The sequence below is a fragment of the Myotis myotis genome, unplaced genomic scaffold (genome assembly GCF_014108235.1).
Source record: "Myotis myotis isolate mMyoMyo1 unplaced genomic scaffold, mMyoMyo1.p scaffold_m19_p_4, whole genome shotgun sequence".
Classification (NCBI taxonomy): domain Eukaryota; kingdom Metazoa; phylum Chordata; class Mammalia; order Chiroptera; family Vespertilionidae; genus Myotis; species Myotis myotis.
In genome coordinates this window covers 6,831,670-6,903,758 of record NW_023416346.1, presented here as the reverse complement: position 1 = coordinate 6,903,758, position 72,089 = coordinate 6,831,670, and the positions used below count along the sequence as shown (strand labels likewise).

The 72,089-nt window shown below is 41.3% G+C and overlaps 1 protein-coding gene across 1 annotated transcript; it reads right to left on the bottom strand.

The window, feature by feature from the left end:
- Window positions 1–26,751: 26,751 nt before the first annotated feature.
- PAGE4 (PAGE family member 4) lies at window positions 26,752–30,696 on the bottom strand. The gene is made up of 4 exons (XM_036304072.1): window positions 30,607–30,696; window positions 30,027–30,129; window positions 28,395–28,502; window positions 26,752–26,979 (listed from the first exon to the last, which is right to left on the bottom strand). The coding sequence occupies exons 1-4, from the start codon at window positions 30,682–30,684 to the stop codon at window positions 26,966–26,968; spliced, it is 303 nt and encodes a 100-aa protein (XP_036159965.1). The 5' UTR covers window positions 30,685–30,696; the 3' UTR covers window positions 26,752–26,965.
- Between the last annotated feature and the right edge of the window lie 41,393 nt (window positions 30,697–72,089).

The window sequence follows — 72,089 nt, the reverse complement described above, 5'->3', positions numbered from 1 at the left end:
ATTTGTATTTATGTCCTACAAAGGGATAATGAGATTGAGGACTATTAACAAGCAACTATAAATATAATGACTAAGTATAAGAGCCAGAGAATCTTGTTGCTAGCTTATAAAGATGCCCCTTTCTCCTTCAGGAGAAGAGCAGACACATCAATAAAGCAGACTCAGGATTTGATAGTAAGAGCCTCAAGATGGTTAAATGCTCATCTCAGGCAAGTCTGTCACACTAAAGTTGGAGCTTTGGTTGAAAAAACCTGAGACCTAAAAAATAGAATGGTGACATCTTGGTTGATACTCCTAAGATGATGGCTCTGTAGAGTTCCTTGGACTCATATAAATTGCAGAGGTAACCAACCCTTCCCTAGTAAGAGCTGGCACTTTTCTCATACTAGAAGATGCCAGTGAGGCTTCACCCCACAAAGCAAATGGCTTCCCTTTCAGGAGCTGCCCTAATATTTTCTCCTAGCTGCCAGGCTAATAACCTGGATTAAATCCCAGCATCCAACTGGAGATATGCTGGACCTAATAAGTAAGGAAGTAGATTACATACTGAAGGAGCTGCAAGAATTAGCTAACACATAGTGGAATGAGCCAGGTACTTGGCTCATTGGATTTTAAGGTACTTGATCATGGAAGCTAGAACATAGCATTGAAGAAGCAAGACTTTATCAATTTGAGACTACTTTCTTGGGAGGTGGATTTAACATTTTGGGATTCGGTAAACTCACTGCTAGGGTGGCATAGGCCATGCTGAGTAAAGTGGAAATGCCTACATTGCCTGGAGGATGGTGGAGAAAGGAATAAGGAGGCTGAAAGAATTGGACATGTTGGAATGGATATATCATGTGAGGTCAGAAACACTATCAGATTATGTTCCATGGAAGGCCCAGAAAACTCATTGTTCACCAAAGCCATCAGTAATGTACTGGTGAAAGGGACAGCAGGATTACTAAGAAATTCAGTAGTGGCTCTCACCTGCTGGCTAGGGCTAGCGATAAGAGAAGTGATCACAGAGCTGGGCTCATTAATGTCCACAGGATCATGGAACCTTGAAGTAATAGAGGCGAGGTGGCAGCAATTAACTGCCAGAAACCAGGACCTTGCAGGCACCATAATGACTGACAATACTTTAAGTCAGAAGAGGAGCCAATGGGGGCTTGCAGTGTAGGATGTTGTGGCATACTTACTTAGAAGGCAAAATAGACAGGCAACCAACAATGGTTCTGCTTAGCATCTACAACCAGAAAAAAAAATAAGAATAAAGAAAGAAGCTGAGAGAAGTTGCCCCAATAAAAATTGTGACTATAAAGGGATAGCTGGGAGATCTTTGTGGTGATGGAACACTTCCGTATCTTGATTGTGGTACTGGTTATACAAATATATACATGTGATAAAATGCCATTGGATGATCTACAAACATAAAAAATAAGCAAGTGCATGCAAAAAAGGTAAAATCAGAGTTAATATCTGTAGTCTAGTTAATTGTATTGTGCCAGTTGATTTCCTGGTTTTGGCAATGCACTCTAAGTTATATAAAATATCCCCATCAGGGGAAACTGGGTGATGAGCACGTAGGACCTCTCTGTACTATTTTTGCAATTTCTTATGAGTCTATAAACTTTTTTCAAAAGTTAAACATAAAGACCTTTGGAACAAACTTCAATACTCAGAGGCATATCAGCATACAGAGTAATGGCAACCCTCAGGCTGGAAATAGTAATCTGCGTAGCTGTGGTTTATTATGAAGCAATAGATACCTGAAACATGGAGAAATTGTTGCAATTCCACATTTTTTTAATGCCGAGCAACATCCAAGTGTATTTTAAGTCCAAAGCAAGGAAGAACTCTACAAGTAGCTGAAACTTTATTATGTTTTCTTATTGAGATAACAGGATTGTTCAACAGGATTGCTTTTCACAAGCCAAGCATGAAACCCATGTCAAAACTTGTAACTTGCCCGAATAGCTGCAGTGATCCTGAGAAAGAACAAAGTAGGTGGGATCTCAATACCTGATATCAAGCTGTATTACAAAGCCACTGTTCTCAAAACTGCCTGGTACTGGCACAAGAACAGACATATAGATCAATGGAATAGAATAGAGAACCCAGAAATTGACCCGAACCAATATGCTCAATTAATATTTGACAAAGGAGGCAAGAACATACAATGGCGTCAAGACAGTCTCTTCAATAAATGGTGTTGGGAAAATTGGACAGATACATGCAAAAAAATGAAACTAGACCACCAACTTACACCATACACAAAAATAAACTCAAAATGGATAAAGAACTTAAATGTAAGACGGGAAACCATAAAAATACTAGAGGAATCCAAAGGCAACAAAATCTCAGACATATGCCGAAGCAATTTCTTCACTGATACAGCTCCTAGGGCATTGGAAACTAAAGAGAAAATAAACAAATGGGACTACATCAAAATAAAAAGCTTCTGCACAGCAAAAGAAACCATCAACAAAACAACAAGAAAGCCCACTGCATGGGAGAACATATTTGCCCATGTTATCACTGATAAGGGTTTAATCTCCAACATTTATAGGGAACTCATGCAACTTAACAAAAGGAAGATAAACAATCCAATCAAAAAATGGGCAAAGGACCTAAATAGACACTTTTCAGAAGAGGACATTCAGAAAGACAAGAGACATACGAAAACATGCTCAAAGTCACTAATCATCCGAGAGATGCAAATCAAAACAACAATGAGGTATCATCTCACACCTGTCAGACTGGCTATCATCAACAAATCAACAAACGACAAGTGCTGGAGAGGATGAGGAGAAAAGGGAACACTCGTGCACTGCTGGTGGGAATGCAGACTGGTGCAGCCACTATGGAAGGCAGTATGGAGTGTCCTCAAAAAGTTAAAAATGGAACTCCCATTTGACCCAGTGATCCCACTTCTAGGAATATATCCCAAGAAACCAGAAACACCAATCAGAAAGGATATATGCATCCCTGTGTTCATAGCAGCACAATTTACCATAGCGAAGATCTGGAAACAGCCTAAGTGCCCATCAGCAGATGAATAGATTAGAAAACTGTAGCCGAAACTGGTTTGGCTCAGTGGATAGAGCGTCAGCCTGCGGACTGAGAGGTCCTGGGTTCGATTCCGGTCAAGGGCATGTACCTGGGTTGCAGGCACATCACCGGTGGGGGATGTGCAGGAGGCAGCTGATCGATGTTTCTCTCTCATCGATGTTTCTATCTCTCTCCCTTCCTCTCTGTGAAAAATCAATAAAATATATATATATAAAAAAAAAAGAAAACTGTGGGACATCTACATGATGGAATACTATGCTGCTGTGAAAAAGAAGGAATTCTTACCATTTGCAACAGCATGGATGGAACTGGAGAGCATTATGCTAAGTGAAATAAGCCAGTCAATGGGAGAAAAATACGACATGATCTCATTCATTTCTGGATAATAAAGACCATTATAAACTGATGAAGAAAAATAGATACAGAGGCAGAGCAGCATCGAACAGACTGTCAAACTATAGCGGGAAGGCCGGGGAGAGTTGGGGGGCAGGAGGGGCGGGTAAGAGATCAACTGAAGGTCTTGTATGCATGCATATAAGCATAACCAATGGACACAAGACACTGGGGGGTAGGGGAGGCCGGGGGAATGTCAAGGGGGGGGGGGGAGGAAACATTTAATACTCTTTGTAATACTTTAAGCAATAAAAAAAAAACTTGTAGCTTGATAGAAAATCCCATGGACAGTAGTCACTCTTCTAAAAAATGCTGCATCACCAACAGTCTTGATAACAGAGGACAATATCATGTGGAAAAACATGAATTCCAACTCTGAGCTGAAAAGTGATTTAGAATAGTCAAGTTATAGATGTGAAGAAATTTTAGAAATACTTTAAGCAATTTATATTGCTTTTACATTTTTAGGTATTTATAAGAATGATATATGAAAAGATACTATCTGTATAAGATTGAAATAACTCTTTCAATAAGTAAAAATTAAAAATTGTAAGTACAAAGACATTATGGTATGGTTTAATTGGCAGCTTTTTTACTTTCTTAGTGTAGTGATACATAATATAATGGTACATTTTACACTTGATGGCATCTTAGATTTGATTAAATACAGTACCTGGGAATAGTTCCTGGCCAGATCTGGTTGAACATCTTTGCCACTAACAGCCCAGCTCTGACCATGCGTTCACCTCTGCCCCCTTACACCTTGATGATGCTCATGCCTATATTAAACCCCACGCATCGGTCATTCCTGAAAGGAGGCAGCTCATCCAAGACAACCTTCATCTCACCATGACGTAGCTCCATTCCAGACTAGAGCCCTGACTTCTGCTCCCTACAACATAAGGCACTTGCCCTCTTCAACCTGCTCTAACCCCCAGACCAGGGACTTCACCTTTCGCCATCAACACCCCACCCAATTACTTGAGCTTTTTGCCTGTACATGGAAAACATTCACAACAAACTGAAGAATCTCCAAGTCACCTCCAGTAGCCAGCAAAAAAGGAAAAGGCTAAGGTTGACCATCATCACCCAGCTGCAGAAGCCATCTGAGAGGGGAAGCAGGTAGGGTTTTCTTCCTTCCTATCACTTCAGTATGATCTCGCACGGCCACAAGCTCTGGAAGAAGCTTCTAGTTCCTTTTAGGGAGAGAGAATGCTACTGAGGAGGGGAGCGCCCTAGGTCTGATTGGGAACTGTGGGGGCTACTTTTGGTCCTCGCTGGCTGTGGGCAAAGGTAGGAGGAGCCAACCTAAGACCTTTGGTTTAGCAAAGTTTTTTCATGGTATGAAAGGCAGAAGCGAGAGCCCTGATCTTTGTGTGGTCTGTAAGTGCTAAAGGGATGCCTCCTGGCCTGCTCAGCAGCTGCCGAATTGTGTAGGGGATTTAGTTTGAATAGGATACAGGAGAACTTGGGAAAGAAGAAATTTTAGGGGACGGCATTGTTCAATTTTGGAAAAATTACAAAATTTTTAATTGGTTTAGATGAAATGTTTATAATCAACAGCTAGGATCTTTCAGTAAATTTAAATGGCTTTGGGTTCTCTTTTCAATGATTTTGAGTCAAGTAGATGTGTTTTAGGTTTTTGTGGAATTGCTTCCTTGTCATGGTTCTTTTGATATTTTTGTTTTTATTTCCTTTTAAGGTAAGCAATGTTATTCTGTCTGTTCAGTTTCTGAAGTTTTCATAAGCCTTTTAAGTTTGAAAATTGGCTAAAAGTGAGTATTTCCCAACAACAGTTTATACATTGTAACAATTGATGGCATTCATTTTTAAACTATTTTAGGTTACTGTTCTAGCCACTTTTTCAGTTTGTGAATTCTTAAACATACATTTAAGGGTAAAGGGAGGAATCAATGGTGATGGAAGGAGACTTGACTTAGGGTGATGAACATACAATGAAATATACAGATGATGTAGTATTATAGAATTGTATACCTGAAACCTACATAAATTTATTAACCAATGTCACCCCAATGAATTAAATTAAAAATAAAATAAAATGTTTTTATGATGTCTCTTTGTATATTCCTTTCATATTCAATAAACTTCATTTGCACAATTTTTATCAGGCTCTCATATTATTTTGATACCTTAACTGTTCTATCAGAATTGAGAATGTGAACATTCCTAGGTGTTCCATTTGGACATTTAATTAATTTTTAAATCTTATGTGGCATTTTCTAAATTTTTTACAAATTATATATTTGCATATATTTCAGAATTTGGGGAGTGATTTATCTTTCTTTTAGCTTTTATATTTTATTTTTATGTTATTTTTAAATGAGATGTAATTGACATATAACATTGTATAAGTTAAAGGTATACATGTTGATTTGATACATTTACATATTGTAATATGATTTCCATTGTAGAATTAGGTAACACTTCCACCACATCACATATTTATTATTTCTTTTTCTTTTTTTTAATCCTCACCTGAGGATATTTTTCCCATTTATTCTTTAGAGTGGAAGGGAGGGTGAGAGACACAGAGAGAGAAACATTGATGTGAGAGAGATACATCGATTGGTTGCCCCCTAACCCCACCCCCCCCACCCCCCCCAGCACGTGCTGCAACCAGGGCCAGGCATTCAGCCTGAATCCAAGGCATTTGACCTTGACCAGAATCAAACTCCCAACCCTTCAGTCCATTGAGTGGCGCTCTAACCACTGAGAAACCTGCTAAGGCTATCATTTTTTATTTTTTTTATTTTTTGGTGAAAATAAGATCTACTCTTTTAGCAAGTATGGTGTTTATAATACCATGTCGTTTATAATCACTATACTCTGCATTAAATCTCCAAGTCATATTTATCTACTAGTTGCAAGTTTGTACCCTTAATCAACATCTCTCCAATTCCCCCTTCCCTTGCTCTGCTTGGAAGTGTTTTCATGAAATGTGCAGTTGCAAATTTATTTGAAGTGCATGCTTTCAATCACCAGTTAACACTTTTGATAACTTTTCTGCATCCTATTTAACTGTTATAAAATCAAGCCCTGGCTGGTGTGGCTCAGTTGCTTGAACGTCATCCCAGACACCAAAGGGTTTCCAGTTTGATTCTGTCAGGGCAGTTTGATCCCTGGTTGGGGTGCAACCAACCAATGTTTCCCTTTCACATCGATGCCTCTCTCTCTTTCTCCCTCAAATAAATAAAAAACATATTAAAAAAGTAAATGTTACAAAATCAGGAGTTGAACTATTTGTACCATACAGATTATGGCACACTTTTATCATCAGTCAGTACAGACTATTCTCTCTTTTTTCTCTTTTTTTCAGACTATTCTCTTTTTAATTTAATTTTATTCTTTTTCTCCTCCAAAGTCCCTACTCTCATACAGACTCTCTCTCCACAACCAACACTCTAATGTACTTAAAATTTGTCTTGAATATGTTTGAGTCTTTAAAAAATGTGTAGTGTTGCTAGATGTTACAACTTTTTAATACATTTGTTCTCAAAAATTATTTTTCAAGTTTAGTTTCTTTTCCAGATAGTAATAGTCACTTTATAGACCTAGCCTTGCTACATTTTTTGTTGTCTGTATCATTTACATCAATGCAAGCTGTACTCAGCAAAATGTTCTCAGCCCAATGACATTGCACTATTTTGCTTTCTAAATTGAAGCTTTTATCTAATTGGGCCTGTTTCATATTATGAAAGGCCAGTCTCAGTGTCAATGGCAGAGATGAGGGCTTTTTTCTGGGGAGGATGACTGATAGTAAACTCTATAGATTGCCTTGCTGAACATCTCTTCCAACCTCTCTCTAGTGCACCTTCCTTGATGACAGAGACTGAGAGCTAAAAACTCTATTTTCTCACTCCCTTGAAACCAGGAAAGGGATGTAATTTAGATTCTAATCAGGTATATTCATGTGAGAATCATCTTTGAAGATTTAGTCAAGCAGGGAAAGAGGCGGCAATATGAGAGGCCTCCATTATGCTGCTCTGGATCTAGTAGGCATGGAGTGGCTCTGGAACAACAGATATTGTTAGAAATGCTCATTGACAGTGTTGTGGGAATGAGACAAACACTTGAAACTGGATCAACAAGGCAAATTTACTTCTGCACAGAAGGATGCTATTGCCAGCTGGAAATCATGGGCAAAGCACACCTGGGAAGTCCATTTGGTTTTTATTTCCTTATGTGGGTCTTCCCTGCCCCTCACTCTGAACTCAGACTTGATTGGTCAGGACTCAGAGCTCGGGTTCCCATTATTACATGATTGGCTAATTCAGAGGAAGGGGAGGGGAAGGTGGAGCCCAAGATGGTGGCCCTCTGAGAATCTGAAGGTCAGATCAAAATGGTGGGACCTAAGATGGTAGTGAGTTCCTTTCTTTGACAGAAAAGATCACTGGTTCACTCTCACAGTATGATGGCAGCTTTCTGATCTCAGGAGCACAGCTAAGGTAGTCTGTTCTGAGAGCCAATGGCTGTGGAGGCAGATTCCTGATCCCAGGATTGTGGCTAAGGTGATGTGATCCTGAACCCAGCTGTCAGCAAAAAAACTTTCTTTTTCTAAAATACATTTTTATTGATTTCAGAGAGGAAGGGAGAGGGAGAGAGAGAAACATCAATGATGAGAGAGAATCATTGATTGGCTGCCTCCTGCATGTCCCCACACTGGGGACTGAGCCCGCAGCCTGGGCATGTGCCTTGACTGGGAGTCAAACAGTGACCTCTTGGTTCAGAGGTCAATGCTCAACCACTGAGCCATGCTGGTAGGGTAGCAAAGAAACTTTCTGATGCCCCAACTTCCTGACTGTGGCAGAGTTAGCAGTCTTCCTGATTAGGCAATTGGTTTTGTTGTTCTCGTAGTCAATTCCTGGCAGCTGAGCCTACAGTTTGCTCCTTCAGCCCTTCCGATAAGTGTAAGCTCATTATTCCTGATGTTAAATCCGTATCTTGTTAAAATAGCTAGAGTGATTTCTGTTATGGGCAACTGAACTTCGACTAATACACATGCTGATTAAAATAAAGTTCTTCCCATAAGAACTCTCTTTACTAAGTAACAACTTGTTCTCATTTTTAGATGTTCTCATTAAGGCATGTCAGGTACAGAGTCTCTCTCACCACCCACAAATCCCAGACTAATAACCAGATGAAAGGAGTCTATCATATATTAGTGGAGAAACTACTTTTTCTGAGCAATAAGAACCCTTTGTCTTCAATGGAATTTACTTTTAGTTACTGTGTCCCCCCTCTTCAAATAAATTGACTTAATAGGGAAATGTCTCCGTCTTTTTTGCCCAGGACCCTGGCATCAGAGTTTTAGATCCCAAAAGGGAGGAGATAAGGGGAGAAGAGTAGGATCTACAGATCATCTTTATCAGAAAGAAAAAGAGCAACAATTGTAAGCTTCCAGGGCTCCATATGTGGGAGCTTGGTAGTCAGGCTCTGCGCATCTTACTGGGGCTACCTGGAACTGCACCAAGCTCTGGAAGAGTCAACCTGCTGAGAACCTACAGGGTGACAGAGGCACCTACTCTCTGCTTGACTTGCATCCTCACACCCCCAGATGTATCCCATCAATCTGAAAATAAGGAAAGACCTACTCCTTGTATGCACAGTGCTTCCAGATGTTAAAGGCTGGGTGGTTTGGGAGGGCCCTGGGAAGCCCAAAGAAAAATACACAGATAACTACACTAATGGTAGTTCCATCAAATTAGGTCCTAACCAGCTCTTTCCTACCTCTGAATTCATACCATCCCCACAAAACTTTTGATACTTATCTTCCCTTTGTCTTTTTAATTTTCACTTGTCCAGGCTAATACCCTTGTTTAACTTGCACTCTGAGTTTTCTCCCCTTTGGCTGCATTTCCTAAGCTCCTATTAACCACATGCCTGTTACCATTGTGTCTTTTCCAACTAATAAATTCCTAAACCACTCCTTTGGGGCCCAGTCCTGGGTCTTCTTGCTTGTGCCTTTTACTGTAAGGCAACTCTGTTGGGACCTGGCCCAGCTCAGACTGAGGACTTGCTAAAGAATACTACCACCATCATCACCCCAGGCATTATTTTTTTATTATTTTGTTTTATTGCTTAAAGTATTACAAAGCCAGACATTATTTTTGTATGATTTTACAAAATGTATTTCAGTTAGGGGGTTTGGAAAGGCAAAATGCATTCTAAGGTTATGCTCAGTGTACAAGACTGATGATTGACTGGATAAGTCCCTAATAGCCCTTTCTATTGGTTAAAGTAATGCTAGCTAGTATTACACATAAACCCTGAAACAATTGCAGTGGCTTAACACAGTAGAAGTTTAATTCTTGCTCCATAAACCCAGTGAAGATATTCTTGCTTGGTGGCACACGCCTATCTTGTGACCTTCCTCCTCTCTAGGGCACCAGTATTACCTTTTTAGCTGGCAGAAAAGAAAAGAGACAATGGTGAAAGCACAACTATTTATTTGGCCACATAGTAACTCTTATATTCCACTAGCAAGTGCTAGTCACCTGCATGGAGTTGAGGGTGGGAGAGGGTGCTAAGAACTGTAATCTCCAACTGGGAAGTTGCTCCTAGATGTGATTCCATGCCATGGAAAGAGAGCGTCAATTTTTATTTTTTTATTTTTTCTTTATTTTTGAAAGTATTACAGATGTCCCCTTTTTTTCCTCATTGACCCCTTCTAGCCCACACCCACCCCCCAGCCCCACCCCAGAGCATGACTCTTAAGTGGCTGCAGAGCCATCTTGACCATGCCTTGCTTATTCCTTTTCAAACAATTAGCTTCTAAATAAATCATAGCTGGAGATATAATTTTAAATCTTCTAAAAAGGCATTGACACAAAATTTCCTGAAAATAAATTAGAAATAAACCCTCTTAGGTGGTAAAGGCCTGGTATGGGGGGCAGGGGCAGGATGGAGGGGGTCAATTAGGGGGAAAGGGGACACATGTGATACTTTCAACAATAAAGAATTATTTTAGAAAAGAAAAGAAAAGAAATAAACCCTCTTAGTATCTGACAATTGGCCCCAAATGTAAAGGTGCACACAATAAGTTTTAAGACTTTTTCATGGTGCACACAAAAAAAACACCCTCAGTCTTTATTAACATTTAAAGAATTGGGTACAAAGGCGTAAAGGTAAAAATTATTGAGTAAAAGTCCCCAAGCTCCTTCTTAACACACATATTTTTCAAGTATTTTAAAAACATTGGTAATGAAATGAGTGTTGACTCTGTGGGGGGTTTTTTCAACAGAATGTATGCTTATTCCTACTGATAAGCTGCTCTTCTGATCAGACAAGACTGTCCCCAGCAGCGGTCTGGACCTCCTGGGCAGCATCTTTGAGTAACATAAAGCCCAGGCCTACTCCAGGGTGGTCAGCTAGAGAAGTTCCAGGGTCCTGTAGGCTCAAATTTGAGGAGACTCCATCCTGTCCTTCTCATGCCTTTCTAGCCTGTGGTCCTCAAGCTAGGCTAAGTAAATACCCTGCACCCCAGCCTAAGCAGTGAGTGCTGAACACTAGGTCTGTCATGCAAAGATGTCCCTTCATTCACACAAGAGTGAATAGAAGCCCCATGTCTGCTTCCCTCACCCACAAGTTCTCTTTTTCTCCATATCTAAATCTTGAAAATTTTGTTAATATTTACCAAAGAGAATCCATTTCCATCAAACATTGAGCATTGTAGAATTAAGTGAAATTTTCTTAGGGGGAGATAAGTTTGAGGGGTTTCCCCCTCAGAATGTAGCTGGAAAATCCCCAGGAAACATTATTTCTTCTCCCAAATCTTTCTTTTTAGTCTCCAGAGATCAGATTCCCCCTCCTTCCTGCCACCTGCACCATCTCAGAAACAGCCTTTCATTTTCCCAGGCTTTGTTCTCTCCCTCAGGGATCTTGCCCAGATCCTCTTGATCTCACCTCTTATTCTTTCAGGGAAATTTAAGACTGTTCTAGCTTCTACCTCCAAACTTATACACTTCACTCATACTAAAAACACCCCTCAGATCTATGGCAGGCAATTAATTGTATTGAGGTTGATGACTTGGTCCCTAGCCTCCACCCCCTAAAATTCTTCTGTTAAGAGGGCCTACCCTCGCCCTGGCTGGTGTGGCTCAGTGGTGGGAGCATTGTCCCATACACCAAAAGTTGTTGAGTTTTATCCCTGGTCAGGGCACCTACAATCAATGTTTCTCTCTCAAATGGATCTCTCTCTCTCTCTCTCTCCTACTCCCTCCCTCTCTCCCTCCATTCCTCTCTCTAAAATCAATTTTTTAAAAAAGAGGACCTACCCTCCTTAGAAAGTTGTGAATATTATATCTAATTTTCTCTTCTACTGTCAGTACAAAATAAACCTCCTGGTATTGTCTAGCTGATTTATAGGGGATAAACTATGTTTTGGGGCACTATAACTGCAGAAGACATTCATCTGGATATTGCCAGATATTGAGTGAGGAAGAAATACAAATTATGGACCAAGTAAAATGTAAAACATATACAGCATATTTTGACCAAAAGCTGGTCAATGTGCCTATTTTTGTGAATTAAAATCACTGACTGAGCCCTAACCGGTTTGGCTCAATGGATAGAGCGTCGGCCTGCGGACTCAAGGGTCCCAGGTTCGATTCCAGTCAAGGGCATGTACCTTGGTTGCGGGCACATACCCAGTAGGAGGTGTGCAGGAGGCAGCTGATTGATGTTTCTCTCTCATCGATGTTTCTTTTTTAAAAAATATTTTTATTGATTTCAGAGAGGAAGGGAGAGATAGAAACATCAATGATGAGAGGGAATCATTGATTGGCTGCCTCCTGCAGGTTGGACCAAGCCCACAACCCAGGCATGTACCCTTGACTGGAATCGAACCTGGGACCCTTCGGTTCGCAGGCTGACGCTCTATCCACCGAGCCAAACCAGCTAGGGCTCTTATCGATGTTTTTAACTCTCTATCCCTCTCCCTTCCTCTCTGTAAAAAATCAATAAAGTATACTCTTTTTTAAAAAAATCACTGACTGACACTTGAAACCAATCAGTCCATAGGGAAATTCAAACCCCCATAGTGGTGTTGTCTACTAAAGCTATTAGAATCAGACACGTATACTAAAGACACTGTCTCAAATAGGACATTCACCTAGGTCAGTGGTAGGCAAACTGTGGCTCTCGAGCCACATGCAGCTCTTTGGCCCCTTGAGTGTGGCTCTTCCACAAAATACCGGCTCTTCCACAAAATACCAACTTCTGCGCATGGGCCACGAAGTTTCAATCACACTGTACGTGTGTGCCTGCACGTGGTATTTTGTGTAAGAGCCACACTCAAGGGGCCAAAGAGCCACATGTGGCTTGTGAGCAGCGGTTTGCCGACCACGGACCTAGGTGATTCCCAGCTCCCAAGTCTCCCTTGGATCCTATGAATGTCATGGCGTCCTGGTCCTGGAAAAGAATGAGTACAGGAGCCAGCCTATAAAGATGTGGGCTGGGCCTGTACAACAGAGATTTATTTCCCCTCAGTTATATCCTTCCAGTCTGGGGAAACTGAAGGAGAGAAGAGCAGTCTTGAGAACCGACCTCCCTAAATTGCTATAAAAACAGACAAAAGCTTGGTGGGACTGTCCACCATTGAGAAAAACCCATAAAACTGCTCCTGGGGAAGGGATAAGTTTTGTGCTAGAGTAGGCTCCATGGGTTTCTGAGAGTGGATTGTAGGCATCTCTTCCCAAATCCACATTCTGTCCAAATGCATGTCCATAGTTTGAAATCAGCCATAGTAGGAATATTTAAACAATGGAAATAGGCAAATGCTACAAATCAAGGGTTTTCTCACTCTGAGAGCTGCCTGCGGGTATGTGTCTAGGGAAGAGAAGGGCCTCCCCAGTGCAAGCCCCTTTGAATGCATAGTGTGTATCCACTCACAACCTGGAGTGAACATCTTCTATTGATATAGTCTGCCTGCTGCATCCCTACATGTCTTCCTTTTGGTAATAATACCCCCTGTTCTTTTCCTTGGTCCTGATTTTTTATAAATTCTTGTTTTACTCTATAGATTTTCAGTGGGCCCTCTCATTCTTCATATGAAGGCAAATGGGATATAACTATACAAACTAAATCCAAACTGACTATTACATCAGAGCCTTTTACTGCAAAACAAGAAATGTTACAATAAAGATTAAAAGAAAAGTTATGGTTCCATAACCTCCCATCTCCCTTATTAACATAGGTTAAAGCTACTGAGCATCTAGTATGTGTAGGTGCTTTAAATGGAATTTCTCCTTCAATCCTCCCATTCATTCTAGGAGCTGTTATCACCCCCACTTTACCCCTGGGGACACTGAGACTCAAACTGGCTTCTAAATGAATAGCTGAAGAACACACCAAGCCAGATCCAGAGCCAGAATTTGAACTCAGGTCTACGTGACTCTAAATCCCATGTTCATAATCATTTCATTGCTCTGCTCTTAACTCATCTATCAGGCACCATGGTAAGAACACTGTGGGGGAAGGTAGAAAGTGCTCCAGCCTCAATCTCATTATACTTCAGACAGTGTGTAGTGAGAATGCTAAGGGAAAGAGCCAGCTGACGCGTGGGATTGCCAAGCAACAGCTTATGAAACGAACTCAAACCATGGCAACCAAACACTGCGGACCTAGCAAAAGCCTCATTTCATTTACAAGAGTAAGAGGAGGGCTTTGTCAACAACCATGAGATAAATGAGAAGACTACAGGCTACGCAAGTACGAGGAATTATCATTATCAACAGCATCATTAGTTTTAAAGTCCACGGTACCAAATAATCTATGAAAAAGATTCCTTGAAAAATATAGCATTAAACACGTCATTATGACACATATAAATTATGTACACATACATTTTTCTAAAAATATGTATCTCTGCTAGCCAAAATATTAACCAATTGTTGTTTATGTAACAGAGCTATTCATTTGGGGGTAGTAAGGAAGGCTAACACATGAATGCCCCCCATTTAAAAATCTATTTATTTACAAAGCACCTTCTAATTAATTCCTCACATTAACCCTGTGTGCAAGGTATTGTTTTTCCCAGTCAACAGGCAGGAAAAGCATGAAGTGGAGATTGTAAATGAGTGTTCATAGGGTGCACAGTTAATAAAGCACAGATCCACAATGTTGTCCTGCAAAACTGTCATCTCAGAACCCCCTGAGAATCTGATCACATCTACAGCCCCTCTCTCTTGAAAAATACACAGAAAGCAACTTGTACACTATCGTTTGCCTAGACAGCCATACCTCATTTTGTTGTGCTTTGCTTTATTGCACTTTACAGGTATTGCATTTTTTACAAATTGAAGGAAAGACCCTCCACCAGCAAAAATTATACCCAGCTTTATTGTGGTTGTCTAAAACCAAATCCACAATATCTCTGAGGTATGCCTGTGACTCAGTGGAACTCATGGTTCTCCCTGAAGTACATCCATGAATCCAGCTGGAGGAAAAATATTTATTTGCTCTTAACCATGATACACAGTGCTCACAGGGCATTTTTTAAATTTCTTTTCTTCAGTAGATACATAAAGGCTCCCCCAAATTCAGAGAATTGTTAAGCTAGAAGCCATGGAGGGTTAGTATTTGCAGGCAGAAGGGACTAGACATCACTGAGGGGTTAACCATTTTAATCTGCCCCAATTTTAGTCCCTCGAAGTTCCATCCTGGCATTATCTTTTGCTCACTGCTTTGGCCGGGCACACATCCATCAGAAATGGGAGAATGGACATTTCTCAGTGAACAACTGAGCCCAGAGCAAGTGGCTCTGTCTTTGTCTGGGTGTGTTTTGTTCACTTGTTGTGACCTAGACATTGTCACCTCATGGATGTACTAGCAAGGGGAGGAACAGGGTTTTCACCTGATAGTGACTACCAAGCCAGTAGGCCTCAGAGGACCTCAGGTGATTTGCTGAGGACCCACATCAGGCAAACTCTACATCTTTAATAATACAGGCTTTTAATTGCAAATCCCTGCTACACTGATAGCTGGTACTAGACCTTCTATGAACACAAGAGACTAGTCCTCTTTCTCAATTCTCAGGCCCAGACTAAAGGTTAATTGAGTGAACTTTCGGGTCCTACAGGTTGTACCACTGTGATATTTGGAGATGAGGGAACTCAACTACAGTAGAGAGGGAGAAAGAGAGGGAGAGAACGAGGAAACGGGAGAGAGAAAAAACGAGAGAAAAAGAAAGAGAATGTGTGGAGTGTTTTTTTAAGGACCAATGAAGTCTGAAATGAGGGTTGGCATCCCCTGGCCTTGAATGTAATCAGTATCTCTTGGCCTCCCTTTTAGTCCTCCCTTCAGTCTGTGGGGGCTTTATCTAGTCTGGGATGACTCGAAATCTTTTGGACAGACCACATATTCTTTTATGCCTGCAGATAGGCCAGGTCCTTATCTCTTGGTATTCAAAAGACCCAAGGTCCTACAACTCAAAAAGCCTTTCTTTCAGTCCTTTTTTCTCTGTGTAAATTTTCTGAAGACTCTACTGTAACACAATAGCTGATCTTGGGCTCTTTGATTCTATTTGCATTTCTGCTAAAATAACTCTACCCTGAGGCAGAAGCCTTGGACCTGCTGTGTCTGAGACAGGGCCAGGAGTACAAGGGCAAGCTGGAGCTGGAGATGAAAAACAAAAGTTAATAATTCACAATGTCAAACTTTAACAGAAAGAGAAATAAGTTTGTCAATAAAGAGATAAGGGTTCAAGAGGGAAAAAAAGACAAGGTGGATCCTAAAAGTGAGCCTCTGACTCTTTTTTCTCCACCAAGAGGAAGCTCTATGTAGGAATAAAAGATTTTAATCTTGTTTTTGCTTCCATTGGATGTTTCATCTCCTAGCACACTAGCCATTATGATCTGGAAGGTATTGTCTCACACATGTGTTATGTGCATTCTCTCATTTAAATCTATATGATAGTGGTGTTATACCTCTAAGGAGATGAAAAATGAGAATCAGAGAGAATAAGTAACTTGCTCTTAGTACATAGCTAAAAATGTGAACTGGAATACTTTCCGCCAAGCCAAGTGCTAATAATCACCATGGCCTAACAGGTTTGTTGTTTTTTTTTTACCTTAGCTCCTATCATGGTTGAAAGTGGGGGGAAGACAGTCTTGTGCTGCCCTTTTATTAGAGTGTGTCTGGTCGCTTTGTGGGCTGGGCCCTGGGTCCAGTTGTCTATGAAGTCCAAGATATTACAATAGCATATGGCCACATGCTATGAGAATCCTGATGTCACCTTTAGATATGCATGGGTGTGCAGAAAATAGTTAATATAGCATACCTATATTGTCTTTAGAAAGGCCTACTTTCGAGGTTGGCCTTTGGCTGGCATCTGGGAACTTGGCACTTACAGGTAAAATACTGGCTGCCTAAAGATGTTCACATCCTGCCCTAGCCAGTTTGGCTCAGTGTGCAGAGCATCTGCTTGCAGACTGAAGGGTACCAGGTTCAATCCCAGTCAAGGGCACGTACCTCAGTTGCAGGCTCGATCCCCAGCCCTGGCCAGGGCTTGTGTGGGAGAAAACCAATCAATGTGTCTCTCTCACATTAATGTTTCTCTCTCTGTGTCTCTCCCCCTCCCCTCCACTCTCTCTAAAAAAGCAATGGAAAAATATCCTCAGGTTAAGACAGATAGAGAAAGAAAAGGAAGGAAAGAAGGGAGGGAGGGAGGGAGGGAGGGAGGGAGGGAGGGAGGGAGGGAGAGAGAAAGGAAGGAAGGAAGGAAGGAAGGAAGGAAGGAAGGAAGGAAGGAAGGAAGGAAGGAAGGAAGGGAGGGAGGGAGGGAGGGAGGGAGGGAGGGAAGGAGGGAGGGAGGGAGGGAGGGAGGGAGGGAGGGAGGGAGGGAGGGAGGGAGGAAGAAAGGAAGGAAGGAAGTTCACATCCTAATCCCTGGAACCTATGAATAGGTTACTTTACATGGTAAAAGGGATTTTGCATATGTGGTTAAGGTTAAGGACTTTGAGGTGAGATTATCCTGGATTATCTGGGTAAGTATAATCTAATCACGTGAGTCCTTAAAAAATGAGAAATGTTCCCAATTATAGCCAGAGAGATGAGATGGTGGAAGAGGGGCTAGAGAGATGAGACTTGAGAAAGTCGACTAACTATTCTCGCTTTGAAGATGGAAGAAGGGGCCACAAGCCAAGGAATGTGCTGGCCTCTAGAAGCTAGGAACAACCCTCAGTTTATAGCCTGCAACAAAACAGGGACCTCTGAACTGAATTCTGCCAACAATCTGAGGAAGCAGGACATGGATCCTCCCCTGGAGCCTCAAGAAAGAATGCAGCCCTGCCAATACCTGAATTTTAGCAAAGTGAGACCTGTGCTGAACTTCTGACTTACAGAACTGAGAGATAAATTTGTATAGTTTAAGCCTCTAAATTTGTGATAATTTGTCACAGCAGTGATGGAAAACTAATACAGCACTTGACCTATTCCCTAATTAATACGGAAGGATTTCTGTGTCTAACCTGTTTGTACAATGTCATTTATGCTGAACACCTGTTTTCCTTCTGAGAGTCTGGGATTTTGGTATGTGCTAGGTAGAGGGTTCTTAGTGACCATCCCCCAGTTGAAAAAAAAAAAAAAAAGCCCTCAGGTAAAGAATGAGCTTTGTTGGGCAAAAACATCACCCATATATTGTGCATTTCCACTGCTAGGAAAGTGTGCTTAATGTACCCTCTCACAGGAGGGCGAGCATAAGGAAGCCTGTGAGTGGATTTCTCCAGACCCCATCTGTGTATTTTATTCCTTGCTAATATTATTGTATATCCCATTGCTGTATAAACTTTATCCATAAATTCAATCAGATACTGAATCCCATGAGTCCTAGTGAATTTACTGAATGTGTGTGTGGTCTTGGAGACCCCTGAAATGATGAGGCAGGGGTCCTCAAACTACAGCCCGCAGGCCACATGCAAATACAAATATTATATTTGTTCCCGTTTTGTTTTTTTACTTCAAAATAAGATACATGCAGTGTGCATAGGAATTTGTTCATAGTTTTTTTAAAAACTATAGTCCGGCCCTCCAACGGTCTGAGGGACAGTGAACTGGCCCCCTGTTTAAAAGGTTTGAGGACCCCTGTGACGAGGGATGACAGGCCACATTTGGAGTGCTCAGTAAGTTCCAAAGTGTTTCAGTAGGTGTGCTCTACTTTCCACATCTCAGATGACTGGAGAGGCATAAGGCCCTGCACCACTGGCTTCCCTGTTGCTGAGTAACAGTGGTGTTTTCCAGAGCAGAATTTGGGAGTGGGGTCCAACCTGGAAGTGTCATGATCCACAACAGACACACCTCCTCCCTCTGGTGGTCTTTGCCTTTCAATAGTCATAACTGGAGATGGGGACTTGCCATTCACTGATGGGTAGAGCAAATGTTGAAGCCACTGGCTGAGCCTATGGCTAGGTGTAAAAGTTCAATTCCAATAGGCCTTCAGGCCCAAGAATCTTGGGAAATTCCACTGTCAGAATACTGCACGTAGTCTTCCAGGAAATATGTGCTAAGCACAGAATGTTATTCAAGAAAGTGGTTTGACAGTAAAATCTGTAGGCACATACTTGATTGTCCTTTCCAACTGAATGGAGGCAATGAATCTGTGTGCTCAGACAGAACCCTTCTAGAGGGGAGTCAGAAACCCTACCTGAAGTTGTAGCTTGGTATGAGTGGAACTACCTCTCTTTTCATTTCCCTTATTTAATAAGACATCCCCCAAATGGCACCTTAGGCTTCTCCTGATATTAGGGGCCCTAAGTCTCAGTAAAACTTATAACTACATAAGGAAAGTGGCAAGCTCAATTTGTTTATTTATTCCATCATTCCTTCATTCATGTATTAAGGTACCAAACTAATTTCTGGCAAACCAGACATAGTCCCTGAGAACCCAGCCTAAAAGAATTATCCCATCTGGTATTACCATGCTCTGCCCCCCTAGATAATTGTTATGGAATTTGACCACAGAATTAGACAGACCTAGATTCCCAGTAGTGCCTGGACCATAACTAGAACCCATTGCTAATCAGGGATATGGGATTCTGAAGCACACTCAGTATCCTATCCCTAAGAACATGATGTTGCCCCTGCTCTATACAGCCTTTTTTGAATAACCTTTCTAAATGGGGGGGGGGGGGGTGTCTCTGAGTTAAGAGTCCTGCCTCTCTAAGGTGGAAACCAGAACTCAGCCTAGGGGAGAGGTGTGAGCCGTAGGCTCCACCAATCAGTTGTTCCCCATCAAGACTCTGGGTCAGGAAACAGAAATAGACAATTGCCCAGTGAAACCGATACCTGGTAAAATGGTAGAGCATGGTCATGAGATACCAAGTTTTCACAGGCACCTGTACTAGGTGTCGTAATGGTACAGTCCTGGGTTCAATCACAGCAGTGGCTGTCCCCAGAGGAAGTGGGATTGCACCAACTTGTGGCTGCCTGCCCCCAAGTCAGATTCTCTCACCTGTTGGAGGTTTCTTTGTGCTCTGCCTCATAGGCATTTTTAAAAATACCTTTTCTAAAAAAAATTAAAAATATGATAAAAAATAAATTTTTTTCCACTTAAAGAAGCTATAATGGATTCTGTGCTTGCAACTAAGAAGCCTGGTGGATAAAGACAGACCTTAAAACAAGCAGAAACCAGTCAATATGTTGTTTTTCATTCACATTTTCAGGGCTGGGGATCCAGATCTGAAAGCAATGATTACAATAGAGGACTATAAGTCTTATCTAGCTACCTATTTATATTTACTTAATTAATTACTTGTTTGTTTATACTCTTTTTATTTTAAAAGTCATAGGTCTGCCACCTCATAGGACCAGAACTCAAATACTCACCTACACAGAGTGTTGAAAACATGCTTCTTATTGGCATTAATGTTCCTGCATGGCATATAGTGACCACAAGATGGCAAAAGAGATTGTCACATCAAGCCAGCCTATCTTTCTCCACACCATTCTTGCACTAAAGAGAACACTTATTAAGGACTTACTGTGTTCCAGAAACTGTCCCAAGGTCTTGAATGCATTAGGTAATTTGTCACAAAATCTTATGAAATAGGTGCCATTTCATCTGTGAAGAAACTGAGGCACAGAGATATCTGTGTGTCTGTCAGTCTGTCTCTAGTTCATCTTTATCTACTTATATATCATTTATCTATATCCATTTTCTATCATCTACATATCAATTTATCATCTATATATTTTTATTTAGTTTCCGTTATTATAAAAGTAATATACGCACACAGTAAAAATATTCAAATGATTATGATTGGTGAAAATAATGTCCCCTCTCCTCCCTGCCCATCATCCCAGCTCCACTGCCTAGTGATAATCACTGTTAAGTTTCTTGTGCAATCGTCCATAAATTTTCATAAAAATGAAAATTGTGTATTCCATATTCATAGAACATGAATATGCAAGCATATTTTACATATCCCATACACTGTTCTACTACATGCATCTCTGCTTGGTATTTCATCTTAGACATCAGATGCAGGCTGGGACTACCCTTGCCTGAGGGTCTCATTTACAGACCTAGGGGATGACACTAGCTGTACTCACCTGTGCAAAAGAGAGCAAGTAGTGTGGTCTGCTGCTGGAGCCTCCGGTAGCAATGAGTGTTGGAAAAGAAGGTTGACGGGTTGGAGGGGTTAAGGAGATGGGACAGGGTGTGAGGTAAGTCTGTGAGTGGTTCTCCAGTGGCTGGCCCTGACATCCAGTGCATTCTGGACTCTAGCCCTGATCCCAGAGAAAATTCAGATTTGGATACAACCAACATTCAAAGTGCCTTTAGAAGAGGCCTACCTCTCAGTGATTTGGAAGACAAGCTAGAGAGAAAAAAAACAAAACACCCAATCAGAAGAGCAAACAGAAAAAAGAATTTTAAATAATGAGGATACTTTAAGGGACCTTTGGGACTACATAAAGCATAACAACATCTGCATCATAGGGAAACCAGGAGAAGAGAGCAAGGGATTAAGAACCTATCTACACTAATAAAAGACAAAGATGCTAATTGACCATACCTTCGCTACACCCATTAGCCAATCAGAAGAGTATGCAAATTAACCCAACAAAGATGGCCGTTAAATTTGCATACAGCAGGCGAGGCCAGCGGCGCACAACGCTGCCTGCGGGACCCGGGACCCGGGTCCCTGACCCGGCGAGGCGGGGCCGGCAGTGCACAACGCTGCGCGCAGGACCCAGGCCCCAGATCCCTGACCCGGTGAGGTGGGGCCGGTAGTGCCCAATGCTGCCTGGGGGATCTGGGCTCTGGATCCGCGACCTGGCGAGGGAGCAAAGTGGTGGAGAAGGGAGAAAGCCGAGGGCTAAGCGGCAAAGGGAGGGAGCGAGGCAGCAGAGAAGGGAGCAAAGCCCTCCTCGGTGGGCTTCGCTCCCTTCTCTGCTTCGCTCCAGTCTCAGGAAGCCCTATTCTTGCAGGAATAGGCCCAAGGAAGCCCTATTCTTGCAGGAATCTTCCTGCAATGGGCCTCTAGTTTATAAATAATGACTGAAAACTTCCCAAACCTGGTGAGGAAAAGGGCGCTAGTCCAGGAAGCATAAAGAATCCCAAGCAAGATGAACCCAACGAGGCCCACACACAATAAGACACATCTTAATTAAAATGGTAAACGTTAAAGACAAAGACAGAATCTTAAAAGCAGCAAGTGAAAGCAGTACCACCCTAGCCGGTTGGCTCAGTAGACAGAGAGTCAGCCTGCAAACCAAAAGGGCCTGGTTCAATTCCAGTTAAGGGCATGTACCTTAGTTGCAGGCTCCTCTCTGGCCCGGACTCCTGCGGGAGGCAACCAATCGATATGTTTCTCTCACATCAAAGTTTCCCTCTGTCTTTCCCTCTCTCTCCCACTCTGTCTAAAAATCAATGGAAAAATATCCTCAGGTGAGGATTAACAAAAAATAAATAAAATAATAGAAAAGTAGTACCTACCAGGGAATTCCCCTAAGACTGTCAGCTGATTTCTCAACAGAAACATTTAAGGCCAGAAGGAATTGACATGAAATATCCAAAGTGATGAAAAGCAAGGACCTATAATCAAGATTATTTTACCTACCAAGGCTATCATTTAAAATTGAAGGAGAAGTAAAGAGTATCCCAGACAATAAAAAGCTAAAGGAATTTGTTACCACCAAACCAGTATTATAAGAAATGTCAAAGGGCCTTCTTTAAAGTGCTCTACCTCATAGGCTCACTGCTTTAAAAAGAATAAGAGGAAGGAAAAGAGGAGAAGGAGGAGGAAGGGAGGAAGAGGAAGAGAAGAAAGAAGGTAGAGGAACGTAATTATAAAAGATCAATAAATAAAATAAACTGACAACAAAACAGATCCAGAGACATGGAATCATGCAACAGACTGACAGACTGACAATTCTCAGAGGGAAGGAGGGGACAGGAAGAGATTAACCAAAGAATTTATATGCATAACCCATGGACACAGACAAGTGTGGTGAAGGCCTGAGGAGGGGACGTGAGGGGGTCAAGGGGAGTAAAAGGGGGACATCTGTAAAACTTTCAACAACAAAGGTACATTTTAAAAAGAAAGAAAAATAATTGATAGAACAGACTCAACTAAAAAAATGACCTTGAGCAGGGATGTGAAAGATAACAAAAAGCCTGCTCAAGGACAGAGCATTCCAGCCAGAGGGAACAGCAAGTGCAAAGGCCCTGAGGTAGGGATGAGCCTTATGAATTCAAACAATATTTATAATTCCCTAATTATATTAATTTTATTTTGCTCTCAACCTAAGATTAAAAGTGAGAAATTTCATAGACATGAAAAAATCTATAATTTTCTAAATTTTAACTAATTACCAAAAGTACTTTAAAACTCTACATCCATAAAGAAAATAAAATTATGCAATTTGCTCTCCTATAAAAAAAAAAGGTGGGGGGGGAGGAGGAAGAAGAAGAAAACAGAGGAATATAATTTAAAAATAAAAGGGATGAAAAAGATATTTCATGCAAATGGAAAGGGAAAAAAGCTGGGTAGCAATACCTATATCTGAAAAAATAGGCTTTAAAACAAAGGCTACAGTAAAAGACAAAGAATCTATAATAATAAAAGCGTAACATGCAAATTAACTGAACGGCCGAACAGCAAAATAACCATCCGGATGACCTTCTGGACAACCTTTCAAACAAAGCCGAGGCTGCGAGGGCCGAGGCAGCCAGGGCTGCGAGGGCCTAGCCTTGCACGAATTTCGACAAAGAATACTACATAATGATAAAGGGAGCAATCCAACAAGAGGATAACCCCTGTAAACAATTATGCACCCAACATAGGAACACCTAAATACATAAAACAAGTGTTGATGAACATAAAGGGAGAGACTGACAATAATATAGTCATAGATTTTAACACCCCACTGACATCAATAGATAAATCTTCCAGACAGAAAATCAACAAGGAACCAGTGGCCTTAAGTGACACACTAGATCAAATGGAATTGGGAATTGATATGTTCAGAACATTTCACCCCAAAGCAGCAGAAGAGACATTCTTTTCAAGTGCACATGGAATATTTTCGAGGATAGACCACATGTTAGGACACAAAACAAGTTTCAATAAATTTAAGAAGACTGAAATCATATCAAGCATCTTCTCCAATCACAATGGTATAAAAATAGAAATAATCACAAGAAAAAAAACTGAAAAATATACTAAGACGTGGAGGCTAAATAACATGTTACTAAACAATGTGTTAACAATGAGATAAAGAAATAAATCAAAAGATACCTTAAAGCAAATAAAAATGAGAACAAAACAACCCCAAGTCTATGGGACACAGCAAAAGCAGTCCTAAGAGGGAGATTCATAGCACTGCAGGCCTATCTCAAGAAATAAGAAAAATCTGAAATAAACAATCTAACTTTACAGTTAAAGGAACTTGGAAAAGAACAATAAAAAAAAGCCCAAAGTAATTAGAAGGAAAGAAATAATATAGATCAGAGCAGAACAAAATGAAATAGTCTAAAAAAATTACAAAAGATCAATGAAACCAGAGCTGGTTCTTTGCAAAGATAAACAAGATTGACAAACGTTTAAACAGACTCATCAAGAAAAAGAGAAGACCTAAATAAAATCAAAAATGAAAGAGAAGTAACAACTGGCATCAAAGAAATACCAAGAATTATAAGAAAATATTACAAACAATTATATACCAAAAAATTGGACAATCTGGAAGAAATAGATAAATTCCGAGAAACATAAAATCTTCCAAAACTGAATCAGGAAGAATCAGAGAATCTGAATACACAGATTACTAGTATAACTAGTGAAATTGAAGCAGTAATCAAAATACTCCCAGAAAAGGCAAGTCCTGAACCCGGTAGCTCCACAGGTAAATTTTACCAAACATTCAAAGAAGAACTAACACCTATCCTTCTCAAACTACTGAAAGCAAAAATCAAGAGGAAAGACTCCCAATCCTATTGTCATGATGCACCTTCCCATCCACCACACACCTCTGTCCTGCCCTCAGGTGACAGATGTGCAAACTAAGCAATGGACTGAGAGGGGTGAAAACCTGAAGAAAGGCCCAGAGTCAGTGCTAGATTACCCTAAAGGCCAACTAAGCAAGCGCTTAGGTCATCAGCAGGGAAGGAGCCCCCAGCAATTACAGAAAAAGATCATTGGGAGAAAAAGATCATTGGAAATGTTTGATACTTAAATTTGATATTCAAAGAAACAGCAAAATCAACATCATGGGAAAAACAAAAGCTTCGCCATCAATATTTATCATGAAATACATATGGCAAGTGGATATAAATAATGGTACTTAAAAAGGTGTATGTATTCAGTTGCTGAAGACAGAATTCTATATATCTCCATTAGGTAAAATTTCTTAAATCATGATTTGCAAATCTTATATATCCTTACTAATTTTTGTCTGCTTGTTACTAATTTCTCCTTGTGGTTCTGCCATTTTTTTCATTACATTTTGAAGCCATGCTATTAGGTTCATAGTTAAAGTTGTTACATCTTCCTGATGAATTCAAGTTTTCTACATGACCTATTCTTTATTTCTACAATGCTTGTTTATCTTAAATCCTATTTTTGCTATTTTGTGAAAAATCTCTTTTGTCCATCTTTTTACTTTCAACTCTTCTAAATTCTTATGTTTTAGCTGTATTTCTTGTAAACAGCTGTATCAGTTATTTGTACTGTGGAACAAAGACAGAAAGTGTTCAAATGTTTAAAAGTTAAGAAATACACCTAGAAGTAATCCATAAGCCAAACAACTCAGAATAAGAATCAGAAAATATCTTGAGTTGAATGACAAAAATTATATCAAAACGTGTGGATGAAACTAAAGTCCTATATAGAGAATGTTATCATTTAAAAGTGTACATTAAAAAGGTTGAAATTTCCTGACCGGTTTGGCTCAGTGGATAGAGCATCGGCCTGCGGACTGAAAGGTCCCGGGTTCAATTCCAGTCAAGGGCATGTACCTTGGTTGCGGGCACATCCCCACTAGGGGGTGTGCAAGAGGCAGCTGATTGATGTTTCCCTCTCATCAATGTTTCTAACTCTCTATCTCTCTCCCCTCCTCTCTGTAAACAAATCAATAAAATATATTTTTTTAAAAGGTTGAAATTTAATGAACTAAACATCTACCACAGGAGTTAGAAAAATAACAGCAAATTAAACAGAAAAGAATAATACAGGTCAGAATAAAATTAGAAAATATAAAAGAAAAATAGGATCAGAATAGCCAAAAGTTGGTTAATTTTGAAAAGACTAATAAAATTGGTAAACATATGGTGAGACTGGTTAAAATGCAAGAGAGAGGGCACAAATTATTAAATTAGTGTTAAGAATGAAATTGGCAGCATCACTACAGATCCTACAGACATTGAGAGAATAATGGGGCGGGGGGGGGGGCGCAGATAATGAGAGAGTATATAGGCAACTTTGTGTAATGAATTTTAGATAACATGGCCACAGTTCTATAAAAATAAAACTTAGCCCTAGCCAGTTTGGCACAGTGGATAGAGCATCAGCCTGCGGAAGGGTCCCCGGTTAGATTCTGGTCAAGAGCACATGCCTGGGTTGTGGGCTCAATCCCCAGGAAGGGGTATGCAGGAGGCAGCCAATCAATGATTCTCTCTCAACATTAATGTTTCTATCTCCCTCTCCCTTCCTCTCTGAAATCAATAAAAGTATATTTTTAAAAAATAAAATAAAAATAAAAACTTATCCAAACTGAAGAATAGAAAAGAAGAGGTGGTGGGGAGATGGGTGAAAAATGTGAAGAGATTAAGAAGTACAAACTGCCAGTTATAAAGTTAGTCACGCAACACTTCTATAGACCAGCTCTAAATAGAACATGAAGTTTTTTAAGATACCATTTACAATAGTATCAAGTTCCTAGAAATAGATTTAACAAAAGATGTGCATGACAAATGTAAAGCTTTATTGAGAGAATTTAACAAGCCATATTATCAATATAACAGCAGCATGTGTAGCTTCGGCTTGTCTTCTTTTTTAATGGCTCACTGTCCATCACCTAAAATAAAAATATAACAGTTGTGTAAATTACTTAGCAAACTTTTACTTACATGATAATAAAGGTATACAAAGAATATTACAATTTTGGTTTTGTAAGGTAAAACTAAAATCAGAACCCTAACCACTGCACAGACTTCTATGCTAATGTACACTTTCAGGCATATAAGCACAATTTTTTTAAATGCTTCACTTTTTGGTGGTATGAAGAAACAGATTTCTCAAGCCCAGAAAATCAAATCCTATGTGCCTTTTTAAAGATAACTTTTTGAATCAAGAGCAAAAACTGCCAATGATTTTAGTTAAAATAAAATCAACCAAAACACCATAATAAAAAATAAAATAAATAAAATCAACCAAACAAAAACTCCAAGAAGCAAAACAAACAAGTAAGCAAACAGTATTATTCAAATGCATTGACTTGAAATATTCTTCTAATTATATACATTAGTTAAAATAATGATGTCATACTATTTAATTAAAGAGGCCACAAAGAACATCATTGCATTTGATTTGTCTCTTTTGTGCAAACATATTTCATTGGTCTAGATCAGTGATGGCAAACCTTTTGAGCTCGGCATGTCAGCATTTTGAAAAACCCTAACTTAACTCTGGTGCCATGTCACATATAGAAATTTTTTTACATTTGCAACCATAGTAAAACAAAGATTTATATTTTTGATATTTATTTTATGTGTTTAAATGCCATTTAACAAAGAAAAATCAACCAAAAAAATGAGTTCGCGTGTCATAGGTTCGCCATCACTGATCTAGATCAACCTTTATATGGCCTATTTATAGTAAGGTGGCCATTTATTTCACTTGCACCTGTTGTCCTGGTGTAAGTAGTCATAGCACTCCCCTTTAACTCTCAAGAGTATCCTGGTTTGAATGATAAAAATTACCTGGTCACACTAGTTTTAATGTCATCATAGATGCCATTCAAATGTGAAAGAAAATAGTACCATTTCTCAGCCTGGCTCACAATTAAAAATACAACAACAAACCAACCTAGAAAAGTCAAAACATACAGACCCATATTATTTTTTGGTGTCTGTAAAATAAAGTGATTTTTGAGAAACAGATCTGGCAAATAAAAAAATATTACTATTGTGTTGTTTAGATCTCCAAATAGTACTAAGGCATGTTAAATAATTTATATACTCTAAAAATATTTGATCACTTGTCTTGCATTTTAAAGGACTTCTACTCCAAAGTAATAATACTTTCATGTTTTATAATTTAACAACATGGATAACTTAATTCACTGTTTTTCCTGATGCTGTCTTTGAATCAAGTATTTGGTGTATGAACAACCTTTGGAGAAATCTTTGTATGTGTGTTGTGTTACAAAAGTATAATAACATTGTAGAATAGAGCAACCCCATGACTTGCATTCTTAATGGGATAACCTACCTTTTGGAGTTTTAGCAGGAGCCAGAATAGGTGGATTCTTCTCATCTGCCTCACTGCCATCTGCAGGCTCATCACGAGGCCTTCCCAGAGCCATTTTCTGGCTTTCACCTTCCAATTCAGGTTCGTATATAAGTAAAGAGAGTTATTAATATAAGAAGTAAACCACACATTAATGCTATTAAATAAAGCTCTGTAGGTTAGTATTGCAATAAATGTGATACATAAGAAAGCAATGAGCATTAAAGGGTTTTCTGGTAGAAAATAAAGTTTTATTTCTCATATTACCTCCTCCATGAAGTGTTTCTTTTTCTAAAACTGTTTTAAAATAACTTAGTTGTCACCTTTGTAAACCATAGACACTTGTATTATTGCACCTATATCATTAGCTATTTGTTTACACAAATTTCTCTGACAAGACTGTGAGCTCAAGACAGAAATCATTCTCTCATTTCTATTTATATCCTCAGCACCTAGTACCTCACCTGCCACCAAGCAAGCCCCAACAAATGAGTGAAAAAAAAGTCTTAGCCGGTTTGGCTTAGTGGATAGAACTTCAGCCTGAGGAATAAGGGGTCCAAGGTTCTATTCTGGTCAAGGGCAGGTACCTCAGTTGCAGGCTCCTCCCCAACCCCATCCCTGGTCAGGGCTCATAGAGGAGGCAACCAATCAATGTGTTTCTCTCACATCGATGTTTCTCTCTGTCTTTCACTCTCTCTCCTACGCTCCCTAAAAATCAATGGAAAAATATCCTCGGGTGAGGATTAATAAAAATAAATAAATAAAAAATGAATATATGCCCTGGTCAGCATGCCCAATGGTTAGAGCACCAACCTGCTCTACTGGAGGGTCTTGGGTTCGATTCCCCATGAAGGGCATGTACCTGGGTTGCAGGTTTGATCCCCGCCACCTGCCAGTGTGAGAATAGGAAGCAACCATTCTCACATCTGTTTCTTTCTCTTTCTCTTTCTCTTTCTCTCTCTCTCTCTCTCTCTCTCTCTCTCTCTCTCTCTCTCTCTCTCCCCTCCCTCCCTCCCTCTCTCTTTCCCCTCCTTCCCTCCTCCCTTCTACTCTCTAAAAAATCAATGGAAAAAATATCCTCACTCCTTGGGTGAGGATTAAAAAATAACAATAAAAAAGAAAATAGAATATGTGACAATTAGATTATGGCTCAGGAAGACAAAAATACTGAACACTAAACAGCAACTAGAACAGGATTTTACATTTTTATTTCTCTATATTATGAAAAATAAATTTAAATCACAATCTAAGAGTTAACCAAAATATATCTAGGTTTGCTTAAACTTTTGATGCAATGACTTAAGTATTTTAAGATGACCAAGTTTAACTAGTGAAATAGTGTATAATTTTGCCTAGATTTAATATTGCTTCATTTGATTTGTTGATATAGACCCTTGGCAAGGATTGTATTTTCCAGGTGTAGCAAATAATTTAAAATATGGGATGGGTAAACTTATTGGAGGGAAAATTATCAGAGAAAGGGACTGCAGTTGCAAACGATACCTTTCCTTACCAGATAGGTTTCCAGTCACTTTTCAGGTGACCCTTTACTTATTCCTGTTACTAGTAAACATCATAAATTAAACACAAAATGTTCCGTTATCCCCTTTTCACCTTTAATCGCAGATGCTCCCTCTTCTCTCTTTTGTCCAAGTTCCTTAGAAGGACTCCCAACTGGTGGTTCCTCCTCAGATTTTTTGTCACTTGGTTGCTGGGCCTTGTGGGAGAGTACATACAAAGAAAAAGTATTCTTTTCACTATTATAACAATAGAAGGCACAAGTATATATACTATATTGCATAACTAATCACAAATCTAAAGAGGTTTTTCCTGTACTCTTCTCTGTAAGCACTCTTAATAAAGTTACTCTTCCTATATAAAAAATACTCTAAGGAAGGGCTTAGCTGCAAGGAACAAGAATTCTAAAAACCATTTTAATATTTTCTGGTGCTATTTATTAATACACACAATAGGGACGATACAGGGATGATTTCCAGGCTCATGTCAATATACATATGCAGGCAACACCAGAATATAAGTCTCCTTGCTCAATGTCTCATTCATGACGTTCAGTTTTCACCTATTTTAGCAATGAGGTCCTTTATACAACAAATATGTATTGGTTCAACAACTTTTTCAATTTTTTCCAGAAAAATTCATTTTTCTGAATGGAAGTAAATGTTAGTGCACTCACAACCACAGGTTTAACTGCATCAAAGGACTCTTGACCATCTGGTCTTCCTCTAGATCTTGATCTCAGTCTTGCATTCATGGTTCACGCTGAAAATAAAAAATCAAGTGAAGATGTAGTGAAAAACAATAATTATACTGAACTGTTTCCCTGACCAACTGGTGATTATAAATTCTTTTTTACATTTGGTTAGATTCCCAAAATAAATCTTGAATAATAACTGCCATAAAAATAGTAATAATATATAATAACTGCTGTTTTCTAATCATGTAATATTCAATGCAATTTCTCTCACCACCTATTAGGGAGAGAGGGGACCCTTCAAGTACTTTTTAAAAAGTACGACTTTACTAAAGAGATTTAGTTTCACAAGTAGACTCTCCAGTATAAACAGATTTTGTAACATATAGGTACGTCCAGCTCTCCACTGACAACCACCGATTCTGTGCTCTGTCGGCAGTTTCAGGTGCCTCCAAGTGTCAGGTACCTCCAACACCACCCCCAAGACTCGCCCCATCTCCTTTAGACCCCCTGCCCGTCGCCGCCCACCGTCCGTCCTTGTCCTAGCCCCGCCGTAACAACGGCCATGGCGGCCTTGATGCCTGTAAAGAGAAAGAGGACGACCTCGAGGACTTTCTTCCTCAGAGGCCACAGAGCAAGACACCCCAAAGCATGAGGCCGACTGGCTCTCTCCTCACACTTACACTCCTGGGAGGACTGACCTGTGGACCTATCAGTTGAGTCTCAGCTCCCGAGAAAGAAACTCGCCCGTAAGACGCAAACCGCAGAGCTCTGCACACGGAACCTTGTACAACCGCCAGACCGATGACTCATAAAGCCCGGCACTGGACATGCGCACTGCGTCTCGTGCCGCGCACTGACCTGCGTGGACTAGTATCCCCATCCCCCACCCCTACCCCCCACGAGCTCCAATGGACACCTTTTGAGTTTGTCCTGTCTGGGGTTCCTGGGGCCTCCAGGACTCAGACACTTCAAATAAAGCCCCTAACACTCTCCACAGCCCACTATCCTCCCTTGCGCTGGTCCAGCCACAAGGCCCATGGTGGCCGAGATACTTGGAAGGAGAAAGACCACAACCTACAAGGCTTTCTTTCTCTGAGGCTACGAAACATGCTGACCAGACCCGCCTGAAGCCCGATAACTCTCTCCTCACACGTACTCATTCACATCAGTTCACACTTACACTTGTCACCAGACAGCAGAGAGCCTCCTGGAGAATCAGAAAGAGAATGAAGATGGTAAGTACCTCCCAATGCCACCTAAACACAACCTCTGCTGCGTCAACTCCGCCAGCCAGTCGCAAGCCGCAGCGGTATGCGTGGTAACACCAACACTACTGCACAGTGACGTGTGTCACGTGGCCCGTGGGTCCAGCCCTCCCTGGGTTGCAAGCTCCACCCCACTGGGAGTGGAAAGTTGCTTCCCAGTCCCAGAAGGAATTTTCCTTCCTTTCTCCAGCCCCCCAAAAACTTTCAGTCTTTGTCTAGGAACGTTCTCAACGCTGTATTTCACCTGCTGGTTGCCCCTCCAAATCTTCCTTACAGTACAGACGCCTCAGTGGCCTTAAGAGAGCCTGTAGTCTCCCCAAAGATGCGTGAAAGCTTTTTTTAGGGTCTGAAGAATTGCAAAGCTATTTAAAGCATAACAGGTATCCAGAAAGGTAAAAAGAATTCATCAATCCAAACACATAAGCCTTAAAACTCGCACACATCCTGTGACTGAGCAGTTCTACTTCTAGAGCTTTATGTTAAGGAAACTGCCTTGCACATGAAAAAAAAAAAAGATGTAGATACATAGCACTTACAAAGCAGCTTAATTTATAAAAGCATGGTTATGGACTTGTTATATAAGTAAACTTTGGCACATTTTTTTCAATTACATTTTACATTCAATATTGTTTTGTATTAGTTTCAGGTATACAACATAGTGGTTAGATAATCATATACTTTGCAAAATATTCCAATATTTCCAGTACACACCTGGCACCTACATAGTTATTACAATACTAATGATTTGAATACTATTCCTATGCTGTACTTTACATCCCCATGACTATTTTTGTAACTACCAATCTGTACGTCTCAATCCCTTCACCTTTTCTCACCCAGTCCCCCAACCCCCATACCCTCTGATAACCATCACTCCCATCTCTGCATCTATGACTTTGTTTCACTTTTTTGTTTATTTTGTTATTTAGATTCTACATGTAAGTGAAATCATATACTATTTGTCTTTCTCTGACTGACTTAATTCACTTAATATAATTAACCTCTGTCACAAATGGTAAGATTTCCTTCTTTTAAAGGCAGAGTAATAATTGCTTGCCTCCATTTCATTTCATTCTTTTTCTGGGGTTTTCTCCTGTTCTTTTGTTTGGGGCATGTTTCCCTGTCTCCCCATTTTGGCTGCCTCTCTGTATTCACTTCTGTGCATTAGGTATATCTGCTATGTCTCCCAGTCTTGGTAGGGTGACCTTATATAGTAGGTAGGTGTCCTGTGGGGCTCAGTGGTGCAGTCTCCTTGATCACCTGAGCTAGGTGCTCCAGGAATGTCCCTTGTGTGGGTTATGTGAGGCCTCCTGTTGATCCTCACCGAGGATATTTTTCCATTGTTTTTTTTAGGGAGAGTAGAAGAGAGAGGGAAACAGACAGAAACATTGATGTGAGAGAGACACATTGACTGGTTGCTTCCCACACACACTCCGACCGGGGCCAGGGATGGAGCCTACAACCAAAGGACATGCCCTTGACCAGAATCCAACCCGCAACCCTTCAGTCCTTGGGCCAGCGCTCTAACCACTGAGCTAACCAGCCAGAGCTGTAGATGAGTCTTGATGAGTCTCATCTGTGGGTGGGGTTGAACCTCAGGCTGGCTGACAATGAGGATTGACCCTGACCACAGCATATGAGCTTCTGTGTAGGGGCTGACCGTATGAAACGGAATTCATTCTGGTGCCAACAGAGATCTCCCTTTGGTTGTACCACTTGTGGAGCTAATTGGGTCGTGCTCTAATCTGGTCTGAAGCCCACCATTGAGTGTTTTAGTCCTGGGGCCTCTTAGGAGGGACTCCAGTGCAGGTCAATGTCAGACACTGCTTGTGATCAGACCTGGGCTACCTGTTTGGAGGTACAAAGAGATCAACACTTTGTGGCTGCCTCTGTTGGGACTGGGTGCATGCCAGAGGGGCCAAGCTGCATATCAAGGCCAGCTTAGGGTTTGCTCATTTTTAAAGTAGTCAGGATCTCAATGGTGTTATGAGTACTAAAGCCATTTCTAGAATATCTCTGTTTGAATCTGCCATCAAATCCCAAAGCATAAGTATTTCAAATATATACAACTGTGGCAAAAGTGTGTTTGAATATGAACTTTCATGTTGTAAACTGTTCATATGATATTTAGAATCACATCTTGTCCATAAGGTAGGGAATGCAAAGGTAAAATACCACTGGACCCTAAACAGGCTGAGGCTGAGTGGGAGTAGAGCTGATTTCTTTGTGTATTTCTGAAAACCAGGCCTAAAAAGGGAACAAAAGGAAGGCTTTATGGTCTGGCTACAGCTTCTGAAAATAAATGCAGCCTCTTTAACAGACCTACTAGGAAGGCAGGCACTTAGTGAAAATGAGAAACATCTAGGCATAGAGCAAAGAGCAAGCCATTTGAAGCCCTGGAAACACGAGTTAGAATCCCATCTCCACTGCTTCCTCTCTGTGGGACCAAGAATGTTAGCTCAACATATATGAAATTCAATTTCCTCACCTGTAAATTGTGTTTAGTAATCTTATCTTTTAGGACTCTTAGGGAAAAAGAACACCCTTTGTAAATATTCAACTCAGTTCTTGGTTATACATACACTCAATAAATGATGTGTTATCATAAATATTATCATTACTATTATGGTTAAATTTTTCTAAAACTACCTGTACTTGGTAGTTATATTTTTATTGGGCTTGTGTTCTCCATGAAAACAAAGGTTTTTGGCAAATACTAGTATTTGAGGCGCAAAAAAAGTAAAGTAGATTTCTGGACAATTCCTTCTCCCCTCCCTTTTTTATCTGCTTCTTCCTCATAATTTTGCACACCATGTGTCTTCTTAATGATTACCACTTTCTCCATTTAGAATGAACTCCTTTGTTTGCAAGTGAAAAACTACAGCCAGAGCCTATTTTTCTTTGTCCAAAACCACACCCAAGTTAGATCCTGAGTGCACCATCAATGTATTGTCTGATTCCAAATGAAGTGATCTTGCCACTTCACCACCCGCTGCTTATCCTGCCAATGTATTTCAAAGCGCTAGCAGTCATTGAGAGCTTACTCTGTGAACTTAACCAAAGCTATTTCACTCTCACACTCATAACCCTAAAAAGGCAAAAACGATTACTATTCTCACTTTACAAATGAAAATGCTGATGTTCCGAAAGAGTAAGTAATTTGCCCAAGGACACACAGTGGCCATGTTATAAAAGACACTTGTCCAAACAGAAAAGACTTCATAATTATGGAAATCAAAATACAAAGATGGGCCTGGCTGGTGTGGCTCAGTGGTTGAGCATCAACCTATGAATCAGGAGGCCATGGTCCAATTCCTGGTCAGAGCACATGCCCAGGTTGTGGGCTTGATCCCCAGTGTGGGGCGTGCAGGAGGCAGCCAATCAATGATCTTCCATCACTGATGTTTCTATCTCTCCCTCTCCTTCCCTCTCTGAAATCAATAAAAATATATTTTTTTAAAAATACGAAGATGCGCCCTGATCAGTTGGCTCAGTGTATAGAGTGTAGGCCTGCGGACTGAAGGGTCCTGGGTTTGATTCCAGTTAAGGGCATGTACCTTGGTTGCAGGCACATCCCCAGTGAGGGGTGTGCAGGAGGCAGCTGATCGATGTTTCTCTCTCATCGATGTTTCTGGCTCTCTATCCCTCTCCCTTCCTCTCTGTAAAAAATCAATAAAATATATTTTTAAAATAAATAAAAATACAAAGATGGGATGGCATCTATGTCCACCTTTCTACCACTGACTTCCCAGCTGTAGTTGCATGAGCTCCTGCATGCAGCTCTGGGTTCCTACCTGGAAAGCCCCCCCTTTTGGCCTCTTCCTGAACCAAATATCTAGTCACAACTGGGGGGGAGGAGTCTCCAAAGAATGTGGAGACCCTGGGTTTAGTCAGCAAAGTCTAAAGCCTGAGCTCTTTCGTTTTTTTAATTTTCTCTCGATAGATAGATAGATGATATAGATAGATAGATAGATAGATAGATAGATAGATAGATATAGATAAATAGAGTTCAGAGAGGAAGGGAGAGGGAGAAAGAGATAGAAACATTAATGATAACAGAGTATTATTGATCAGCTGCCTCCTGCACACCCTACACTTGGGATCAAGCCCGCAACCCGGGCATATGCCCTGGCCACGAATCAAACCGTGACCTCCTGGTTCATAGGTCGCCACTCAACCACTGAGCCATGCCAGCTGGGCTAAAGCTTGAACTCTTCTAGTGAGGGTTTGTTCCCCCAAGTCACAGAGTGTTCAGGATCAAATACCCTATATCCTGCACCAGGACACCTGGTGTCAGAGGCACCAAGATTTTGCAGAAGAGCCAAACGATCAGGAATTAGGTGCACCACTCTCTCCCTTTTGGGCTTTGGCTGGCTCTTCATTAAAACAAGAGTTTGTACTAGAATCCAAAGGTTCCTCAGCTCTAACATAGAATAAATAATGCAGCTGTATGTAGGGTGTTGAGACAGATAATGGCTCTGAAATCAGACAGGCCTAATTGGGAAACTACTTTGCTGTGTTTTGGAGAAGTTACTTATGTTTTAAGCCCGTTTCCTCCTCTATAGAAAAGAGATTTTGTGAACTAATACACATAAAGCAATGGCTAGCAAATAGTAAGCACTTAAAAATATTCATTACTTTTTCAATTAAAATTTAAGGGACATTCGGGGATATATTTATCCCTAAAAAGTCTCTCCCACTTACTCCTTACGTCAGTAGTACCCACCTCATGCCACTCATGTGCCCCAAGTCATCCAACCTTTTCTGCCTGGCCTTTTTGATCTTCCACAATCTTCTTTTTATCTCCCATGCTATATCGTTAAGCTTTTGAAGCCTAGGAACCATGCCCTATAAACCTATTTGCCTTATACCAGCCAGTACAGAATAGAGATTTCACTGATTGAGTAATTGGTTGTTTTTCCCTCTCTGGCTTCAGTAATCTCATCTGTAAAATGTTAGGACTGTGAACAACATCTTCTAGCTTTGATACTCAAAAGATATATGAAAAAAGCCCCACAGTTTTATCAGAAAAAGATAAAAAGTCTTAGCCGTTGGCATAAATTGAAAGGATCTTGTTCTGAGATGCAGTGTTGATGATTTCATAATAGTTCTCATGTTTCTGGAAACTCCAGAAAACTAGAATTTGCTGTTTCTCCCTCCACCCAAAGTAAGAAATAGCAGGACCTCTGAGATGAAACATCGTATCGCCTAGTTGGGGAAACAACCTCAGGAATTCAGTACCAACATGGCAAGTTTAATATTTTGCTAATGGGCCATCATTGTTTTTCACACAATAGGTAATATAACCCTGACTCTCATCTGAAAGAGGGACTGTCCCTCTGCTTAAACTGTTTCAAAAGAAGTACTGTGTTGCTTCCTTATAGTTTCAATGTAGGGGACTGGAATTTCTTCCTAGAGTTTGAGGACACTTGTTTTAAAAAATGAAAAGAAAAAAGGCACCTTTCTTCTGCAGAACACAATGTCTCCACTATCAGGTTGGACACAAAGCAAGTGCCTATAAAGTCTTGGCCACTGAGGGTAAAGAGAAGAGAACTGGAAATGGACAGAGAGCATTGAGGGAGGACCCAGGGGGCCAGAAAAAAGTAACTTTCTTTCTTAATGTTAGACTCAAAAGGGCTTCCTAACTTCATTCTATTTCTATCTGATCATTAAAAACTTGTGTTTTATTCTAAGCATGAGAAAAACATCAGACAGACCTAAATTGGGGTACATTATACAAAATACCTGACCACTACTCTTCAAAAATATTAAGGTCATGAAAGACAAGGAAAGACTGAGGAACTGGCATAGACAGGAGGAGAGTAAGGAGATATGACATGACTACGGTGACAAATGCAATGTGGAATCCTGGAACAGAAAAGACTTCAGTGGAAAAACTGATGAAATCTGAATGAATTTTGTAGTTTGGTTCATAGTATTGTACCAAGGTTAATGCCTTACTTTTGATAAATATTCTGTGGTTATATAAGATATTAACATAAGGGGAAGCTGGGTAAAGGAATTCTCTGTACTATTTTCACAGCCCTTTATAAGTCTAAAATTACCTCAAGATAAAAGTTAATAAGGGGGAAAAAAAGTTAATAAGGGGAGCCTGAGACACCTTGTCCTCAACATCAAAAGACAAAGGTTCTCCTCCAGACCCCCTCTTTCCTGCCAGCTTCTCATTTCCTCTGAGAACTTAACAGTGACTCTTAAAGGCCTCTAGCTGCATTAACAGCAAGTCAGTCCAGCAATCTGAAGAAATGACCTGGTTAGACCTGCATTTTCCAAATAATTAAAACAAACTTTTCTTGAAGGCACTATTTTTAGGAAAGTAGTATCCATTTCTGTGCCTTCTTATACAGAGCATGGAAAACAGTGCTTAATTTTTCATTGTCTACAAGTATTAGTACAAATATCTGCTTTTGTACAGTATCTAAATAAGAGCTCTTGGGGCTGACCAATGAGGACAGCTAATTGTAGTGTTGGATATTTTGGTTCTGTTCCATGAACCTGCACTGTCTCCTCTTCCCTTATAAAACTGCCCTGTTGGTTCTTTAGCGGGAGAAGGGGACACATTAGATGAGTGACTTTGAGGTGACAGCTTGGGGCATCTGGTACCCCAAAGAGTCCTCATAAATCACTAGAGCACAAGTCATTTTCACCACTCTCTGGGTTTTCTGAAATGATGTCATAATCGTGATCATCAGTTTTCCAGTTGGTGACCAGAGCCCACCCTACAGAGGACAAATTTTCATAAAAAAGAACCAATGATGTGGCAGCATCAAGAGCCAAAGAATTGATGATATATTCAGCTCCACCTGTATGTTTGTGTGTCACTGAAATTCAGGTATCACTGGGGCCAAGGCTTCACGGGGTAAAGCAGCCAGAGCACTATGACCACTGTAGGGTGTCCCATTGGCATCCACTGATACCACATGCCCTGTTCACACTTCTTTCTTGGACTTGGTAAATTTATTTGTCACTAAGAACAGAGCTGAATACTTAATCTTGAGGGTGACTTTCAGCTCTAACATTCTAGGGGTCTGCTCTTTGAGATATGATTTTCTCTTTTATATGAAATCCTCCAAAGCCATCAAAGAATAATTATCACGCCTGAATGATGCAAATCTGTTTTATCAATTAGGCATGATCGTCTCTTTTCTAAGTGCATAATCGCAGATCCCACTAGGCCACACCTTAAAGAGCTTTATGTTGGGAGAAAGTGTCAGTGTAGATCAACAGCATAAATGGGTCTCTGTGCAACAAACCATTGGGCAACTCCAAAACCTCCTCTTGTAGAAGCATATATGAGCTAGTGCCCATCTACAGTAGGGAAGCTGGTGTCCATTCAATGAGTCCCAGAAGGAAATTTGCCCAAGCTGCAGATTGTGGAGAATGCTTGAAATTTTTCCACTGACTTTGTTCTTCCCTTTACAGAAGTCTTGACTTGCTTCATCATGATTCCATGTGTAACCCAGAGCCAGATGAAGAAATAAAGAAATTCCTCCATACAAGTTCTTCAACTTAAATGTCCAAACTGAGTAAAACCAGAGTGTACTAGGGTATTAAGGGAGCTTCAAAGAAAGGAGATCAAGCAGGACCTCAGCAGACAAGTTTGCTGAGGTCTAGAGCCCAGGCTGGGCAAGAGAGTGCCCCCTAACTCCACCCCACAACCAGGCACCAAGATCAGTAGAGCTTGGGGCTGTATTTCCCACCATCAGGTTGTCTTGACTTCTTTGCCCTGGCTTCAATACCATCACGTTACTAACCCACATACCTGTTATCCTAAAGAAGAGGGAGTGAGCACAAAGGGTGTGGGATTTGGACACAGATAGACCTGGGTCTGCATTTTAACTCTGCCATTTATGAGCTGTCGTACTTTATGCAAGGTACTGAACAGCTCTGTGACTCAGTCTCCTCATTAAAAGGAAGATAATAGTTCTCTGCCACAGGGTCATTGGGAGGATTAGAGACAATGCACATAGAGCTCCTGATAGCTGTGCTTAGGACATGGTAGTCATGGCAACCAATAAATGTAGCTGCTTTTCTCTATTCCACGTGAAAGAAGCCAGACACAAAAGGCCACATATTGTATTATTCCATTTGTATGAAATGTCCAGAATGGGAAAATCCATAGAGACAGAAAGTAGATTAATGGTTGCCAAGGGCTTGGGGGAAGGAGGAATGGAGAATGACTGCTAATGCATAAGGCTTTCTTTGGGGGATAATGAAAATGATCTGGAATTACATCGTGGTGATAGCTGTGCGACATAGTGGATATACTAAAAATTACTAAATTTTATATTTTAAAAGGGTAAATTTTATGAGACATGAATTATATCTTAATTGAAAATTCTTAAAAATAAATTCTCTGTTCCTCAGTTTATGAATATTAAGAGAAATGAATATTTATTGAATGTGGGTAACAGTAGCACCCACCTCATAGGGTTTTGTGAAGATTAAATGAGTCAATTAATGTAAAATATTTAGACTATACCTGGAATACTATAAAAGCTCAAAAAATGTCAGCTATAATTATTACTGTTATTGTTATCATAATCATCATCATTTTTATCATAGGTAGCATAGTCTAGTAGTCAATATCAATGGAGTTTAAGTCAAACAGACCTAGTTTAAAATCTGATTTCACACTTAGCAGCATATATTATAACTAGAGGCCCGGTGCACATGGCAGGGCGGATCAGGAGGTTGCAATGCCACCCCCAGTCACGCTCAGGGTAGGGCCGATTGGGGGTTGGGGCACCGCCCCCTGTCACACTCAAGGCAGGGCTGATGGGGAGGTTGTGGCACCACCCCCTGTCATGCACAGAGCAGGGCAGATCAGGGGGTTGTGGTGCCACCCCTGTCACATACAGAGCCGGCCGATCAGGGGGTTGCGGCACTGCCCCCTGTCACACACAGAGCAGGGCTCATCAGGGGGGTTGGGGAGCTCCCCCCGTCACAGAGCAGGGCCAATCAGGGGGTTGGGGAGTTCCCCCATCACGCACAGAGTAGGGCTGACAGAGGAGTTGGGGCACCGCCCCCTGTCACACACAGAGCAGGGCCGATCAGGGGGTTGGGGCACTCCCCTTTGTCACACTCAGAGCAGGGCCGATGGGGAGGTTGCGGCTCCACCCCGTCACACACAGAGCAGGGCCCATGGGGGGGGGGGGTTGGGGTGCTGCACCCTGTCATACACAGAGCAGGGCTGATCAGGGGGTTGGGGAGCTCCCCCCTATCAGGCACAGAGCAGGGCCGATCAGGGAGTTGGGGCGCCTTCCCCTGGCACAGAGCAGGGCGGATAGGGATGTTGTGACCCCGCCCTCTGTCACACACAGAGCCACAGGGCGATCAGGGGGTTTGGGCGCTGCCCCCTGTCACGCTGCTCCAGGGGCCAGGAGGCCTCGCAGCTCTGCTGATCCCAGTGCTGGGAGGTCTCATGGCTCCGCTTGACACCAGGTAGGTGAGACCTCGCTGCTCTGCTGATCCCGGTGCCAGGAGGCCTCGCGGCTTCACTGATCCCGGTACTGGGAGGCATATTACCCTTTTACTATATAGGATAGAGGCCTGGTGCATGGGTGGGGGCCGGCTGGTTTGCCCTGAAGGGTGTCCCGGATCAGGGTGGGGGTCCCGCTTGGGTGCCTGGCCAGCCTGGATGAGGGGATGATGGCTGTTTGCAGCTGGTCACACACCCTTCAGGGTGGGGGTCCCCACTGGGGTGCCTGGCCAGTCTGGGTGAGGGGCTGAGGGCCGTTTTCAGGCTGGCGGGTGACTGAAGCTCCCAACCTCTCCTTTATTTATTTATTTATTTATTTATTTATTCTGGGATTTATTTACCTTCTATGGCTGTCACTGGAACTGAGAGCTGGCTTTAGCTCTGAGGCTTGGCTCCAGCTCTGAGATCTCGGCTGCTGAAAACAGGTATCTTGGTTTGTTTGGATTCTATAATTGAAACATTGTTGCCATCACTGCCACTATAAGCTCTGAGGCCGAAGCTGGCTGAAAGCAGGTTTCTGGAGCTTGTTTAGCTTCTATAATTGCAACAATGTTTCTTAGCCTGCAGCTCAGAGCCCAGCAGTGGCAGGCGGGGAACCTTGGCTTCCTCCTTCACTGGAGCAAGCAAGCCTCCTGTTCGCTTCAGCTGCCTGGCTGCCAGCCGCCATCTTGGTTGGCAGTTAATTTGCATATCACCCTGATTAGCCAATGGGAAGGGTAGCGAAGTTACGGTTAATTACCATGTTTGTCTTTTATTAGATAGGACTAGAGGCCTGGTGCACAAAAATTTGTGCACTCGGGGGGGAAGAGGGGTCCCTCAGCCCGGCCTGTGCCCTCTCGCAGTCTGGGACCCCTCAGGGGATGACCACCTGCTGGCTTGCAGCCCAGCAGCCCTCGGGGGATGTCCACTTGCCAGCGGGGAGCAGGCCTAAACTGCAGTCGGACATTCTTAGTGCTGCTGAGGAGGCAGGAGAGGCTCCCACCACCACTGCTGTACTGGCAGCCATCAGCCTGGCTTCTGGCTGAGCAGAGCTCCTCCATGTGGGAGCGCATTGACCACCAGAAGGCAGCTCCTGCATTGAGCATCTGCCCCCTGGTGGTCAGTGTGTGTCTTAGTGACCAGTCATTCCCAGTCCTTCTGCTGTTAGGGTCAGTTTGCATAGTACCCTTTTACTATATAGAATAGAGGCCTGGTGCACAGGTGGGGGCCAGCTGGTTTGCCCTGAATGGTGTCCCGGATCAGGGTGGGGGTACCACTTGGGTGCCTGGCCAGTCTGGGTGAGGGGATGATGGCTGTTTGCAGCTGGTCACACCCCCTTCAGGGTGGGGGTCCCCACTGGGGTGCCTGGCCAGTCTGGGTGAGGGCCTAGGGCCGTTTTCAGGCTGGCGGGTGACTGAAACTCCCAACCTCTCCTTTTCTTTTTTTTTTTTTATTCTGGGACTTATTTACCTTCTATGTCTGTCACTGGAGCTGAGAGCCAGCTTTAGCTCTGAGGCTTGGCTCCAGCTCTGAGACCTTGGCTGTGCCGGGAGCCGGTCCATCTACGCCTTTGGGGACCCCTGGACCTGCTGGGGTTGGACCCCGGCATGGCTGCTGAAAGCAGGTATCTGCGTTTGTTTGGGTTCCATAATTGTAACACTGTTGCGGTTCTGCTCGCTCCAGCTCTGACAGCTGAAAGCATGTTTCTGGGGATTGTTTAGCTTCTATAATTGTGACATAGTTGCTTAGACTGCAGCTCAGAGGCCGGCAGTGGCAGGCGGGGAACCTTGGCTTCCTCCTTCACTGGAGCAAGCAAGCCTCCTGTTCGCTTCAGCTGCCTGGCTGCCGGCCACCATCTTGGTTGGCAGTTAATTTACATATCTTGCTGATTAGCCAATGGGAAGGGTAGTGAAGTTACGGTTAATTACCATGTTTCTCTATTATTAGATAGGATGGTTGATGGTACAGCCACTGGATTCAGATTTTCTTAATATTTATCAGTTGTGTGACTTCAGACAATTTTCCCATCCCTTCTATTCCCCCTTTTCTTCATCTGTAAAATAGAGGTAATGCTAGTTCATACCTAATGAATTACCATGAGAATTAAATAATGTATCCATTAGGATGCTTTTGGCTTTAAATTTCAGAAAACTGGCTCAATTAGTTTTAAGCCAGATAGATGGGAAAGAAAGAAGAGGTTTAATTTTCAACAGCCATTAGTTTTGGAATGCTTCTCAAAGACTTCTCTGCCCAAATTTTTCTCCTGGGTTGTTAAGATTGCTATTCCTATGTATTTAATGTAAACTGTTTCAAAATGTTGGTAATAGGCAGGAACTAAATAAAACAATACCACATATGCCGAGAGTATAAATCTCACTGAGAAGGCTGCAAAATATTTCAATAATGTAACATTCCTGCCCAATCAATGGTATCATTCAGAATGACACTTAGAATAGGCTAATATAATGCCAACATACCCCCTACAAGGCAGTTAATGCAACAGGAAGCTATAAATCAAAGCCCTGAATTGGGCCTCTCAAACCTAGCTTAAATTTTTCCATCAGCAAATTAGGAAATGAAAGCAGAATGCATTCTCCAATTGGCAGCCTAAGTATGGAAAGCATCTTATCACTGTACTTAACAATTATAGAATCACAAGATTGCATGGTTCTTTAGTAAAGATGAATTCATTCTCTGGAGTTGCCAGTGGAGGCCTTGAGACTCAATGAGAGGAAGCCCTTGCCAAGGTCAGACCAGCTGGATTTCAACTGGATTGAACCTACATTCTAGCCTTTTGTTTTTCTTTCCCTTCTTTTGTCCATCACAGCACCTGATATACAGGGTGTCCCCCAAAAATATATATACACTTTAATAGCTGATAGCTCAATTTTTAAAATGAAATATATTTTGAATAAACACTACCTTTAGAATTATTCAAAGTGTGTGTGTGTGTGTGTGTGTGTGTATATGTACATTTTTGGGGGGGAGGGGGAACTATATATACATACAAGGTCAAGGTTCTAACTGCTTTCATGGCCTTGTTTCCAGGGCAGGCTACAGCATCATCTACTCCATAGATTCTGTGCTCAGTCAGCCCCCTTCCCCAAGAATCCAAGATTTTAGGGAAATTTTGTACCGTTCAACCCAATCTGGATCTAAGTTTCTTCTCAGTGTTCAAACCACTAACAGATTTCCTCAGCCATTCTACTTTCTTTCTCCCTGGTTGGGGCACAATTGTACTTACATCTATTGTGAAATCATTAAGATTTCAAAGTACTCTTCAGTATTTCATATTGATTTGTCAATAATGAGTAAATCCCTAATAAAATGAGTACTTTTCCTCCTTGATGGTTTATGACTTGAGCTGATTGAAAAGTACTTAAATACTCACTATATCCTCCACTATGAGTATACATGCATGCACACACATACACAGGACTGTCATATATTTTCTGGATAAGGTTAAAATTCTAAAGGCATTCGAGGTTCCTTGATTCCACCCAAGGAATCTTGTCCAAACATTTCTCTTTAGCAAAAATGTTGGAAATTCATGCAAAGATTAGTTAAAGACGGCAAAATACATAACAGATCTACTTCTTGCTTATTACCAAGTAAGAGTTTGCTCTATTAAAAGGCATTGAATGGGAGCACATCCAGGCCAAGTACTATTCAGATTCCTCTGCTCTTGTTCCTGGCGTTTGGACAGAGGCCCCACTGGTAAGCTCCCTCTGAGAGGGATGGACTGAATTATGTGTTAATCTAAGTGTCAGATAGGGTCTTCTGGAAAGTGGGTCCTTTAGCTTTGCTGAAGAGAGGAAGTGGGAAACACTGTTAAAATTTGTGCACATTCCACTCCCTCTGCCTTCAAAGGAAACCTCAGAGCTGAGGTACCAAAGTGGCTTCCAGTAAACAGGAGAGCACAGACATCCCCTGCCTCTGTCACCTGCCTTTAGTGTGTAGACAGAGTCGCTGTGACAGACAGCAAGAAGCCCAGCTCTCTCCTTGTTGGTTCTTGCTGTGGGGTGTTACAGTCATAAATCACTGCTATGTGGGCCCACTGTACATTTTAGCACTTTTAGATGCTATATATTTCAAATAATTTTATTCCAGAGATGAGGGGTGGGTAAGCAACTGCCTATGAGACAGGAGTTGTGAAGAGGTTGTCACCTCGAGTTCCCTCTGGCACGCACACGCACATGCATGCGCGCGCACGCACGTGCATACACACACACACACTCACACACACACAGTGCTGCAGGCAGAGATACAAAGTTGTCCATGTGAGTCAGAAGGGCTTTGTTCTTATTTGTCCTCTTCTCAAAGTATGTACACTTAGTACAACAACTTTTCATTTGTTTCTGTAAGTCCTGGGGGGAAATCATAAATCTATCTATTTATGAAAATTGGTAATGGCTTTCTTCTTCTATTTCAATTGACAGACATAATGCATAAAAAGGAAATTCATATTGATCTTATTTCATTAAAACAATTTCAAGAAGTTTATTGGTCAAAGGAGAAAGTTGTCAGCTACTGCTTAGCACTGTAATAATTAGCAATTTGTTTTCCTGGAGACATGTAATTACCACACCTGTCATTGTGCTTCGGGCCAGACCTTCCTGAGAAAGTATTTATAGAGCCATGTGATTATTCTGCCTCCATGTGAAGAGGTGCATAGATGCCCCCCATGTAACACATCACATTTGGTAACTCCATCATGTGCAATCTGGGTATGGGTGGGACCATTCCTGTGCAGGTACCAGCTCTTCCCAGAGCTGGGGAGAGAAACAAAATGGTTGCTGCAAGACTTCCTAGCAACATGCATGCTAGTTTCTCTGGACATGTCAGTGCATAAATAATTGTCCTTTCTTTAGGCAGTGTATTAGTTTCCTGTGGCTACCATAACAAATTAACACAGCTTAAAACAACAGAAATATATTCTCTCGCCGTTCTGGAGGCCAGAAGTCTGAAATCAAGGTGTCATCAGGGTCATGCTCTCTCTAAATTAGAGGAGACTCCACTCAGCCAGCGTGGCTCAGTGTTTGAGCATCAAGCTATGAACCAGGAGGTCAAGATTCAATTCCAAGTCAGGACACATGCATGGGTTGCAGGCTTGATCCCCAGTGTGGGGTGTACAGGAGACAACTGATCAATAATTCTCTCTCATCGTTGATGTTTCTCTATCTCTCCCTCTCCCTTCCTCTCTGAAATCAATAAAAATAAATAAATTAGGGGAAAATCCTTCTTTGCCTCTTCCAGCTTCAGTTGGCCCCAGACATTCCTTGGTTTGTAGCAACGTAACTCCAATCTCCGCCTGCATGTTCACAAGGCTTTCTCCTCTGTCTCTGTGTCTCAAACCACCCCCTCCTTTCTCTTATAAGAACTCTAGAGGCCCAGTGCATGGATTTGTGCACCAGTGGGGTCCCTCGGCCTGGCCTGCAGGGATCAGGCCGAAACCAGCTCTCCAACATCCCCTGAGGGGTCCAGGATTGCGAGAGGGTGGTTCTCTGGTGATGCACCCCAGGATCGAGCTCCCTCCTCTCTCCTCCCAATATTATGTCACTTTCTCTCTGTATCTGTCTCGCTTCTTTCATCTCACTTTACCCTAAGTGTGGTGGTAACTGACGACTTCTGGGCATTTAGCTGCAAAATGCAATTATTTAGCAAACAGGATTTACTTAGCCTGGAATCTAGTTAACCTAGGGCAGGACCCTGCTCAATGTCAGGCTCCTGCCCAGGCCCTCCTGCCCAGGTGGAGTCCTGTGGCAACAGGAACCTCCTTCTTCCCACCTGAACTGCTCCTTCACCTCCTTCCCTCCCCGGAGGTTGCCCACTGTCCGCCCAGAAGAAGGGAAGCCACGGCCAGTTTCCCAGCTGAGAGTGGTAGTGGGAAAATTCGCTGCCTCCACTGGCAATCAGTAGTCAGCAGATGGGCCGGTGCGGGCACCAGATGTCAGGGCCACAGCCCGTAGGTCCTGCACGTCTGATCATTTAGCTAATCCAGTCAAAAAGTTTCTGTAAGGGCCAGACCTACGACCTCTGCAATGGGCTAGAGGCCCCGTGGGGAGCCAGACTTGAAGTGGGGAGCCAATGGGCTAGAGGCCAGGTGCACGGTGAGGTCCCTCAGCCTGGCCCATAGGGATTGGGCCGAAATCAGCTCTCCGACATTCCCTGCGGGGTCCTGGATTGTGAAAGGGCTCAGGCCAGACCAAGGGACCTCACTGGTGCATGATTGGGGCTGGGGAGGGATCGAGGGAGGGATCCAGGGTGGGTCCCGCCCATCTCGCTCAGTCCCCATCAGCTGGAAGCCAACAGCAAGCTAACCTACCAGTCTGAGTGTCTGCCCCCTGGCAGTCAGTATGCGTCATAGCGACTGGTTGAAAGTTTGAACAATTGGTCAGACACTTAGCATATTAGGCTTTTATTATATAGGATAAATAATTGGATTTAGGGCCCTAAATCCAGGATGATCTCATCTTAACTTAATAACCTCTACAAAGACCCTATGTCCATATAAGGTTGTGAACTGTGTCCAGCACGGCCAGGGTGAGCCTGAGGAGGGGCAGTGAAGGATTAAAGAAGACAGACAAGAGAATACAGCTGAGGCTCAGTGGGTCTCCCATGTCTGGATGAGAACACTGAAAGACCCAACCTGCAAGCCAGATCAAAACAAGGGAAGTGGTCAACATGTTTACAATGTTCTTGTGAATTTCACCTTTTTTGGCAGCACTTGCTGCACCTCCCACAGCCCATTAGCTACCTAGGAAGGAACAAGGGAGGACTATAAGATCAAGCTTAGTTATGCTAGAAGGGCTCTGGCCTCCAAGCTGGAACTTGTTTGTGGCCCTGCCACAGGTCAGTCCAAGGCTTGATCCTATAGCTGCTCCCTACAAGGTTGCATTAACAAGTATTGAGGTTTAAAGGGGAATATATCATTGGGGGGGGCACAATTCAACCCACTACAGGCATCATATTCAAGATTTCTTGTGGCACATTCACTCATTACAAATGGCACCTATCCCAAGCTTTCTCTTTCTTTCTCTCTTTCTTTTTCTTTCTTTCTTTCTCTCTATCTCTCTCTCCTCTCTTTCTTCCTTTCTTAATGCCTTAAAGACTAGGACTGAAGACAGGAACTTCGATGAAAACATGGGCCATGCTCAGAGTGTTTGACTTAAAACCCGAGAAAAAACGGAATTTGCAAAGCTCTGCGATCTGGGCACTATGCTGGACTGAAAACTCCATGCTTGCTTACATTTAACCCTATAAAATATGGGTCACTGTGACCAGACTGCAGATGAGGATACTGAGGTTCAGAATAATCCACCCAAGGTCTGCCAGCCATCTGTGGGCAGGACCACATCAGAGGCCATATGGCCTCATACATTGTGGGTATTGCACACACTGAGCAGTGGAGCCTCACTGATAGCTGACTGGTAGAACTGACTCATTATTCAGATGTACTGTTGGCTTTAGGTAGAGACAGAATAGATGGCATTGATGTAACAGCCCTGGAGGAGTTCTGAGGAGGACCCAGATCACTCCCTCCCTGAACTGCCTCACCAGCTGACTAGTGCCTACTTTACCACCACAACCCCTTTCAGTTCCTAAATACAAATAAGGATTCAAATGAAAATCTCCCAGAGAGCTGTAACACCCATTCTGAAATATGTGCCAAAAATAGGCCTTTTCAGAAGCAAATTTGATCAAAAGAGGGAAAAGTAGAAGAGAACAAGGGCTGGCTGCAGGTCTCCCTGAAGAAGGAGATTGGAGACACTCTAAAGATGCCTGCAGCAGCCAGCTTATGCTGGCCCATCAATTCTGTATAGCACGTGGCAGCTTGGTGATTCTGGACCAATCAGACAACTCTTTTTGCCTCAGGTTCCCATCTATAAAGTGAGGATAAATATTTCCAAGGATCTAGAACAGCTTCTCTGGATGCTGGCTTGAGCAATGTTTTACACAGAAACACAGGCCATATACATTGGTCCAGGAGACAAATTCAAGTGAAGCCACCAAAAAGACATCAGAAGGAGAAGGGAGCTTTTTTTCCCACCAAAGCTTTTCATTTTTTTATTTTATTGAGAAATAATTCACATGACATAAAATTCACTATTTTAAAGTATACAATTCAGTATTTTTAGTACATTCACTACGTTGTACAATCACTGTCACTAATTCCAGGACACTTCCATTAGAAAAAGGAATATTTGGCCCTAGCCAGTTTGGCTTAGTGCATAGAGCGTTAGCCTGTGGACTGAAGGGTCCTGGGTTCAATTCCAGTCAAGGGCACATGCCCAGGTTGAGGGCTTGATCCCCAGTAGGGGACGTGTAGGAGGCAGCTGATCAATGATTCTCTCTCATCATTGATGTTTTTATTTCTCTCTCCCTTCCTCTCTGAAATCAATACAAAAAATATATTTTTAAAGGGGAACATTTGAAAAAGAATTTAAATGTGTAAATATTTTCTCTAAATAGAAGACTGATGAGCAAGGAACATAGAGAAGCTAATTCCAATTCCAGGCAATAAGTCAAAATGTTCTTTAGGCAGAGCTAAGAAATCAGAGCAATATAGTTAGTCCCAGCACAAAAGGGTCTGAGACAATATTGATAAACCACTCCTTGACAAAAGAGTAACTGCACTTGGAAAAGCAAGAACAAGTCTAAGGGAACTGGGACAAAGCAAACAAATCAAATAAAGCAAGAGGGATTGCAGTCAGATATGCAGAAGAATTTCTTGATCATAAGGATAAACTGTTGATACAGGGAGTTGTGAAACCCATTGCCCAGGGATATTCTGAAGCATGATAATGTATTTCTGTTTGATTCCCTAGTTGTGCAATAGAAAGAGTTTTCAATCCCTTAGAATCTTTTAAGAGAAAAATATTCTTTAATATATATATCTGACCCCCCCTAAATATATATATTAACCCATATTTATTTTTAGTGGTTTTATATAATAATGATTGGTGTTATTTTCTTAGTATTAGAGTAATAATTATAATACAATGATTATTATTTTATAGAAATACTAGTATTTATAGAACATCTCTTAGGTGCCACATGCTTTTCACACATGAAAGCTCTTAACCACCTGTAAAGTAATAAGGAGACTGAGATGCAATGGGTTCAAGTGATCTATCATGTGGTTAATCAATGGTATGACAGGAATACAAGGCAATTTTGGCTCATTTCAAAACCCAGATTCTTTCCACTACACTAAACTGCCTGGAATTCCAAGGTTTGCCTTTACAGATTATGTCTCTGAAGCATTCTGTGGGCTCCTGGAGGGCAGAATCTCTGCATTTAACTTCTTTCTTAACCACATCTGCCCCTCCTCCACATCTGACCATCCAGCCAACCTCGTTGACTTCTCCCGTAGAATATATTGAATGCTTTCATTTCTCTCCATCTTTGACTCTATTACTTTCTAGCAAGGAAACACTATCCTTCACAGGGGGGCATAAAGACCACTAACTTCATTTCTCTGCTTCCAGGCTTGCCTTTCCATAGTCAACTTTCCACATTGAAGCTAGAGACAGCTTTCTAAAATGCAAATCTGATGAGATCCACTGTTCTTAACAACTCTTCAGTGCCTTTGCACTGCCTACCAGTGCCCTCTACACTCATAATACAGGTCTCGGCCTTTCCACTGCTATTCCGTCAGCCTGAAATGACATGGCCTCTTTCTTCACCAGGCTAATCTGTACCTGCTGTATGCAGGTTTTCTGGGTTCTGCTGAGATGCCACCTTCTCACCTGCATTTTGGGACTCTTTCTCTATACCTCTATAGCACTCTATTTAGTCACACTGTCACCCACATGACTGTTGATTTGTTTTCTCTGTGACAGGACTAAAAGCTCTTTAAAGGCAGTGGCCTTGAACTTTTCATAAATGATTCCTCAGTGGATACTCATAAGCCATACATTCCCAATAACTGTATGAATAGAAAAATGTAACAGTCTGGACTCAAAATCAGTGCGTAATAAATGCTCACTAGCTAAATGAATCCATTAATGAAACTATAGGATCTTCTCCCTATTGATTGAAGATTCTCTTCTCACTAGCCATGCAAACCTCACTTCAGACAGCAGAGAAGAAGCTCCCAAAACTAGAGGATGGAGAGTGTTATTCCTCTGCAAGCAGGGGAATAATGTTCCATGGCCATTAGGTAACTCTCCATGTTGTTTATATCCAAAACTGCTTCTCTTAAACAATTCAGGCTTTGGGTTAGTCATCATTAACAAATGTGCTAACTCCCTGAGACAACAGATTGATTTTGGCTTAAGGTTATGAACACAAAACAAGGGGTATTGGCACATAAAGTGCACTTTAATAATTTCACAGCACAAAGATGAGGAAGGTACTTTCATTTGCTTTCTCCGGGAGGTCAGTTCTTCTAAAGGAAAAAAAAATCATCTTTAGGGTGTCAACAACGTTCCTGGCATCTTCCCATTCTGTTTTGCCTTTCTTTGGCTCCTCTTGATTCTTGGGGAGGTAGGCATTTATATTTTAAAGATGATTAGATGATGTTGGGAATGTCAGAGAGTTGGTGGAGGTGGGCAGAGGACAAGCAGTACTTTTAAAAGGAAAAACAAAAGCATGTATGTTCCCTGACTTGATTTCATAAGTGTTTCAGGATGTGTCTTTAAGAAAAGGAAACAAATGGCGACTTGTATGGTCATTTAGATACTGCAATTAGCAGCATTTTTGTATACATAAAAAGGTTTTGTGTGGCGAAACCGGTTTGGCTCAGTGGATAGAGCGTCGGCCTGCGGACTGAAAGGCCCCAGGTTCGATTCCGGTCAAGGGCATGTACCTGGGTTGCAGGCACATCCCCAGTGGGAGATGTGCAGGAGGCAGCTGATCGATGTTTCTCTCTCATCGATGTTTCTAACTCTCTATCTCTCTCCCTTCCTCTCTGTAAAAAATCAATAGAATATATTTTTTTAAAAAAAGGTTTTGTGGAGGCAGAAGATGACTGAGAATCCAGCAGAGCTGTCCACAGGCTCCCTCCACAGGACATTGTTTGCTAATTGGTCTGAGGGACCCTTCAGTGATCCCCCATAGGCTCCCTCGCCTTACACTGGAAGCTCTGGAATCTTAGAAATTAGCAAGGTGAGTAGAACAGGAAGAAGGAAGAACCAGCATTCAGAACAGGGGAGACTTCAAATACAGCAGAGAAAGCGTGAGGAGGAAAATATATGTCCAGGAATTAGCGAAGATTAAAAAGTAATTGAAATACACACACACACAAAAATGAAATGCTAGGAAATCAAACTTATTTACTAAAATTCATGACCAAGGTGTTCTGAGAGTCTTATAAGTTCCTCAAGTAACACAAATCAAACCCGTTGTCAGTTTTTGCAAATTATGTGGGACTATTATTCTTTTATAATGATTTCTTGAAGGAGAAAAATAAAAGCCACCACTTTTCTTGGTCTCTGTAGCCCTAATCTAGCTAAAGTAACAATACAGCAAAGGCTATGGCAATGATCTAAGAACTGGAGATTTTGCAGACAAGATTGATCAGTCAGCAGCCATCCTTTATTAATGGAGTGAAAAGGACATTTATCTTAGTGAGTCTTCAGGGTGAAGGAAAAGCCTGTTTATGGAATGTTTTTTGCTGAAAGCTTAATGAAGAACTTTACTGGTAGATATAAACAACGGGGGGGGGGCATTAAAAGCATTTTTTCACATTTTCATTTTGTCTAATCAGTTAAATGAGTGAAATTTAATTCATGACATGATGAGTATCATTGGCTTTCAATTTGGTGACATAATTTTATTGTCATAAACTCTCAGCCACTGGTGGCAATAAGAGATAGAAGACTCATGAAAATGAAACATTAACATACACCCTAATGCATATTTCTAAATGACCACCAAAAGTCTTGTCCTTTTGCACTGGCTGAGTGGTACCGTACACCAAAAGGTTGTGGGTTTAATTCCCGATCAGGGCACATACCTAGGTTGCGGGTTCAATGTTTCTCTCTCTCATCAATGGTTTCTCTCTCTCTCTCTCTCTCTCTCTCTCTCTCTCTCTCTCTCTCTCTCTCTCTCTCCCCTTTCCTCTATCCCTAAAATCAGTAAAAACATATTCTCTGGTGAGGATTTTTTTTAAGTCTCATCCTTTTTACCTTATGGCAACTGCCATAGGAGAATTGTGGAAGGAGGAATAGACAGCCATCCACTCAAGACAGTATGATTTGGGCCTAACAGCCCCCACTCAAATTCATCTTTCATCTGGGGCCACAATATTTGAAGTTTTAAACATCAAGTGTCAGAGTCTTTCCATCCCTCTATGTCAGAAAGACTATTGATAAAGAAAGCACTTCCACAGAAAGATAATCAATAACTCCTACCTAAAGCAAATGATTTGTTGTAAACTGCTTTTCACACTCTTTAGACATAGGGAATCTAAAAATGACCTTAACTACAGGAATCTGATTTTAGCACAGCCTGGTTAAACATAGAGCTAAAAACTTCTAAATAGATTCTTTTAGGTACTTCCCAAAGTCTGGATTTCCTCATTGCCCAACTCCAACGAGTGTGATTAAGCTGTAGTCTGTGTGAGTAGCGCCCCCTGGTGTCGCATGGTTCAAAACCTGCATGGCCAAATGTGGCAGCCCCTTCCAGATCTTTGGTGAAAGAATGATGCTGACCAACCTGCTCTGGCGATTTCAAAAGAGAACCGTTTGAACCAGTGCAGGTGCCTCCTACATAGAGGGCTAGTCATACAGCCAATGAAGATGATGGGTAGCATTAGCAGGGCCTCTTGTTAGGCATTTTAACAGCATCTATAATCAACTTTGAGGTTTTCAGATCAATCCTTCAGGAAATGAGCTAACATTGCACCTAAGAAGACAAAGTAAAAATTACCACTGCCAAAACCACCCTGTTTTATACTATAATGGTGAATACATGCCATTATATATTTGGCCAAACGCATAGAATGTACAACACCAAGAGTCAACCCTGATATAAACTGTGGACTTTGGGTGATAATGTGTTAGTTAACAAAGGCTCAATTGTAACAAATGCACCATTCTGGTAAAGGATGTTGATAGTGGGGGAGGCTAAGCGTATGGGGGGGGGGCAGTCAGAGGATATAAGGGAAATGTCGGTCCCTTCCACTCAATTTTGCTGTGAGCAGAAAACTGCTGTAAAAAGTAGTCTAATAAATTTGTTGTTTAAATTACCACTGACCCTGCCCTGGTTGGTGTGGCTCAGTTGGTTGGGTGTAGTTCTGTGCACTGAAAGGTTGCCAGTTTGATTCCAGGTCAAGGTCAGGACCCATTGTGGACTCTATCTCTAGGAGGCATGCAGGAGGCAGCTGCATCGGTGTTTCTGCCTCTCACTTCCTCCCTCTCTAAAAAGCAATCAAAATGTTTTTAAGATTACCACTGGCTCTAACCAGTGTACTCAATCAGGAATTGTCTGGTATTTCTTCCCTTGAAAGCTTATTGAACAGCAAGCCACTGTTTTAATCACACATACATCATTTATATATCATGTTAAATTTTATATTCTTTTTAAAAATATTTTTTATTGATTTCAGAGAGTAAGGGAGAGGGAGAGATAGAAACATCAATGATGAAAGAGAATCATTTATTGGTTGCCTTCTGCACGCCCCCTACTGGGGATCGAGCCCACAACCCAGGCATATGCCCTGATCAGGAATCAAACCATGACCAGCTGGTTCATGGGTTGATGCTCAACCACTGAGCCACACTGGCCAGGCTATGATTCTCTAGTAGCACAAGCAAAGGAATAATTCATTTGAGATTTTCAGGCAATCAGATCCAATTGCACACTTTATTTTCCTCTTTTATGGCAGGATGGATCTTAGCTTGAATTATCTGAATAATTGCTTTTGACTCCCAAGTTTCCTAAAATCCATGCTTTATTTCATGGGTATAGGCACTATACAAAAAGGTATTGTTTTTAACCTCCTGGAGGTGGGGGAGGACACAGAAAATCTCAGACAATATCACACAGTTTCTCCAGAGAAAAGCTGAAAGATGGTCTCTGGGTCTCCAAACTTCCATTCCTCTCAGCACATTTAAAGAAAGTATTGTATGCTTCTTAAAAGCTTCTAGACTTTAAATAGAAATTTCAAATTTTGCAGCTGTGCATTTCTTCTTTTTTTATAAAAAAAAAATGATGCTGATATAATAGTGAGGCAGTCCTATGGTAAGAATTTTTAAGATGCCCATTCACCAAATGTCAGATATGTTCACATTTTTTTAAAGCTTAGCTTTTTGTACCTAGGTAAAGCAAAAAAACAAAAAAGGTCAGACTCTCTTTTTCTTTGCCAACGGATACGACTGGAGAGTCGCAATTTCCTTCATTCATTCATTCAAGCATCAAGCGTTTCTTAGGCCCTTCCTCTGTGCAGAGTGCTGTGCTCTCTCAGGCTCTAATCAGGTAAGCCTTCTGGAGGAGGTGCTGCAGTGAGGCTCCATAAGGGGACTGGTACTAATGGGGTGAAGAAGCTGAGGAGAGATATGGAAGTGAGGGCACCTGGCCTGCATATGCGACAAGAGTTATTTTAGGAATTGTGTGAGATATTATAGAAGGCACTACTTTGAGAAGAGCAGACTATACAAATATATTAGTATAACCCAATAAGGAAAAAGATACAAGACTGTGATCAGCGTAAGGTTGTAAATGCTCTGCACCATATTCACAGATTAGACATAGGTCCTCTGTGAGGCTATAGAGGGAAAAATCACTCCATACCTTGGTAGTTGATGAATAACCCATGTCAGAGCTGGGGCTACAGTGGGAACTTCCATTTCTCTTGATCTTTTTTTTTTTTTAAATATATTTTATTGATTTTTTACAGAGAGGAAGGGAGAGAGATAGAGAGTTAGAAACATCGATGAGAGAGAAACATCGATCAGCTGCCTCCTGCACATCTCCCACTGGGGATATGCCCGCAACCCAGGTACATGCCCTTGACCGGAATCGAACCGGGGACCCTTCAGTCCGCAGGCCGACACTCTATCCACTGAGCCAAACCGGTTTCGGCTCTCTTGATCTTTAACCTTTGGGTCAAGGTGTATTATCCCAGAACATTCACTTTATAACCTATGATTTGTTGAAGTATAAATAGGAAGAAGGGTAGTAAATCCCCATTTTAGATATAACAAGTCAAGGTCAAAGGAGGTAAATTTGGTGACTTACTCGACATCACAAATTAAGCAAGCCCAGAAAATGGGAACCCATACCACTGGGCAGTGGACCTGTAATGACTGCCAGCAATTATAAATGTAAAGATTAGAGAGAAGCCCTATTTTTACATCTTAGTTACTGATTTTGTAGAGGAGGATACAAAAAAAATAGAAGTCTGCAAATTACCTGCAGAGTTTAGTCAACAGCTGAATATCTCTTGTCCCATCCAAGTGACTGAGAATTCTTGGCACACCAAATTCTGTTCCAACCTGAGGTACTGATTGCTCTTGATGGGATGGTATTTCCTAATTCTAGAGTCTTATGGAAGGAACTAAGCATTAGGTTAGGAGTTGGGAGACCTCAGATCCATTCTTACTTTGGGACTCCAAACACTGTCTATTCAGACACTAGAACACAGACTCCTGATTTCAAAGATCACATGTCCTGAATACGGGCTTGCCAAATACCTCAGACTCGATCCTTGGGGAAGAGATCCTCTAAAAGTTCAGAGACTTCATACCTTGGTCAGAGACCCTAATTGCCTCAAACTCAAACCTTGGGGCATAGAACTCCAATGAGATCACAGAACTCATACCCTAACTAGAGCACACTAAATACTTAAGACTTAAAACGATATACAGACCTCAAAAGTTTAGGGACGTCACACACTGAACACAGACCACAAAAACCTGAGATTCAAATCTTTGAAAACAGACCCTCAAACATTTTCATAAATCTCAGTCCTTGACCACAGACCTCTCAAACACCTCCGTCTCAAATCTTGAAAAGCAGACCTTTGAAGATTTCAAGGATTCATACCCTTAAAACAGGAATATGAATACTTCAGTCCCAAATTTTGATACATGAACCCTCAAAGAGTTTAGAGACCTCACACCTTGAACATGGATAGCAAAATACCTGAGACTGAACCTTGGAATAGACCCTGAAATTTTCAGAGCCTTACACACTGAAAAACAGGCCCCAAATTACCTCAGACATAAACAGAAACATAGACTCTCCAAGATTTCAGAAACTTCACATCTTGAATAAAAATTCTACAAATACCTCAGACTCAAATTTTGGCACACAGACCCTCAATGAGCTCAGAGACCTAATGCCCTGAACACAGACCCCCCAGGTAACTCAAGCTCAAGCCTTGGAACAAAAGTCACCAAAGCATTTAGAAACCACCAACCCTGAACTCAGAACCTAAATACATCACAGTCATTCTTGAGGACATACACCCTCAAAGAGTTCAGAGACTTTACACACTGAATGAACCTGAAATATTTCAGACTTAAAGCAACAAAAAGTTTATAATCTGACACCAAGAACATGGAGCTCCAAACACCTCAAACTCAATACTTGGGACACAACCCTCAAAGACGTTAGAGACCTCACATCCTGAACAATGACTCCCCCCCGCCCTTCCCCAAATAACCCACATCTAAACTTTGGATCACAGATCTTCAAGGAGATCAGATATCTCAAACCCTAAACACAGACTGTAAATACCTCGGACTAAAACCACAGGACACAGACCATCGATACATTCAGAGACCTCACACCAGTAACAAGATTCCAAATACTTCAGATTCAAACATTGTGACACATACCCTCAATGACTTCAGAGATATTGGATTAATTGACTTTTATCTTTTTTATTCTAATGCTTTGACAGCTGGGGCCTTGCTGTCCCTGGAGGGACTGTCCCTCCTAGGATTAGTCAAGTCCTAGAAATAGTAAGCAACTCGACCAAGAGAGTGCTTTTCAAATACAAACCTACCAATTCAGAGCCCACACCCCAACCACTTTCCTCTATCAGGCTCTCACACTCCAGACCTCTATTCCTCTGCCTTAATCACCCAAGGCCAGGTACCAGACAACTATGGTCAAATCATCAAAGAATCCACTTACTGTACATCATGAATTAAGACCTCCCCCCCGCCCCCCAGCTAACTAAGACAAACTTTGGGGCTCACATCCTCAAATAATTTGCGGAACTCACCCTGAACACAGACATCTGAATACCTCAGAGTTAAACCTTGGAACACAGACCATCAAAGCATTTAGAAATCTTACACACTGAAAAAGACCCAAATATAACAGATTTAAGCATTGGGAGAGAACCTCAAAGAGTTCAGAGACTTCACACCCTAAATATAGAGCTCCCCACCAAAACCTTAGACTCAAACCTTGAGGCATGAAACCACATTCAGTTCAGTAACTTCACACCTGGAACAGAAACCTCAAACATATCAGATTCAAACCTTGGAAGAGAGCCTCCAAGAGTTCAGAAACTCACTTTCTGAGAGCAGACCCCAAATGCCTCAGACCCACACTTTGAACACAGACCATGTAAAATTGCTGAGACCTCATACCTTGAATAGAGACTCACATATATCTCAGACTCAAACCTTGTGACGCAAACTCTTATTCAGAGACCATGAACACAAACGTTTGAATACCTGAACCCCTCCAATGGGACACAGTTTCAAGGGTTTGGAGATAGGAGGCCCTGAACACAGACTCCGAAATACCTCAGACATTTACCTTGAAACACATACCCTCAAAGATTTCGGAGGCCACATACCCTGAACACAAACCCCACATACTCAAATTCAAACTTTGGGGCACAGTTACTCAGAGGGTTCAAGGACCTCCCACTCTAATCTCAGATACCAAATACCTCAGAACCAAATTTGGACCTACTCTCCAAAACTTCTAAGACTTCAGACCCTGAATCCAGACCTCCTAAATAAATCAGACCTAACCCATGGAACACTGACTCTGAAGGATTTTAGTGACCACATACACTGAATATACAGAGCTAATTACCTCAGACTCAAACCTTGGAACACAGACCATCATAGGGTTTTAAAACTTCACACCCAGAAAAAGATTCCAAATACCTCAGAGTCATACTTTGGGATACAGACCCAAAAGATTTCAAAAACCCCACACCTGAATACAGACCAAAAATACATTACACACAAATCTTGGGATAAAGACTCTATAAAAGTTCTAAGAGCAGCATTATCCAAAATAGCCAAAAGGCTAAAGCAACTCAAATGTCCATTGAGAGTAAATGGAGAAACAAAATGCAGTATATACATACAATGGAATATTATTCAGTCTTAAAAAGAAAGGAAATTCTGACAAATGCTACAACATGGATGAACCTTGAGGACATTATGCCAAGTGAAATGTGCCAGTCACAAAAGGACAAATACTGTAGGATTCCACTTATATTAGGTATTTAAAGTAGTCAAATTCACAGACTTAAAGTAGAATGGTGGTTGCCAGGGGTGGAGGAAGGGGGAAATAGGAGAATTAGTGTTTAATGAGTATAGAGTTTCAGTTTGGGAACATGAAAATTCTGGAGACCTATTGCACAGCAAAGTGAATATACATACCACTACTGAACTGTACACTTAAAAATAGCTGGGGCGGGGGGGGGGGCGAATAGCTGAGCTCTGGCCAGTTAGGCTCAGTAGTTAGAGCATCAGCCTGAGGATTGAAGGGCCATGGGTTTGATTTCCAGTCAAGGGCAGGTACTTCAGTTTTCAGTTGCAGGTTTGATTCCCAGCCCTGGTTGGGGCACTTGCAGGAGGCAGCCAATCCATGTGTCTAACATTAGTCTCTCTCTCTCTCTCTCTCTCTCTCTCTCTCTCTCTCTCTCTCTCTCTCTCTCTCTCTTTCTCCCCTCCTCCCTTCCACTCTCTCTAGAAATCAATGGAAAGAATATCCTCAGGTGAGGATTTAAGAAAATAGTTGAGATAGTAAATTTTATGTTATGTGTATTTTACCACAATTAAAAATATAGGGATTGTGGATATATCTGCTTGAACGTTCACCTTGGACCAACCTGTAGCAGCTCACTGTCAAGTTGCTTAGTCACCATCACTCAGAGGCAGCATCTACTCCATAGTATGAGATTTAGAAATTGCAAAGACACTAACACAATTATGGAGAATCCTCTGTATTATTGCCCCCTTCCTTCAAGGCAAATAACAGTAAGTAGTGACAGTGAGATTATTTTTAAGTGGTAGTTAATTTTATTCTCCTATTGTTAAGATTTCTATCCAACTTAATATTTGAACCATTTTGTATTTATTTTTAAGCAGCGGTAGTAAATTAATGAATCTGGAAATTTTGTTATAAAGAGGAAAACATCTTCTAAAATGTATTGTAGGGTATTGTGTGTAGGCATTTTTATAATCATAATCTTTAAATATAGTAATCTAAATGTATAACATTTTAATAAATGAAATATTAAATTATATTTTAAAATATCTTCAAACTCTCTAATCACACTCTGATCTGCTGGTTCCCACTTTTTCCCACCTACCTCCCCCCGCCACACACACACACACACACACACACTCACATGCATTGTCCAAAGTCAAGCAGAAGTTGGAGGATATAGTGGTTTTAAAACATCTTCAAATTCTTTTACAATCCTCTCATCATATGTGGAGTCTAATTCTCTTCACCTCTAACAAATAGAATGTGGTAGAAGGAATGCTACATAGTTTCTAAGGCTGGGCCATAATAAGCAATACAGCTTCTGGCTGGCTCTGTCTCTTTGCATTCTTGCCCTTGGAACTCAGCCATGCTATGAGGAAGCCCAAGCCATTTGGTGAGGCCATGTATAGGCTGTTTCCTGGCAAAGGCCCTGCAGAGTCCCAACTTGCAGCCAGTACAACCACAATAAAAGTGAGTGAGGAAGCCTTCAAGATGACTCCAGCACCAGTCATCTGTCTGACTGAAATCACATGAGAGATCCCCAACTAAGAACTCCTACCTGAGTCCAGTCAGCCTCTAGATCTGTTAGAGATAATAGTAATAATAAATGATTGTGATTGTTTTATGTCACTAGGTTTGGAGTGGTTTGGTATACAGTTATAAATAACTGAAACTCTGAGAATGCAGTCTGTGAGAACTCAGCCTTTTGGGCACAGAACAAGGCAAAGAAAGAGAAAAAAGTAGATCTACGGGCGTACACAGAGGATTACCAGCATAGCCCCCTCAAATGCTTCACTGGCTAGAAGCAAAAGCCCAAGCCTGGCCTTACTACCCCTGCTTTCACTACCATCTCCAGAAATCCCCTGATTCTGGACATCTTCAAATGGACTGGATCCTCTGTAGTTTTCTATATACTCCATGCTGTTTCTTCTTCCAAGACTTTATGACATTTCCTCTAGAATATCCTCTTCTTCTTTTTTTTAACCTGTCAGTCTTGAGTAGAACCTCCTTTAGGAGCCTTGGCTGAAAATTCTAAACTTTTTCTTTTTAATTCCAACTTTACCCTAATGTAAGGAAATCATCTCTTTGTGGACCTGGGTCTGTCATCCCTACAGGGGAAGCTCCTGAAAGGCCAGAAGAAGCCTTTATTTATGTTTGTATCTCAGCACGTAGCACTGCCCATAGAGATGGCCTGATCAGAGGCCCAGGCTTTTATTTGTCTAGACCAGTGGTTGGCAAACTGTGGCTCGAGAGCTGCAGTTTGCTGACCACTGGTCTAGACTGTAAGCACTATGAAGGACAAGGACCATGTTGGTCTCATTCTCAACTCTAATCTCAATGCCTACCTTAAAGATTGGCAAACAGGTGCTGAAAAAACCACCCTTGAATGAATGCATAAAATTGAATCCCCCAAAAAGCTAGCATGGATGTAATCCTGCACTTAATTTTTCAGTAAATGCTACTTGTTTGAAACTTGAACCATTGTTGCTAACTCAAACAAGCAAGAGAAATGTGTAGAAATTGTTCTTTCTACACTGTATTATATTTCTACACTTTAGTGCTGGGAAGGATCAATAAGCAAACGCATAAAAAATAACAGCTTAAAAATAGCAAAATTTAGCCCTGGCTGGTTTGGCTCAGTGGATAGAGCGTCAGCCTGTGGACTCAAGGGTCCCAGGTTCGATTCTGGTCAAGGGCATGTACCTTGGTTGCGGGCACATCCCCGGTAGGGGGTATGCAGGAGGCAGCTGATCGATGTTTCTCTCTCATCGATGTTTCTAACTCTATCCCTCTCCCTTCCTCTCTGTAAAAAACCAATAAAAATATTTTTTTAAAAAAAATAGCAAAACTTATTTCAACAAAATGATCTGCAAATGCAATTTGCCTAATAAAGAGATTAGGCATCCCCCAAAGAAAGATGAGGTAATAAGCTCTTTCCTTGTCCCTGGCCTCTTTTGCCTGTAAAAGCCTAATTATATATTCAAATTTACTTGGCTAAATTTTGTTTTTTAACACATGTAAAACATATATTAAATAAATTTGCATGTTTTCTCCTATTAATCCGTCTTTGTCAGTTTAATTTTCAGACCCAGCCAGGGACCCTAAGAAGTTTGAAGAAAATTTTTTCCTCCCTTATGGCTGCCTTTCAGGAAGGTTTTGAACAATATGGTAAGTTTTTATGATAAAAGGATTTTTTAAATATATTTTATTGATTTTTTACAGAGAGGAAGGGAGAGGTATGGAGAGTTAGAAACATCGATGAGAGAGAAACAATGAGAGAGAAACATCGATCAGCTGCTTCCTGCACACCCCCTACCAGGGATGTGCCGGCAACCAAGGTATATACCCTTGACAGGAATCGAACCTGGGACCCCTCATTCCGCAGGAAGCCCTTGCCAAGGTCAGACCAGCTGGATTTCAACTGGATTGAGCCTACATTGTATCCACCGAGCCAAACCGGCCAGGGCGATAAAAAGATTTTTAAAGAAAAGAAGGAAGCTGAGACAGAAGTTAACTTTTAGATTCTTAAAATCCTTTCTGTTAAAGAAAAATTATTCCAATCAAAAAAATGGGCAAAGGACCTAAATAGACACCTTTCAAAGGAGGACATTCAGAAAGCCAAGAGACATATGAAAACATGCTCAAAGTCACTAATCATCCGAGAGATGCAAATCAAAACAACAATGAGGTACCATCTCACACCTGTCAGACTGGCTATCATCAACAAATCAACAAACGACAAGTGCTGGAGAGGATGTGGAGAAAAAGGAACACTTGTGCACTGCTGGTGGGAATGCAGACTGGTGCAGCCACTGTGGAAGACAGTATGGAGTTTCCTTAAAAAACTGAAAATGGAACTCCCATTTGACCCTGTGATCCCACTTCTAGGAATATATCCCAAGAAACCAGAAACACCAATCAGAAAGGATATATGCACCCCTATGTTCATAGCAGCACAATTCACCATAGCTAAGATCTGGAAACAGCCTAAGTGCCCATCAGCAGATGAATGGATTAGAAAACTGTGGTACATCTACACGATGGAATACTATGCTGCTCTAAAAAGGAAGGAACTCTTACCATTTGCAACGTCATGGATGGAACTGGAGAGCATTATGCTAAGTGAAATAAGCCAGTCAATGAAGGAAAAATACCACATGATCTCACTCATTCATGGATAATAGAGACCATTATAAACTTTTGAACAATAATAGATACAGAGGCAGAGCTGCCTCAAACAGATTGTCAAACTGCAGCGGGAAGGCCGGGGAGGGTTGGGGGGCAGGAGGTAGGGGGGTAAGAGATCAACTAAAGGACTTGTATGCATGCATAGAAGCATAACCAGTGGACATAAGACATTGGGGGATAGGGGAGGCTAGGGGACTGTCTAGGGCGGGGGGATAAAATGGACACATATGTAATACCCTTTGTAATACTTTAAGCAATAAAAAAAAAAAGAAAAGAAAAATTATTCTGACACTTGTTATTCAGGACTATTGCAATAGGTACATCAATGAGGAAAAACTTTTCCTCTGCCCTCGCAACTTCAGTGCTTGAGAGCCTGAAATTTAAACTGATAAAAGACAGTGAACAGTAGCAGAATATGCCACCCCAGGGTGGGGAAGCCAGCAGGGAGAGGTCAATGGGGGGTGGGGGTGGGGGTAAAGGACACATATGTAATACTTTCAACAATAAAGAATTTAAATTTTTTAAATTGCCACCCCAAAATATGCCACTTTGGCATAAGGATTATTTTGAGCTGAAGGCAATTGAAAAGAAGCAGATAGATATAAGAAAAGTTCTCTGCATTCCTATTTTCCTAAAAGTAGGACCAAAATTTGCAAAGGTGTTCCTCTTCCCCGCCCGCCCCCCCCCCCGCCCCCCCCCCCACCTCACTCCGTCCCCTCTCTACGGGGAATGACAGAGGTTAATTGCTAGAGAAATTCTAGACTCTTCTTAGCCCAGAAAGGGCACCAAAGGAATGTACATAACAAACTTAACTAACTAGCTTTTATCTTAGTTCCCCCATATACAGTCGAACCTCAGTTCTCTCAAACATCTCCCAAATTGAACAATTTGGTTCTTGAACAAGTTGTATAGTGGGGAGGAGGGGGATGTCTTGGTTGTGGAACAAAACTTCTGTTTTCAACATGACAACACTTTCATGCTGGTATCGCAGCATGACAAAAGGTGTCTCCCAAACAAGGGAGAGAAAGCTTTTGACCATTAGCACAATTTTAAAACATAAAGAGACCATCAAGAGTGCTAATGTTGCTAAGGGTGTGAAAGGAACGATGATTTCAGGCACTTGAAGAGGTAGGGAAAGTGTTGTAGATTTGGATAAATTGAAAGCAGATAGCTGGTGACAGCAGTTTGGAGGCAGTGATATGTGTCAAAGCAAAGGTGCCGCATACTGACCTCCTAAAAGACACCCATGGAAGGAGTGCTGAAAATGATTCATGTGATTACATATGAATATTTATATAATGGACTATTACTCAGCCATGAGAAAGAAGGAGATCCCGTTATTTGCAACAACATGGATGAAGCTTGAGGACATTATGCTGAGCGAGGTAAGTCAGAGAAAGACAAATACTGAATGCTATCATTCAGAATTGAAGGTCAGATAAAGAGCTTCACAGATAAGGAAAAGCTAAAGGAGTTCATCACCACCAAACCAGGATTATATGAAATGCTGAAAGGTATCCTTTAAGAAGAGGAAGAAGAAGAAAAAGGTAAAGATACTAATTATGAACAACAAACATGCATCTATCAACAAGTGAATCTAAGAATCAAGTGAACAAATAATCTGATGAACAGAATGAACTGGTGATTATAATAGAATCAGGGACATAGAAAGGGAATGGTGGGGAAAGGGGTGTGGGAGATGCGGGAAGAGACTGGACAAAACTTGTGCACCTAGGGATGAGGACAGTGGGGGGGGGGGGGTAAGGGCAGAGGGTGGGGTGGGAACTGGGTGGAGGGGAGCTATGGGGGGAAAAAGAGGAACAAATGTAATAATCTGAACAATAAAGATTTACTAAAATAAAATTTAAAAAAAATACTGAATGATCTCACACATATGTGGAATCTAAAAGTCCAAACTGTTAGAAACAAAGAGTATAATGGTGGTTACATGGAGCTGGGGGAGGGATGCTGGAGAGAACATGGTCAAAGGGTACAAAGTTGCAATCATGTAGGATAAATAAGTTCTGGAGAATGAATGCACAGCATAATGATTATAGTAAAAAATACTGTATTTTATACTTCAGAATTCTAAGGGACTAGATCTTAAATGTTCTTACCAAAATGATAATTATGTGATGGGATACAGGTGTTAGCTAACACTGCAGTGGTAATCATATTGCAATATATAAATGTATTAAATCATCTTAAACTTGTATAATGCTATATGTCAATTTATCTCATTTTTAAAAATTATCCAATGAGTGTTCATAATTATCCCTTCAAATCCTAAAAAAAAAAAAACCACAAAGATTTCTATGGGAATTCTATTATAGAAGAAATTATAAAGATTATTTTTAATAAAAATATTTTCTCTCTCTGCCTGACTTATTTCACTTAGCATAATGCGGTAGGGGAGGGTGGGGGTAAGGGGGAGAGATCAACTAAAGGACTTGTATGCATGCATATAAGCATAAGCGATGGACGCAGACAACGGGGGGGGGGGGGGGGGGGGGCACCGCTCAGGGGAGGGGAAGGGCAAGACTGGGGGGGATGAGGGGACAATGGGGGTGATAAAGACACATTTGTAATACCTTAATGAATAAAAAATTTTAAAAAATATTTTCTAATAAAAAGTGGAATAAAGATTCTTGGCCTTAATGAGGATCAAGATAAGCTACCCCAAAATATGGCACCTTGGCATATTGAAAATTTTATGCTGAAGGAGTCTGAGAAAACAGCAGAAGCAGGAAGGTCTCTCGGAGTCCCCCTGCCCTTTTTCTACCCTAACAGGTCATAAAATTCTCATGTGAGAGGTGCTCTGCCTATACCCAGAGGAAAGGAACATCCTTATCACCAAAGAAAAAGAGACAATGAGAAAAATCCTAACAAACAGGACTTGCTAAATTTCTCCCAGTTGACTACACTTACCTCATACTCCTAGCTTATCAACTTCCTCTACGACTGTCCACTCTTCATGAAAATATTCAGGTCTGTTTCTTCAGGTCTTCACTTCCTTGTGAAGGATCTCGTGTCACGTGTTTAAAAAAAGAGATAAGCTCAAAATGGAGTCTCGTGCTAAACCCATTTCATCAAACCAAGACTCAGTACCTAACCGAATTGCAATTTCAGCTTCTCCCAGGAATACAATCTTAAATCAGTCAATCTGCAATTTCCTGGTCAGCACTAGTGAGGTAGGATAGACACCCTCCATCCCCCAAAGAAAGATGAGGTAATAAGCTCTTTCCTTGTCCCTGGCCTCTTTTGCCTGTAAAAGCCTAATTATATATTCAAATTTACTTGGCTAAATTTTGTTTTTTAACACATGTAAAACATATATTAAATAAATTTGCATGTTTTCTCCTATTAATCCGTCTTTGTCAGTTTAATTTTCAGACCCAGCCAGGGACCCTAAGAAGTTTGAGGAAAATTTTTTCCTCCCTTATGGCTGCCTTTCAGGAAGGTTTTGAACAAAGTTAGCATGGATACATTCTAGCAAGAGTGGAATTTTGGCTCCCATTTCCTGACTAAACCATTTGTTGTGATGGGACTTCCTAGTTCTCTTGTTTTTTATGTCTCTTCCAACATTCCCACTGCCCTCCCCTAAGGTGCTTACCTACATTCCCATTCCTCCTATTACCGTTTTATGCCCCTTAGGGGCCCCACCTATGTAACTTGATCCCTCTGTTTCAGCAGGTTTTTCCTGAAGCTCTGGCCACTCCTTTTGACTTATCAGAGCAAAATTGTAGCCATTAAAATGATGAAAAGAATGTGTAGAGAGTATGCCATTTTCTCCTTTAAAAAACTGTTCTGCCGAAACCGGTTTGGCTCAGTGGATAGAGCGTCGGCCTGCGGACTGAAAGGTCCCAGGTTCGATTCCGGTCAAGGGGATGTACCTGGGTTGCGGGCATATCCCCAGTAGGAGATGTGCAGGAGGCAGCTGATCGATGTTTCTCTCTCATCGATGTTTCTAACTCTCTATCTCTCTCCCTTCCTCTCTGTAAAAAATCAATAAAATATATTTTTTTTAAAAAACTGTTCTGAGGGAAAAATTGAATAGGACTAAAGTTATTTTTCAAATAAAAGCCAATGCAGAAATATAAAATATACCAAATTTCTCATCTCCATCTTTCTTTCCCCATCCCTCTCCCCTCCTGCCCCACACATACACACTGATAATGAACAACTTCAGAGAAGACCTGGCTCAGTAAAAAGATTTGTACCCACGGGAACTAGAAGCAGCTGGATCAGCTAATAGAAATCCTAAAACCATTAGGATCAAATATGCACACACAGAAACTCCATGCATTAAAGTTTTAGAGAATCTGAAATCAAACCTCTTTCACTCTGAAAAAAAAAATCACTGCATCTCATGCTGATCATATTCCAAGTTCAATCAATTGGGTTAACTTTTTTTTGTGTGACTCCCTCACTCTTCCTAAATTTCTACTCTTTAACTTCCCTGCCTTTCACACTTCCATTCACCTTGCTAGAAGTTCCTTATAGAGAAATATTTGTGTTTCAGTGGGAAACTCTGAATCGTCTATAGAACGTCCTTCTGGGCTCTAGCCCTGCTCATTGTCTTTGAGCTACTTTGTAATTCTTTGTAAGCAGTAGGTAACTGATAGATATGTGAATTCTGTCTTGTTTGGCAGTATTTCTAAGTAACTTCCTCCCCCTTGTGGCAAAACCATTTTTTTGTGGACATTTGCAATGCATCTCAACATCCCTTTACCTCATAGAAATCTGAGCTGTTTTGAATTTTTCTTTAAAGCTGTTATAACATCTGCCTGGTTCTCTTATATCATAGAAGTGACAAAGACTCTCTCCTCGACCAAATCTTAGCCAAGCTTCTGTGAGCCCTCTTCTCAGCTAGGCCTTGACTTTGGCCCCACGTCCTTAGGGGACCTGCCTAGCCCAGTTGTAGCAAGAATCCCTCACCCTTGATATCTGATCAGTTGAGCCTGGCTTCAGCAAGATTATCCCTACTGTTAATATCTCCTCTTAGTAATTTCCCAACCATTGGCCCACCTCTTTCTACTTCTAGGCTATAAATCCCTAACTGTCTTTATTGTATTCAGAATTGAGCTCAGTTCTATACTGAGGTCTCTACCCTATGGAATTCAAGAAGAAAGATTCATTTGATGTGAACTCCAAGAAGGAATTTATCTACGGAGATTGACTCCCCATGGTCAACCAAGGGCACAAATTTTATGAATAATAGGAGTCTAATGGCCATTTGCTGACAGGGGCTCATCATGCACTCTGTACAATGGAAAGAACCTCAGACTGAACTCTCAGCTTCCCTGTCTAACTCAACCACTGCAGGCAAGCCCTGGTTCATCTTTCTACCAACAGACTGAGACCTACCCTGTCCAATTAGAACTACACAATTTGTATACCCCATTTACTAGTAATTCACAAGCTCCCTGATACTGAACTAAGAAGACAGAGAAAAGGTTTTTTCCTCCCCTACAACACTTTAGTAATGGTTTGTTAGTTTTATGTTTGGATTGAAGTTTTCCCTTGCTAAAGGACTAATACTATGTTGGGGGGGTTGGGGGGGGGAGGGGAAGATGCCCAGCCGGTGTTGCTCAGTGGTTGAGTGTCGACCCATGAACCAGGAGGTCATGGTTCAATTTCCCATCAGGGCACATGCCCGGGTTGCGGGCTTGATCCCCAGCAGCGGGTAATGCAGGAGGCAGCCAATGTATGATTCTCTCTCATCATTGATGTTCCCTCTCCCTTCTCTGAAATCAATAGAAACGTATGTTTTAATATATTTTATTGATTTCAGAGAGGAAGGGAGAGGGAGAGAGAGATAGAAACATCAGTGATGAGAGAGAATCATCAATCAGCTGCTTCCTGCACGTTCCCTACCGAGGATTGAGCCTGAAACCTGAATTGAACCCGGGACCCTTCAGTCCACAGGCCAATGCTCTAACCACTGAGCCAACCTGGCTAGGGCTGTAGAAACATTTTTTTAAAATAATAATAGATAGATTTTGTTCTTCTTACCTGGACAGTATAGTAGCCCCCCCACACACACACTTATATGCAGCAGATATGTTTCAAGACCCCCAGTGGATGCCTGAAACCATGGGTAGTACTGAACCTGTATATATTATGCTTTTAATGCACATATATTCCTACAATACAGTTTAATTTCTAAATTAGGCACACTGAGAGGTTAATAGCAACTAATAACAAAATATACTGTAATAAAAGTTATATGAATGTGGTTGGTTACTCATTTCAGGGGATCCCTTTCTGAAGTCCTCGTATAGGCTCAATGCTTCTGGCACAACACATTCTCATCAGTCGGAACACACTTTCTGTCATGTCTTCCACCCACTTATTGAATGCCTCTTTCACCATAACTAAGCACTTACCACGTACTGTGGCTGTAACTTTTGCAGTTTGAGGTACGACAGCAAAACAGGCATGAATTTCTTTTTCTACCATCATAATTTCTTGGATAAAAGATTTGTTCTTACTGTAGATCTTAACCTCAGCATACATTTTTTTCTTTCCTTTATTAAGTTGAGAACTGTCGCTTTAACTTTTCACTTAAAAGAGACACTTTACGGCTTCTCTTGGGCATAACTGAATTGCTAGTATCACTACTACTCTTTTGCTTTGGGACCATTATTCAGTAAAATAAGGTTCACTTGAACACAAGCGCTGTGATATCATGATAGTCGATCCGATAACTGACACGCTACCAAGTGATATAAGTGATATACTGTGTGGATTTTCGGGACAAAAGGATGATTCAGATCCTGGGTGGACAGAGGGGAATGGCGCAGGATTTCATCAGGGTACTCAGAAGGGCACACAGTTTAAAAGTTATGAATTATTTATTTCTGGAATTTCCCATTTAATATTTTCAGATTCTGGTTGACCACAGGTAACTGAAACTGTAGGAAGCAACACTGCAAATAAGGAGGACTACTTATATTCATTACTCTCTATTGATAGATAATCTCACTTTACAGGTGAAATACTTAAGAAACTGTGTGAGGTACTCCCATTAAAACAAAAATTTCCTTGTTCATATTGACCCATAAAATTTTGGCAAAATTGAAAAGCCTAATTATCCTATAAAATCAAAATCTATCCATTAACTCTAACAATAATGTGATACTCATCTCAAAGTCCTCAGAGGCCCTCCTCATATAAAATGATTCCAGGAGGACTAGTGAGACTGTAATGACTCCTGCTCTATCAGGCTCCATCTTTTTAACACTTCAGGCTTGTCAAATATTGTCAAGAACGACATCACATGCTCAGCAGGTGCAAGCTGCATTCTCAAAGAGAATATCACCAGATACACCTTTATGTGAGACTGCAGTCAGGAGACTGAGGTTACTGGAAAGAGACACCAATGAAAGCCTTCCTTAAAATTGCACTGGAATGGACCATTTCAGGTCCTTTTAACTACTAGTACTACATTTAAACTCCAGGGTGTACATCCATGGGTACATGAAAGCCAGTGTCAATGAGAGCACAAACAACACATCTTTGCCTTTTCAATGTGCACACCTGGGATTTTCTTTTGGTGTAATCAATCAAATGTATGTCCTATGCTTGCCACGTAAAAATACGCCATACATTTTGTGTATAATCATTCAGCATTTCCAAGTATTCAAAACAGAACTTCCCAATGCTCATTTTGTTAATATTTTGACATGCTATCTTACCAGGAGGTATCCAAGACACTATTTCACTAATGTGTGCAAGGATTTATACTCTGTCTAGGAGTTCCTGAACTACATCGTCTTATCCATAATTTATATCAGACTCTGGCTCAGATAGCAAAAGAAATAGCTCAAGCATTAGAAGTACAACAGACAAGCATACATTTATCAGATAGAAGTTTTAATTGCTTGCCAGCCAGGTTGGAGTCTGGGCAATGGGTAACACATGTTATTGTTCCTGAATAAATACCTTAGGAGAAAGGGACCAATCAATCAATTAATTAAAAAGTCACTTGCTTACCTAATATTGATCAAACTAATCCTTGTGAATTGCTGTTCTAGTTGGGCTTAGGCACTAAGAAATTGGACATGAAGTGGATCCAATATTTCTTATTATGATGATGATCCTTA

Excerpts from the sequence above, each read along its gene's own strand:
- PAGE4 (XM_036304072.1), bottom strand. The coding sequence starts at position 30,684 with ATGAATGCAAGACTGAGATCAAGATCTAGAGGAAGACCAGATGGTCAA. Across the intron at positions 30,130-30,606 it reads ATGCAGTTAAACCTGTGGTT|GCCCAGCAACCAAGTGACAA; the intron begins GTGAGTGCACTA and ends CTCTCCCACAAG. Across the intron at positions 28,503-30,026 it reads GGGAGCATCTGCGATTAAAG|GTGAAAGCCAGAAAATGGCT; the intron begins GTGAAAAGGGGA and ends CTGAATTGGAAG.